The sequence below is a fragment of the Elgaria multicarinata genome, chromosome 13, assembly GCF_023053635.1.
Source record: "Elgaria multicarinata webbii isolate HBS135686 ecotype San Diego chromosome 13, rElgMul1.1.pri, whole genome shotgun sequence".
NCBI classification, from domain to species: Eukaryota; Metazoa; Chordata; class Lepidosauria; order Squamata; family Anguidae; genus Elgaria; species Elgaria multicarinata.
The window spans coordinates 21,725,458-21,784,181 of record NC_086183.1 but is presented as its reverse complement, the minus strand read 5'-3'; the positions used below and the strand labels follow the sequence as shown (position 1 = coordinate 21,784,181).

Genomic DNA, 58,724 nt, shown 5'->3' with positions numbered 1-58,724 from the left:
TTGGAAATCTGAGGAAAGGAGTGGGACCGGAGAAAGGAATGTAACCATTTGGGGAATTAAACAAAACAAGAAGGACAAGGTCCCCCAAAACTATCTCAATCTAATCACTCCTGGTATAAGATCCAATGTTACGACTGTATTTGTTTTCTCTTTCATAGGGACTACCTCACCTTCAACCAACTAATAAAGAAGGCTATTTTGCTTTTATCAGGACAGGTACATCAGCATTAGAAATTGCCTATTCAAAAAGTATTTTTGTATGCAATGTCAACAGTTTGCAATGTCAACAGTTTATGCAAAATGTTATTAAACTTGTGAAATCTACAGGAAGACCTGAGGAAGACCGCACCTGGTCGAAACGAAAATACACCAGGGTTCCATAGACATAACTGTTGGAGCTGTTGTTAAAGAGATCAGACATACTGTAACTGGCAAAGTTGTTGTTAAATAGACCAGCACAACTGACACAGTTATTTTGAAATTCTGCCAGACTGCGTACATATGTAAACCAAGTTGGCACAATTGTACTTGTGAGAATTTCTATTATAGATTTGGCAATTAATTGGCCCAATGCTAACTTGTAGGTCTCTTACACCAGGTGCGTTTAAATCGATATCATCATCGGGAGAACCCCAGAAGGATGGACTAGGATTCTAGGAGGGCCAGGTTCGCCCCCGGGGCCTGCGCTTTTGTACCCCAGATGCAAGATCACAGTTATTCATTTGCCTAGACTTTGTCGAATGGGCACCGACGCTTTCAATTTTCTGAGGATTTTCAAAAAGGAAAGAAGGCGCGCAGAAAGAGAGAGAAAGAGTGAGAGAGGAAGTGATGCAGATCAGTGACATCAGCTTTAAAAGTGGAGATGAACTGTCTGCACTATGGCAGACGGCTTAGTTGAACCCACCTAATCAGTGCTGCAAGTCAACAAGGCAGAAACAATCTCTACTGTTCCTTTAAATTCCCCAGAGGAGCTACAGTTTCTACTACTTTTCCCTCCCACTCCCATAAAAAGCAAGAGCCCAGGTTTGGGAGGAAGCTATAAAGGGAGAAACATCCACTCGTCCATTCCCTGCTGCATCAGAAAATTTCAAGTTAGAGAAGTGCAGATGGGTAGGTTGCAAACAAGCGTGTGGAGAGCCGATTTATGCCTTATGCCCCAAATCAACCAAGAGCATGACCTGGCAGAAGGCAATTCCTGCCTGCAGGAAGAGTCCAGAATGACAGCGAGGCTCACGCCTTCAGCGAGAGAGGAGGAGGCTTGTCTGGATTCAGCCACACCATCTCCCCCAGACAGGTGAGCAGCAGGCTGATTGAGCTGATGCTGCCCACCATCTGCTCACTGAAGCACCTGCAACGTAGGCTCACGATGTGCGGGCATGCACGCTCGCACGCGGAGCTCCTGCACGCAAGGAATTGACCTGCGTGCGAAGAGGAGACATCCGGAAGGGCACCCTTTGGCTTCTGAGCACAGGCCATCCTCGCTGGGCCGGAGTAACAGGCTGGGATTCAGCAAACCATACAGGCTGCCCGAGCGCCCTGGCAGCTGCGGGAGGCAAAGAGCCCCACGGCTTTCCACAGCCAGGCCTTTTGGCAAGCATTGGATAGGAGCCAGACACACCCACTTCAACCAATAGCAATGATGTGATCCATGGCTGATTCGTCCCATTGATTTCAATGGGTCTACTCTATGCACAACTAAGTCTGGGTCGAATCCATTGTATTTTCCCCCCTCTGGATTGCAGTCACTGGCAAGCACGGCATAGGATCCAGGCTCACACACGTAAACCAACGGGAGTGAAATCAGACATGCCTCCCCAGCCCTAACCCTAACCTTAACCCTCACCCTCCCATGCAACTGAAATATCCCTCCAATCACAAAGTCAGTAGGCAAGCTGTCCTGGTGGCCCACTTAGTCTATCTGGCCCAGCAAGGCTCTACCAAAGTTCCAAGTCTTGCCCGGGAAGCCATGCTACCCCCAACCCTAACCTAGTGGGGTATAAATGAGATATAAATATTCTAAGACGCACTTTTCTTCCGTATAAACATCTCTAAAAATTGGGGTGCATCTTAGAATCGCGGGTGTGTCTTAGGGTTGTTTTTTTTTCTGTTGGTGGTACTGAAATTAGTGTGTGTCTTACAATCGATTGCGTCTTACAATCGAAGAAATACGGTAATAGTTTAATAAAAGAACTCTTGTCGTGCAAAGCACTTGAGTCATTGCTGACTCCTAGAGGGACACCTGCTTTCGCTGACGTTTTCTTGGCAGACTTTGGAGCGGGGTGGTTCGCCATTGCCTTCCCCAGTCGTGGTTACCTTTCCCGCAGCTAGCTGGGTACTCATTTTACCGACCTGGGAAGGATGGAAGGCTGAGTCGAACGGAGCTGGCTACCTGAGAACCAGCTTCCGCTGGGATTGAACTCAGGCCGTGGGGAGAGTTTCGGCTGCAGTAACTGCCGCTTACCACTCTGCACCACACGAGGCTCTAAAAGAACTATTTAGGTTAATTCTTCTATCTCACTCTGCAGTCTCCTGGTCCACATCCACTAAGCTAAGCAGAGTGGCAAAAGTTATTCCAAGGCTTCATCTACACCAAGCAGGATATTGCACTATGAAAGCGGTACAAAAGCGGTGTATAAAAGACAAGAGCCACATTACTGCTTTATAGCGGTATTGAACTGCACTGACAACTGTTGGGGCAATGCATTCCGTTAACCATTTTGTGGTTAAGCAGCATGGTTTAGTGTGTTGTCTGAACAGGGCCAGCGTCAGAAAAGCTGAGGGTGACCATCCATTGGGGTGCAAAGATTAGGTGCTTATCTTGGCTACATTTAGTTTGAGCTGCAGATAGGACATCAAACACGACAAGCTGGCGAGAGGAGACTGAATATCAAAGGAAAGGTTGGAAGGCTTGCCAGCATAAAACCATGCACAGGGAACCACAAACGCACTCCCCAGCTCGCCTGTGGCGGTTTTCTCTTTTTAACCAGGCGAACGCAACATTCAGTCACTACAAAGCAGTATCACAAGAGCTCTCAACAGCTACAGAGCAGCAGGCTGAAACTTCATTAGGGAAATCAAGTATTTCAGATCATGATGAGGGGAGATTTCTATTTGTTGAATTTCTGCCAGGAGCGCAGTCAGAGAAAGGTGACCACCACCATAGGCCCTGGGACAGGAGAAGCAGGATCAAGCCTACTGGCTCGCCTGGTGATTTTCACGCATACGCGTATGGTTTTTTTTACTGTTCAAAAGGGCCTTTGTTTATAGCGCTATTCAGAAAATCATCTGGACAAAAGCAGGCTGGCATTGCGTCCACTGCTTGTATTTTCCATTTTCAAAATTTGGGGGTGGGGAGAGGATCAACCATGGTTTATTTCTCCATCTCTGCCAGCCCAGGTGCAACCTGAAACCATCACAGCACCTAGCAGAAGCTGACATGAATGCCTGCAAGCTCCTCCCACATTCCATCTCAAGATTATAACCAAATGCAGATTCCAAGAGTTCGACATCAACTCTCCCCGGCCCCTGCTTTGTTTACATAGCCTGATAAAGAGTTCTGAATTAGTCGAAACCTTGCACACTCTTTTGTAAAGGTATTCAATAATATGGAGGTTTGGATTTGTTCCCCCTCCCCTCCCCTCTTATGCCCAACATGGCTACCTTCTCTCTTTTTGTACACGCGTCAGCTCTTTCACACAGGCATTACCCGAACGCGCCTTCGGGGCGGGTTGCCAGAGGCCTTGACCTCACTCCCCACCCCACCCCCGTTCTCTGCGCTTTCCATTTAAGGTTTTTCAACAGGGTGATCGACCGAGCAGGATTAGTCGTGCCCCTGAGCATGGACAGGGTACGCCTTTCCTTCTCACACTGAAACCCTCCATCATGGCTTCACGGGATTTTCTCTCTCTCTCTCTCTCTCTCTCTCTCTCTCTCTCTCTCTCTCTCTCTCTCTTGAACGTCTGAAAGGGGCTTCTCGCTACCCCGTTTCTTTCTTTGTAATCCCGTCGGCCCGGGCAGGCCTCACCGGAAAGCAGGTCGGTTTTCCTAGGAGGCCAGGCTGGCTTGATCCCCGGGACCCTTTCGCTCCTTGCAAAGGAGCATCCGCCGCGAAGGGTACCTCCCCACCCCCCTGCCCGACCCTTCTTTCTCCTCCTTTCCGTCGGGCCGCCCCTCCGCCTCGCCCTGCCTCCCTCCCTCTCCCGCCAGCGAGTCCCTCCTCCAGGCGGCGGCTGGCGCTGCGGCTCCGGCTCCTCCCTGCTGGGCGTTACGTCGCTGCAGGCAGAGCGGGAGGGGCCGAGCAGAAGGCTGCAGCAGCGGGGAAGGAGGAGGCGGAGGCAGCAGCAGCAGCAGCAGCAGCAGCAGCAGCGACGACGGGGCCAGGTCCTCCTGTCACAGCCCAGCTGGGAGCCGCAACAGCAGCGCGCTTGAACTGGTGCAACCCAGCTCGGAGAAGCGACTTGATCCGCAGCGTCCTCCTCCTCCCCCACCCCACCCCGTCCTTTTTGCCCTGCGAAAGCACCGAACCGCCGCGGCGCGCAGGATCCAGCCAGAGCCCTCGGCCAAAAAAGGGAGCGAGAGGGCGGACGGACGGAGGCGAGCCATGGCTGGGTCGTCGGGATGCGCCTTCGTTGCGCGCTGCCTCCTGGCGCCTCTGCTCTTGCTGAGCTCTTGCCTCGGCCCCGGAGCCGCAGCCAACACCCAGGTGAGCCTGGCGAGGGGGTGGGGCGGGCTGACGAAAGAGCCTCCCGCCGCCGCCGCCGAGCCTCGACGGGGCGCCTTTATAGCAGGCGGCGGGGCGAGGGGGGGGCGAGACGATGGCGCGCTCAAGGTGGTGTCGCGGGGAGGGGGCTGCCCAAGGTCAGCGAGGGAGAGAGACCTGGCGATGAGATCGCCTTCCCTCTCCTGCTTCCATGGAAGGCTTAGGAGGCGCTTATCGGGAAATCTTTGCCTGGACGGGGTGGGCTTAGGTTGGGGGGAGAGAGGGGAGGGGGTTACGGGAGGGAAAGAGTAGGTGATGGCCAGGCAAAGGGCTGCTGCTGTTGGAGAGGGAGGCGGGGGAGGTGAGCCAAGCAGCCGCCCTCCCGATCTGCCTGCGCGGCCAGTGCCAAGTCTGTGTGCAAAGAAGCTGGCATCTGGGTTTTCTTTCTTCTTCTTTTTTTTCTGTTTGTTTTCCTGCATTCCTCTTGGAGAAAGGAAGGTATTTGTGGAGCGGATAAACTCCACCCAGTCATTCCGCCTGCTTGGTGGGGAGCCCTGGTCAAACTGATAAGAGATCTGGGGGGGGTCATTCTCTCCTCGCTCCCTCCCTCCGATCCCCCTTCCCCATCACAGGGTGGGACAGAGCAACTCGGGTCGAGAATCTGGGGCCGCCACCTCCTTGTAAACAGATGGGACATTTTAGAACCAGTTACTTGAACCCTTTTTGGGGCGTGTTGCTCCTCTGTGCCTTTTTAGTTTGCTTTCTGGCTTGCCTGCGAGCAAGCTGCATCGACCTATTGAGTGAAACGGGATCAGCCCAAGATGCTTTTGCTGCCTGAGGTGGTACAGCAAACGACAGACCACCCCTCATCAAGGTGCCTGAGTCTGCCCAGGTTTTGTTTGGCCACCTGAAGCAGAAAAATCCCACAAGCGCCTTTCCTGGGGAGCAAAACTCCAGCAAGGATAATATCTTATCGAGGCAATAATTCACTGTCCTTTTGTGCCGACACCTGAGATCAGCTCCCTGAGGTGGCAGCTTCACTCTGCTTTATGGTAGGGCCGGCCCTTGGGAGAATGGTCCACCAGCCAAAATTTGCAGGCCTCTCTCTGGCGGTCTTTTAACCTATCCACCTGGCACAGCAATGAGGGTGAATCAGAGGTTGTTTTGCCCGAGGAAGGGAAAGCATCAAAAGCAAGGCTTGGTAGAAATGAGATTAGATGACCCCTACATCCCTTAGGATGGGGCCTGCAGAGCATTTGCCATCTGCATGGCAGGGAGAGACTAGCAGGCCAAACCATCCCTGGTGCTGGTTGGAACCCTCCATCTGTGCTATTAACCTGCCACCCTTCATGGGGACCAGTGTCCCCACCCCACCAGGCCGATAACATCAGGACTGAATTGTGAGATGTCTTGTCTGTCTGGGATGCTGCTCTATGGGGGTTGCTGCCCTGTCTGGAATCTTCAGCAACTGTATTTCTTCCCTCTGTGGGGTTATTGACCTCTTTGGAGGGGGGGCACCTAGATTGAGGGAAATGGTGTGGAGGAGAAGAGGTGAACACCCTTCTTTCTGCCCCAGTTAAATACGGAGTCCCCTGCACCTGTTCCAATTTAGAAAGCAAAGCAAAGCGGGCGCGCCGATGGCAGATATCAATCAGTGTGGCTTGGCCTTTCTGGTTGGCCAGAACCCACTGCCTCTTCTCTCCCTGCTCAAAGCCGCTGGGCCATTCTTCGTCCTGGCTAGCTGGCTGGCTTGCCCAGAGGAGGTGTCGTAACCCTTTGGTGAGAGGTTGCAGGTCTTTCCCACTCAAAGGCGCCCCTCTGAAAGTCCTGCTTTTTCCTGGCCTTTTGGGATATGATGCAGGCACATCCTCTTGCTAGTGCCTTGTTAAAACACTGTGCTCGGTTCCCCCCCCACCACCACCACTGTAGCAAAGGGTCCCTCTCCAAAGCCTGGGTTTTGAGGCGAGCTCCTTGTTTGTCCTGGGATGGCAGGGGCGACATTGCCTCCCTCTGCTTTTCTCGCTTTGTTCCTTAGGCAAATTGTCTGCAGCTTTCACCGCGGGAGAGGGGAGGGGGTTCAGGGGTTGCATCAGAGGAGCCCCGGTTGTGTTTGCCACGGTGGAGAAATTTCCAAGGCTAAATAGCCTAGCTGGCGACAAAGTTGGCTTGGTGTTGCTTCTCGCTTACCTTAGGAAATCCCCTCCTCTGTGTTGAATGGCAGCAAAGAAGCCATGTGCTGCTTCTTGATTAGAGGTGTGTGATCTCTCCCTGCCACCTCTGCCCCACATGGCATTCAGCGCCGTGCTCTCAGATGGGGCTTGGCTCCTATTAGGAACTGTGACCACAGCAACCCCATGGAGGCCGGTTCTTACTGTATTCTTATGATGGTGATAGCTGCTCGGTTTAAATACATACATGGGGGGGGGGGGGTGTCACAGCAATCTCATTCTCCAAATACTAACCCCGGGGTAGCCAAAATAGTACCAGAGCTCAGAGGTGTGTGCAAGTACAAAGAAACTTTAGAGTAGAGATACTTTTTTTTATTTATTATTTATTTATTAAATTTATATACCGCCCCATAGCCGAAGCTCTCTTAAAGGGGAACACACACACCCAAAACCCCTCATCCCCCAGCCCAGTGAGGACTGAGCATGCTTGATGGCCACAGAATACAGGGAGTCTGCTGGAGGGAGGTGAAATTGAGAGGGACTGTAATGGAGTATCGTGGAAAAGGGCATGGCTGGCTAGACAGGAGCACATGGACTCCAGACGGCAACATTTTGTGGCAGGTCCCATTTTTCACTGGTTGTTAGTGATGAGAAGCCAAGTGGAGCTTCCATCAATAGAGTCGGTGGACCTCGTTGCTAGAGTATGGGCACAAGCAACAGGGCAGGCCTGTTGCATCACATCCTGCCTAGGCTCTTCCAAGGCATCTCACCAGCTGTGGTTGCAGGCAAAATGTTGGGCTCTTTGTACCCCTGGGTTGTGTTCCAGCAACACAATTCTTACATTCTTATTAGCTAGGAATAAGGCCAAATGGGCCTGACATCCTTCTCCCTCCGCCTCTTCAAAGTGATACCGGCATAAGGGCTGTGCCCAGGGCATTCCTCCCTTGTTTCTCTCTGCTTGACTTTCTGGTGTTTGGAGAGCTTACTTTATTTCATTTTTTTCCTTGGCAGGAAACTGCCTGCAGCTTAGTCCCAGGGTAGGTGATCTGGTGCCTTCCAGATGTTTTGGACTACAACTCCCAGAAGCCCCAACCAGCATGGTCAGGGATTATGGGAGTTGTAGGGCTAGGCCAACTCAATAATTAAAGAAAGACGTCCCAATTGGACATGCAATTGAGTTACGATCGTTCTTACATTGGAACATAGTTTTAGTTCCTTGAAATGTAAGCAATTTCTAGTACATCAGTAAAAAGCTGGGCTGGATGACCTTTGGGGTCCCCTCCCGACTCTGTGACTCCAATGTTCCCTCTGTCCAGCACAACCTACCTATGTAGCATGGCCTTCCCCCAATTTGGTACCCTCTAGGCGTGTTGGACCAAACAGAGACTGTGACCTGCGATTAGAGCAGGCTGCTTCCTTTCTTTGAGACAAGGGGCTGAGGTCAAACACGCTGTACAGATGCCCCAGGTCAGCTCACACGCGTGTGCACGCACACGCAGCAGCTTGATCTCTTGCCAATTCCCTTTTGTAGTGGTCTCTCTCCATCCCAGGTCATTTCAGCTCAGCCAGGGTGGCAGGTGTGTGGGTGCGTGAGGGGTTAAGGGCTCACTTAAAGAAGATAGTGCTGTGGAGAGGGGATGGCTAAAATTGCCCCCTTCCCCAGCTCTGGGGAAGGAATACAATCTGTGGCCTGTATTCTTTCAGAAGCAAGGACGAGTGACTATTCAAGCCCATCCTCTCTGTGGGTGAGGGGTTCCCTCCCTCCCTCCCGCCCCCCTGAAATTGGGGGTGCCTCTCCATCCGCCTCTCTCCTCTTCCTCTGCGTGCAAGCGGCCTGTCATCTTTGCTGCTCCTTGCTCGGCCCCCATCTTGTAGGGCCAGCTGGTGCTGCAGTGATCCACTGAGCATCCTGAATTGGCTGGAGAGAGAAGCGAGGGGCGCAGTTGGGAAAGGGTAGCTTCCAGGGACGAGGAGAAAACATCCCAGAAGCTGAGTCCATCTCTCGTACACAGAGCCCTTGTTTCTCTCTCTTGGGGGCCGGGAGGGGGGCGGTTACAGTCTGCTTGAACTCCCTCCATCACAGACCCCCTCCCCAAGGCGAAGTTGGGATAGCTGCAATCTCCCATGCACCACCTTGCTGCTGTGGCAGCCCTCCCCCACTGCCCTCCCTCCCACAAGTTAAGAGATCCTTGCTGTGGAGAGGGAAGGGAAAACCAGGTGGACGCTTCCTCTCCCCTCCCCACCCCTCCCCTCCCCTCTATCTCATCTCGCTAAGTGCTGTGGAGGGGAAGCAGGAGGGGGGGCGGATTAGCACTGCACTTATTAATCCTGGTGCCAATTAACCTCTTCTTTGCCGCCCCGGCTTCCGTGGTTCCTCGCTGCCCCTTTGTTGTGGTTCAGCCATCGCCACCCCCGTGGGTGCGGGTGCCAGGTTTTGGGGCAGGGTGCCGATTTGAGGAAGTAACCCAGCCCTTCTCTCGTTTTTCTTTCTCCCTCTCCCTGCACACGCTTCCCCGTGTGTTTTGATGCCTATCCTCACTCCCTCCTGGCCTGGAAGGGAGGTCACCCTTCAACCAAATTGCAGCAGCTGCTTAATCGCTCAGAGCTCCAGCTTAGCCACAGGGATCCAACTTAATCCAGGCCTGACTTCTCCATTGGCCTCCCCCATATATATCACACACACACACACCCCTCATTGCCTGGTCTCTATCATTTAGCCCAGAGGGAAAAGACAGGTCCTGTTTGTACCTGCTGCCTCTGCCCCATCGTTATTTATTTTTTTACATTTTATTTACTTATTACATTCACATCCCGCTTTTTCCTCCGAGGATTCCCAGGCAGTGTACACGACCCTCCTCCTCTGCCTTTTATCCTCACAACAACCCTTTGAGATGGGTCAGGCTGAGAGTCAGGGACCGGCCCAAAGTTCATCCGGTGAGCTCTGTGGCCGAGTGGGGATTTGAACCCGGGTCTCCTGAGTCCTGGTCCAACCCTCAAACCACTACTTCTCTCTGTCCCCTTCCCCCTCATGCACACACACCCTCTTGTTTCAGGGTCCATTTGCATTTTGGGAGGAGAGGTGCTTCCTGATGTTCATCCAAGCTGTCACCTTCGCCCATGTACCCGAGGCAGGAAACGTTAAATTCAGGCCGAGCTGGGACTGCAGGGAAAAGTGGGAGTGGCAGAGCAGCGGATGCTGGCGGCCTTGTTGCTGCTCCGCTAACCTGAAGCCAGCCTATCTCCGCCTCTTCCGTGGCCTCCTGTGGTCCCACCGCCAACCCAACCCTAGTGTGTGTCAATCCCCCCCCCCCCCCCCAGCCTCTCCTCTCGTGTTTTCCTAGCCATGGCTTTGACTTCCCACCCCGAAGGACACAGCCCTTGGCTCGTAGCCAGCACGGCCGCCACTTGTTTCTCCAGCTTTTTGGACTTCCATAACTCCTTCCTCCGGCCCCTTCGGTCCCAGCCTGCAGCTATTTGTCTAGCTCGGGCCTGGGGTCTTTCCTCTTTCTGGTGCCTTCTCCTGCTTTGGCGACCTTGTACGCGTTGCGTGAATGGGCCCTTGTTTGTTCTTTTGGTTGAGCTGGGTGAAGTTATGAAAACAGCTTTGTTTTTCCCATCTCTGAGCCAGGCGCGGGCTCTGCCTGGGGCTGGCAGGCCTGAGCCTCATGGCGGTGATGGTGGTGGGGAAATAAAACCAGGGGCCGCACCTGCTCCTTGACCCCTTGGGTGTGCATGTCTCATAGAGTGGCACCCAGCTGCGGAGGCCCCACCTGGCTGGCTCTGCCCTGAGAGATGCTACCTGCCCGCAGGCTGTGAGAAACGGATCCGAGAGGGGTGGTCATCCGGAGAGGAATGGATGGGAGTGCAGAGAGGTTGGGGCTGAAGGAGTGGCGAACGGTGATGGAGGGGGGGGAGCAGGAGGTGGCCGTGCTAGCGGCGAGTGGGAGGGGGGCCCCGAGATGAGAAACTGCCGAGGGGAGGGGCTGGTGATGCAGTATTAATTTCCATTTGGGAGCTGGTCTCCATGGCAACAGAGAAGATCTGGCAACTCCATGGGGAGCGTTGCCACAGCAACAACATCCCCGTGGTTGCTGAGGAGGAGAAGAGAGAGAGAGAGAGAGATGGTGCAATCAAAGATGGGAAGGGCAGGAGAAAGGGAGAACGGGGCAGGTAGATGTGAGGATTTGGAGCTTGGTTGTGGGGCGGGGCACGTAGCAGAGAACCCCCTTCGCCTTGCCAGCGGCGGTCTGCGAGAGGGGACTTCCCCCTCCCGCGGTGACAAATGTGTGTGCTTTGGTGTTTTTGCCGAACGCTTTGGCTTATCATCTCTCCTCCATTTGTGTGTTGCAGGGGATGGGAGCGGCACTGGGCCCAACGCTCGGGACCCCCCAAGTGGCCATGTTCTGTGGGAAACAGCTCCTGCACCTCAATGTACAGACGGGGCGCTGGGAGCCTGATGCCTTTGGCACCCACACCTGCTTCCGCACCACAGAGGAGATCCGGAGCTACTGCCAGGAGGTACCACAGACCTGCACGCACCTGTTCCCACACCTTGGTTTTGAACCCCTTCCACCTACCTGCATCTCTCACCTGGCCTCCAACTACCAAGTCTGCTTCACCTGCGACCGCATTTCTAAACTCCCTGCTCCAATCTATTATTATTATTATTATTATTATTATTATTATTATTATTATTATTATATCTCTATACCACTCCATAGCCCAAGCTGTCTGGGCAATTTACAGAGTTTAAAAACAATCTAACAAATGCCACTAAAATTATATGGTCTAAAACCATTTACAGAGAAACAGCTAAACAGACAGCACACGCAGAGAGACGACATATATCTAGAAACAGTTTTAAACAACCAACCATAAGACAGATCCAGGCCCTGCTTAAAAACTCATTGTATGCTGCCAAATGCCTGAGTGAAGAGAAAGGTCTTAACCTAGTGCCAGAGAGATAAGAACGTTGGTGCCAGGCAGGCCGCATCTGGAAGATCATACCACAATTGGGGCCACCACTGAGAAGGTTTGCCACCATACAGCCTCCTGATTTATTTATAATAAATAAATATATACTTATTGGCATCGAAATGCCTCATTTGCTAAAATGCCATCAAGGTAGCAGTGCAACTATTTATTGATTGATTTATTGCATTTATATACCTCTCCATAGCCGAAGCTCTCTGGGCGGTTTACAAAAGTTTAAAACAGTAAACATTAAAAACAAATATACAAAGTTTAAAAACATAAAAAGCATAAAAAAAACTATGTAAAGCAATCAACCATGTTGTTAGTCAAGCCCAGCCTACCCAAATGCTGTGCCTCCCAGATGGAGAGACCTTTCAAGCCCAGATCTATCTGATTGCATGTCTGCCTCCCTTTACACTGCTCCTACAGAGTGTGTCTGCCTCTTTCTCGGAGGAGACCCTATCATGGAGCATAGCAAGGCAGTGGTGGGGTTTGGGGGTCCCATTAAGGGCAACAACATGAAAGGAGGGCAGAGAACTGACCCATTGGGCTCCATCCTGGCCCATTAAATAGGGTGACCAGATGATAAGGAGGACAGGGCTCCTGTATCTTTAACAGTTGTATTGAAAAGTGAATTTCAGCAAGTGTCATTTGTATATATGGAGAACCTAGTGAAATTCCCTCTTCATCACAACAGTTAAAGCTGCAGGTACCCTGCCCTCTTTTAAATCTGGTCACTCTAGTATAGCTCTTGCAGCTTTAACTGCTGTGATGAAGAGGAAATTTCACCAGGTTTCCCATATATACAAATGACACCTGCTGAAATTCCCTTTTCTATGCAACTGTTAAAGATACAGGAGCCCTGTCCTCCTTTTCATATGGTCAACCTGCATTAAAACAAGCTAGAACACAGTCAATCTTGCCCCAGGAGGCTACCATTTTGGATTTTTCCACCTTGGCTTCCAAAATTTACCTCTGGCTGGCCCTTTCATGGTTGCCCTGCACCCCTTGATTGGTTCTTTTGCACAGTGCAACGCTACCCTCCAGCCCCACAAAATACTGATGTGTCTCACAGTGCCTAAGCCGGGGAGGGGAAGCGACAGGCCCAGGGGCCAAATTTGGCCCTTTGGAGGTCCCTGACAGGCCTTCCAGGGTTCTCCAATCGGCCATGTCCCCTTCCTCCCCTCAACCACCAATTAATAGGTTGTTTCCAAGCCTTTGTGTGGTTCTTTTTCCCATTCTATATGCTTCTCCTAAGGCTTAGTTATCGGCAGTAAGCGCTAAAGCTAAAATATGCTGTTACGTCTTGTATTTTGGACACCACCCCTTTCACCCCGCTCCCTTCACCTTTGGCACCACCCACCACTGGAATATGGCTCCCGAGAGCTTCTCCAAAACTGAATTTGGCCCTTGGGCTACAAGAGGTTCCCCACCCCTGCCTAGGCCCTTGCTGCTGAATCCCGTTGACAGGGGGCTCTCCTGAACTCTCTTCAGTCTGGGAATGGAATCATCACCATTTGTACCCACACCCTGAATACACCTAAGATGTCCACTCCTGTGGGTTACTGAGCTCTGAGTATGGCCTGAAGGAGCTTGCTTTAGTTCCATCTCTGAAGCTAAACAGGCCCAGACCTGTCCAGGACCTGGATGGTAGGCTCCTTAGGAACTCCTGGTAGGCCTCTCTGAGGAGTCTCCTCCAAAAGAGGCACACGTGGACCATCTTCCCTCGATGTGTCACAGGTGAAAAGGACCAAGCGAGAAGGACCGAAGGACCCCATCTCTTTCGTCAATGTCCTACCATGATCATCTTCCTGTTCCCCTTCAGGTGTATCCCGAGTTGCAGATCACCAATGCTGTGGAAGGCACCCAGACAGTCATGATTGACAACTGGTGCAAAAAGGGGCGGCCCAAATGCAAAGGCCACCATATCGTGGTGCCCTACCAGTGTCTGGGTAAGTGTGGCATGTGGAATAACCGCGGACAGCTCCGTCTTGAACATCACCACCACCACCACATTGATCCTCCGTCCATGAACCGGGAATGAGGGTGAACTGCTAGTAGCAAAGATAGGTAGCCCGATGCCCTCCAGATATTTTGGACCGAGGGTGGGACAAAGGTAGATCTCCAGATGCTTCCAACATCAACTCTCAGATGCCGCTGTCAGCTTGGTTGAGGAATACTGGGAGCTGACATCCAAAACATCTGGAAATCTACTTTCTGCTCACCCTTGGTCCAAAATGTTTTGAGCCACAACTCCCATAGTCCCTGACCATTGACCATGCTGGCCAGAGTTGATGGGAGTTGTAGTCCAAAAATCTGGAGGGCACCAAGTGGCCTATCCCTCGTCTAAAAGAGCGAACAGGACTTGGCAGTACAAGTGTGATGGCATTTAACGTGCCTAGGAACGTGGGTCTTTTCCCCTCAGTCATTGGCAAGGGGTGATCAAGAGCGGAACCATGGGAAGGAGGTTTTAACCCCTCACAAGGAAACATCTCCCCCTCCGTAAAAGATTTGGTTGGTGCTGGCAGAGGTTTCCTTGCCAGGGCTAATGGCCCCTTTGCGGCCATGATGCTACGGTATCATTTTCATTGGGATTGCAGCAAGGAAAAGAATTTTAAAATGAAAACAAAATACCTCCTTCAGCAGGGTCACGATTCCCCACTGCCCATTTAGACAAAAATCAGCTCGTCATATTAAATGTGAGATTTAATATCACATTTAACGTCAACGTGCAGGGTGTTTCCGGAGGAGGGAGTGCCTTACAGTGCAACCCTATACCAGACTTACTTTTTCTTTGAAGTCAGTCCCATTGACTTCGGTAGGCCTTACTTCTAAGCCCGCATGCATAAAATCGCAATCTTAAGCTGCAAACCTATATGCGTTTTCCAGGGGATAAGCCCCATTGAATGGGATTTTACTTCCGAGTAGACATTTATAGGATTACAATCTTAGTCCAATCTTAGTCAGTTACCAGGAGATAATGAGGACTTGAACCCTGTTGCGACGTGCAAAGCAGGTGTTGTCTCGCTAAGTGATGAAGAGGACAAGAGACAGTGTGATGTAGTGGTTAGAGCAGGGATGGGGAATCTGTGGCCTTCCAGACCTTGTTGTAAACTAACTCCATGCAGTCCCAGCCAGCATGGCTGATGTTCAGGGATGATGGGAGCTGTAGTTCCAACAACATCTGGAGGGCCTGGGTTAGAGTGTTAGGAAAAGGACTGGGTATACTGAGGTTTAAATCCCCCATTTAGCTACAGTTTGCTGGGTGACATTGGGCCAGTCACACACTCTGTCTCTCTTGGTCTAACCTACCTCGCAGGGCTGTTGTGATGATAAAATGACATGGCCATGTACATCACAATAACGGACAATAACATTGGCTCCTGCTTACTCTTCCCTCTCACAGTGGGCGAATTTGTGAGCGAAGCCCTTCTTGTGCCTGACAAGTGCAAATTCTTGCACCAAGAGAAGATGGACTCGTGTGAGACCTACTTGTATTGGCACAGTGTGGCAAAAGAGGTGAGCGGTCATGGGCGCCTTTGTGAAGGCGTGGTGGTGTATGTTTTAAAGCAAACTCTGCTGGGGGCAAAGGGGCTCTCTGGATTGCTTAAACCATGGGTTATCATTACATGTGAACCCAGAATTGTGGATTGTTCATGGGTTGTTTCACTAGGCTACAGAGGTAGTGGACAAAAATGGTAAAATCAGTACAAGCCACGCTTTCGTATGATATCGGAACCAAGCCATTGTGTGGATTCTTAGTTGTGGCTAGCACAAGCTAGGAACGATCATCCAAACCAAGCCACTGTGCGGATTCTTAACCGTAGTTAGCACAAGCCAGGCTTTTGGTATCTAAAGAGAGCCAGTGGGTGTTGCTTAGCAGAGCTTTGAGGTTTTTCATCTCTGGTTTCCAGGCCTGCAGTGGTGAGGACCTAGAGCTTCACAGCTACGGCATGCTGTTGCCCTGTGGGGCTGACCGCTTCCGGGGCGTCGAGTATGTGTGCTGCCCCTTGCGCCCTCCACCTGTCAGGTTGGAACAAGCCACGGAAGCTCCCCAGATCCTAGCCCATCTGAGGGAGGAGGCCCAGCACAGGTGAGCAGATGATTCTGAGCTGCGGCCACCATCCGCCCCTCTCACACTGTGGTTTACTTGGTGCTGGATGCTTCTCAGTCTGGAGCTTCAGAGGAATTTTGCTAGCAGATTTGAATCCAACCTTTAAATAAAAGGTGCAGGGCCTAAGGCCCAGGGGTCAAATCCAGCCCTCCTGGGGTCCCAGTCTGGCCTTCCAGGATTCTCCAGATGGCCATGACAGTTGTTTGCTGGTTTTCTGGCTTTGGGGCTCTTTTTCTCTCCATTCTAAAAGGTTGCAGCGCTTCTCCTAAGGTTAGTGGCTGGCAGTAAGAGCTGTAAGCGAAATTATGCTGGTATTTTAGCCCCGCCCCTTTTCCTTTTGACCCCACCCACCACTGGAATGTGCCCCCTCAAGAACTTCTCTGAAATGGAATTCTGCCCTTGGGCCAAAAGGGGTTTTAAATTAAGCATAATTCAAGGCACCACCCCAATGCACCTTGGAGGCTGATTTGGGAGCTCCAAATTGGCCGTGACGTGGCTCAGGGTGCTTGTGGACCAGGCCGACCTGCTTCAGATTTGGTTCCAAAGCGAGGTTCAGATCCTCCCTGCCCCCCCCCAAAGTGGGCCGGCCATTGGACTCGCTTTCCCTCTCCGCTCGCCCCCAGAACCATTACTTCCACCACCCACGGGGCTTACCTTAGCAGTGCATCCTGGATTAGAGCCACCATTTTAAACAATGATGGGGGCTCTGTAGTTTTCCTACATCTATGGTCACAATGGCTCTTTACAGTCTTCAACCATAGATCTAGGAAAACTATAGACCCCCTCCCCAATTTTCATTTAAACTGGTGGCTCTAATTGAGGACGTACAGCTAAGGTAAGTCCCATGGGTGGCAGGGGCAGCATTTCTAGGTTCTAGGGGTGAGTGGGGAGGGAGGGAGGGAGGGGGAGAGAGAGAGAGGGGGCAAGTGGTGAGTCCATTGGACTCACAGTTGGACTCGCAGCAGGTAGGGGCAACTGCTCACCACCCCCTAAATCGAAGCACCCAGAACCATTTCGGACCTGTTCCAATTCACTTTGGGGCTCCTCGACCCAATCTGGTACCCCTTGGCTTGAATTTGGGGTGTGGCCCCAAGGCGGTCCACAATCCTAGCTACATAATTGCTCCCATCCTGTAAGATTCACACTCCCCAACTCACAGGTCCTGCTGAATGGGAAAACCCTGCCAGTTTCCCAATCTGCAAGAGGTGTCCTCAATTCCATCCCTCCCCCCCTCCATACAAACACACTTCCTTAAGGCATCAGTGGGGCGGGAGAGCCCCTGACTTTGACAGCTCTTTCGACAGCAACAAAGTTCCAACGGGACGTATCCCAACGGAGGAAGAGAGCTTGGAGCTGGAAGAAGATGGGGACCTGGAGGAAGAAGAGGAGGTGGACGAGGATGAGGAGGACGAGGAGGAGAGCCCTGGAGACAGCGCTCCTGACCCCGACCCTTTCCCCCCTGCCTGGGATGACTATTTTGTGGAGCCAGGTTACTACGATGACAGCATCACCCAGACTACCATCACTACCACAACGCAGACCACAGAAGAGGACGTCAAAGGTAAGCCGGAGAGAGCAGGGCTGGGCCGGTGCCAGGGATCGGCATCATTTGACATGTGCCAAGGCCCTTGACTCCTCCACGGGGGGGGGGAGGGGGGTGGCACTGCCTACCTCTGGAGCCTCACAGCCTTGCAACAGCGACTGTTCTTTGCTGTCGCTGCCAGTTGCCCTATCTTATCGGAGTGAGCAAGCCCTGACGTGAGCGAGAAGGGAGAAGAGAACCTCCTTGCCATCTCCCCCTTGGGTATCCGTGCTGTTTGGACCTACAGAAAGAGGGCTAGGGAATGGGCAGTGGCAAAGTCGTGGGAAGCCCGCAGCAAGAGGTTTATCCCGAGGGCCTCCCAAAGCCTGTGGCTGCCAGCGGCTCTGGCTGAGGTCAGCGTTCCCTTTGGGGGGCTGTTCTAAAGGGTGCCGTTTGCAGGATCTCTCCCACGGGAGGACGGCTGTTGACACATGAAAGCTGGGATGAGCAGAGCCAGCAACCACAGGGAGAGGGATGGGCAGGAAGCGCTCAGCTGCTTCTCCTGGTCACGTCTCCTCCTCCTCCTCCTCACAATGGGCCGTCTGTTTGGTGGCAGCGCGGAACCTGGCTCTTCCTGGCACGAAGGGGCAGACCCATTGAGCCAAAGCATCCCTCGGAGCGTGGCATGAGAGGGGGCACGCGTGCCTCGGCCCGCCCTGAACCGAGGGCCTGTCGGGTGCTCAGTTGTGCTGTGGAACTTGTGTCGTACCACGGAGTGGCAGGAAAGTTTTGCGTTCGTTGATCCATTTCTGGTTACAGCTATACCCCACCTTTTTTCCTTTTGCAAGGCGGCTTACACGGTCCTCCTCCTCTCCATTTTATCCACACAACTACCCTGTGAGGTAGGTTAGGCTGAGGGTCAGCGACTGGCCCAAAGATCCCTAGTGAGCATCACGGCCGAGTGAGGACAAGAACCTGGATGTCCTGAGTCCCAATCCAATACTCTAGCCACCATACCACACTGGCTCCCAAATATGAGTTGCAAGGAAGAGGTTGAGGGAGGGTCAAGTTAAGATAATTAAGTTAATGTTGACGGAGAGTCAAATTAAGATAATTAAGTTAATGTTTTGGCCCACTTCTGCATAATGGCCAATCCGTGTTAGATCATCTCATATTCCCCTGCCTCTCCATTCCCTATTCTGCCTGACTCAAACACTCAAACACTGACTCAAACACTCTGGCAAGCTACGGTTTGTTCAAGCTATGAATATATCCAAGCGCTCCATAAGGAGAATGAGGCCAAAACCTGTTCAGGCCAGCCACGCTGAACTGAGTGCTGCGTCTAAACCGGGCTTTCTCTCCAATGGCATGGCCTAATGGTAAATCCCACCCATTTTGTTCGTCCCTTGATGACTGCAGCATCAAGTGATGGCTGGGATCTGTGATTCACTCGCCAAGCATCACAGCTTGTACTCTATGAGTGCCATATGTACTTTAAAGCAAGGGTGGGCAACTTGAAGGCCACCAGATGTCTTGGCCTACGACTCCCATAATCCTTCACCATTGGCTCTGCTGGCTGGGCCTGATGGGAATTGTAGGCCAAAACATCTGGAGGGCAGCAAGTTGCCCACCCCTGTTTTAAGGGGCAAGGATGGGTTGGTTCTGCAAGACGAGGTTAGGTTGGGTTGATGTCTCACCTGACAGGAGAGCCTCCTTGCAGGGCACTGCCGATGTCGCTTTAGACTGCAGGTAGAGAGACCGGCTTTATTATTATTTATTTATTTATTTAGCACCATCAATGTACATGGTGCTGTACAGAGTAAAACAGTAAATAGCAAGATCCTGCCGCATAGGCTTACATTCTAATAAAATCATAGTAAAGCAATAAGGAGGGGAAGAGAATGCAAACAGGCACTGGGTAGGGTAAACAGGCACAGGGTAGGGTAAAACTAACAGTATAGAGTCCAAACAACATCAGGTTTTAAAAGCTTTAGGAAAAAGAAAAGTTTTTAGCTGAGCTTTAAAAGCTGCGATTGAACTTGTGGATCTCAGATGTTCTGGAAGAGCGTTCCAGGCGTAAGGGGCAGCAGAAGAAAATGGACGAAGCCGAGCAAGGGAAGTAGAGACCCTTGGGCAGGCGAGAAACATGGCATCAGAGGAGCGAAGAGCACGAGCGGGGCAATAGTGTGAGATGGCCCATGTAATGGTTTTCCCCTGCCCCTGCAGTGACCCCAACTCCTCGTCCCACCGATGGAGTGGATGTTTACTTTGAAATGCCTGGAGACGGGAACGAACATGCCAACTTCCTGCGGGCCAAGATGGACCTGGAAGAGCGCCGCATGAGACAGATCAATGAGGTAATTGCAGGGCCGGCCCTAGGCCAAATGGCAAAGAGTGTCTTTGACACACACCCTTCCGCTGGTCCAGCTTTTCGAATTTTTAATTGCCAATGTACATAAGAATGTATGTTACTCTGGCTGAAGCGAGGGACAAGGTGCCTACCCCACCCCACCCCTGCCACCCACCTTCCATGCACAGAAGCCATTTGAATCTTACTTCAACTCTGACTGCCTCTACTGCACCTCTGGGCAACAGGATAGTTGACAGGGTACAGCACAGGCTGTGTGCTTGTAACAACCTGCTGTCCCTCCCCACATCTGCCACCTGAGGAAGTTGCCTCACTCTGCCTTTAATATACTAGTAAACAACAGTTTACTAGTATATTAAAACAACCAAATTACAGGTAAATGTATTTAGTCAATAGAGCTGAGTGATACAAAGGCATTAAAAGAAAATAAAAGTTGCAAAAATGCAAATTCTTTTACCCTAGCTGCACCTAGACTTCTTCAGGCTGCTTCTTCCTGCTCTTTCCTCATGCTCTGGTCTTTTCCTACTGGCTGGCTCCCTCAGTCTTTTATACCTTCTTCCCCCAAAACAGAAAGTACTGTTTCAGTTTTGAAGGAATGAAACTTAACTGGATAAATGACTCTTAAGCAGAGAAATGAAAGTACTCTTCTTAGGGTTATCCTTCCCAACAGAAAAATCCCAGGCCTCTAAGGCCTGACCGTTTTACTTTGCCTCTGTAGGCCTCAAACCTTCTCATCCCCTTTCCCCCAGCCCCAGCCCTCTTTCCTCCAACCCTCAATCCTTTGGTGATTCGCTGGCTTTTGTGCAGTTATCTCTCCTAAGGCTTAGTTAGGGCATGTCTACACCAGCCCTATATCCCGGGATCGTTCCTGTGCATCCAAATGCCACACAGGGGATCCCGGGAGCAGGCAGGGACAATCCCTCCATTTTCCCAGGATAACCCTTAGGTTTAGAAAGGGCCTTAGAGTCAGTAAGAGCTTTGGGCGAAAATATGCTGGCATTTTGGACCTGCCCCTTTTGCTTTCAGCCCCGCCCACTGCTGGAATGCACACACACACCCCCGAGAGCTTCTCCAAAATGGAATTTGGCCCTTGGGTTGAAAGAGGTTCAACACCCCTGTCCTAGAGTTGCAAGCAATAACAGTGCCCTGAAATGTCATCCATGCCAGACATGGAGTGTGAGAAGGATACACTTGGAAGTGCATTACAGGGCCAGGATGAGCAGTGAAGCTCTCAGCAGACGGATCATCGGCACTCATCACTTTGTTCCACTTTGGCAGGTGATGAAGGAATGGGCCGAGGCTGACAACCAAGCAAAGAACTTGCCCAAGACTGACCGGCAAGCACTCAATGAGGTGAGATTGGGAAAAGGCCATGTCGAGATCACACTTGGAGGCCCTTCTTCATTTGACCACCAGTGAGATCACTTAGGTTCCGGGCATGTGAGAGATGGCCTTTTCAGTGGTGGCCCCTGCCTCTACAGAATTATTTACCTCCAGAAGTACTAATTTTTAAAATTAGGGCTTCAAAACCCCATCTGTTCCAGCTTACTTTTTTCTTGATGGTTCTGTGACGATGCTGGTTTTGGAAATCATTTTAGATCTTCTAGCTGAGTGAACATGATGGGGTTTGTCTGCTGTGAATTAATTTTAATTGGCTGTTTGTGCTGCTGTCCTGGGTGAACGGTTGTTTTGTTGTATCCCTTTGCTCTAAAAGAACAATCCTATAGCCCCTAGACAGTGTCTGGGGAGCTATAGCATAGTTTGGATTCTTAGATCCGAGGTCAGAGACAGCACTCTGACCTCAGATCCAGGAATCTAAACTCCCCATCACCCTCACAGAAGCACAGGTCGAATTGTGCCCGTTGCCTCTCCGAGCTCACAAAAGCGACCTCGGAGAAGATGGAAAGGGGGGCATTTCTAGGGGAGGGGATTGGGGAAGCAACCAACCTGCCCGAGACTTGAGAGCTGTTGGAGGAGCCCTTCTCCGCACCCCACCAACGCAACATATACGCTATGATGGGACAAGGGAGAGGGCTTTCTCTGTTGTGGCACCCAGACTGTGGAATGCCCTCCCCGTGGAAGGCCCTACTGGTGCCGACACTGATTTTATTTCAACACCAAGTAAAAACATGGCTTTTTAACTAAGATGGCACATTGTTTTAACTGCTTTTACTGCTTTTAAATTATAAATTGTTTTAATTTGGTTCATGGTTTAATTTGTTTTTAACTGCGTATTTATTGTTTTATACTGTATACTTTTATCTGTACGCCGCTCTGAGATCTTAATGATATAGGGCAGGATATAAGTGTTTTAAATAAATAATAATAAATAAGCAGGGATACGAGCTATCCACAAACTTCCCCAGACTCCTTCCCCCCCCCCTCCGCAGAGCCTTAGCTAGATGGGCAAAAATGCCCATTTAGCAAAAATTCAGAGTGGAAGCCTGAGCTCCTCTCGTTCTGCATCAGATGCCTGTCAGCCTCTGAGTTAGAAACATTTGTTTCTGGGAATATATCCTCCAAGTGGAGGTTTTTATATTTGGATTTCATTGCCATTTTCACCCCTTCTGTAATTTTTGTTTTTCTTCTTAAAGTGACACACTGATTTTAATAACTTTTTTAAAAAATACTTGTGCTATATATATTTTTCAAGCCGTTAATTCACTCTGAGCATTGGGCAAGAGAACATATAGGTATACCTATAGATAATTACACCCTGCTCTACAGGAGCTTTTTGGTGGTTGCCCATCTAAATTTCTCGTCAGGTCCACGCTTGCTGTAGCATCAGGTGTTTCTGGACCAGCCATTTGACCCCACATTAACTTATGGAAGATCTCCCTGCTCTCTTTGGTGTCCCAGCACTTCCAGTCCATCCTTCAAACGCTGGAGGAACAGGTGGCTAGGGAACGGCAGCGGCTGGTGGAGACGCACCTGGCCCGGGTGGTGGCCCTGCTGAACGATAACCGCCGTGCGGCCCTGGAGAGCTACCTGACGGCAGTGCAGAGTGATAATCCCCAGGTAGGTGAAAGCATCATGAGTTGGAGGGGTAAGAGAATGCATGGGAAGAAGTTTGGGCCTGGGCGAAGTGGAAAGTTGCTCAGGGTTTCTGCAATGGGTGTTGAACCTCTGGCCCGCCTGCAGTCCCAATCTGCCCCTCCAGAGTTCCCCAAACGGCCACGCCCCCTTCCTCTGACCCCTCCCCTTTCTCCTGACCACCAATCGCTTGGTTTCCTGGCTCTTTGGCATTGTATTTTCCCCATTCTAAAAGCTTGAACTGCCACTCCTAAGGCTTAGCACCAGGTGGTAAGAAGTTTCAGCTAAAATAGGCTGGTATTTTTGGCCCTGCCCCCTTTTGCCACTGGAATGCGCCCCCCCCCCCCGAGATTTTCTCTGAAATTGGCCCTTGGGCTGAAAGAGGTTAAACATCTCTGTTGGGTACCATCACATCTCCTGTCTTGAGATGATCTGCCTTCTCCTCTCTCTTCCAACCACTGGCCTATCGCCTGCCAACTCCATCAGGTCCATGATGAGGATACCTCTGAGGTATCCGTAATAGTCCCAAAGCTCTCCAGAAGCAAAGATGAAATGTTGGGCAGACTCAAAGAGGAAATTTTAAATATGTAGGATCATGTATGGCTCTGGTAGAAATCCTGAGTAATCTCTGCTTTGCTCTTAAGCCGGAATGCAAGTTTCTAGTCCTTAAGGTTGTGAATGTGGATTCTTGAAAACCATATGAGCAATGCCAAGTGAAGCCAGAATTCCAATCAACTATGTATCAGGGTTTTGGTGACCTGTGTAGCTCTTTGCTCTGTTCTCATACCAATTTGGGGGGGAAAAACACTAAATAAATGTGTGCACATCTGCATAATTTTGGTAGGTTGTGCTGACCCAGCTTTGCTCAGCACAACTTTTTGTTTCTGTGGAAGAATTCTGTGAGTGTGTACTTTCTCGCAAAATACACGCAGCTCTACTGATGGTCCATCCTTTAGAAATTCCCACCTCTCTACCCTGATCCACTCCACACCTTTTTATATCCCTTCCCCTTGCAGTCCTGAGAAGCTCCTTTTCTCCTCCTCCATCCCAGATCTCTGTGCCTTCTGCTGCTCTTTATGCTTGGTACAGCCTCTTCCCTCCTGTTCATCAAGCTGCTTCAAAGCCGGCCTAACTATGGAGGCAAACCGAATGATAGCCTGGGATGTCACAATTCCAGGGATCCGACTCTACAGGAGCTTCCCGGCGGTCACCCATCCACATTTCTCATCGGGTCCATGCTTGCTAGCTTTAGCAGTAGCATCAGGTGTTCCCAGACCAGCCATTTGTCCCCTGAAGGAGAACTTGCCCTGGTGGATACTCCGAAACATGCAGCTCTTTCCTTACATACCTGAACAGCTATCCTCCTTCCCTTCCTCCATGGGTTCTTCTCTTCTCTTATCATATCATATAATTAATTCAAGGGATCAGGTGAGAACGAACTATCCATCGGTCACTGCCTTATACTGAATTGTTGGTCCATCTAGGCCACTCTTGTTGATGACACTGACAGGCAGCAAAGGATCTCCAGGGTTTCAGGGATTTTTCCAGCTCTATCTGCAAATGCTGGGTGTCGTGTCTCTCAGAAACCTCCTGCCTTCTTGGGAGACAATGACGAGGCCTGCTAAGTCATCCACAAAGCTCTGTTTAAGCAATAAACATCTCTTCCCACCTGAAGGGAGTCTAATCTCTTGGAACCTCCCCCCTAGGCAAAACTATGCAAACTAAGCGAGACAATTGTTCTTTCAAGGAGAACGGAAAGCCTTTTCCCAAAAGGCGTTAACTTCAGAGAGGCTAGTTCTGAGGCGGCTTCTGACATGATGCCAGCCGGGCAGACTTTCTCTCACCTTCCTTTTGCTCTGCCCGTTTTAGCCTGCGGCGCTCCCTAGGATCAGCTAGCCCATCAGTGCTCTCTCCTTCGGAAGAATGTTGGCTTCCCACTGACTGTGTATGATTGCCCCTTGACGAAATAAGCTCTGGAGAGAGTTCACCACCAGCTGGAGAAGAAACCGTGAGAACTGTCTCCCCCACTGGTACAGGCTGGCCTGTGTCTGGCATCAACTCCTCTACTTCAGAGTCTGATTCTGATTGATTACCTGAAACACCTTCTTCCGAAACAGGGGGAGCAGGGCTAGACATGACACCGGGGATTGAACCTGCGACCTTCTGCATGCAGAGCAGGGGTTCTACCACCGAGTCATGGCTCCTCCAGCACTTGTTCTGCAAAGTTCTTCCTAGGGTACCTAGCTGTACCGTAGCTCTATCCTCCAGCCCTCTCCAGCCCATCTTGTTTGTCCATAATAGAAGTCCTCTGGACAGGGACTGAGTCACCCCAGTGCAGCAGCATCTCGTACTCTGATGTTAAATGAATGGTGAATAGTAGCGAGCGTGTTGTTGAGTGTTGTGAATGCACAATAAAGCAACTGTTAAGAGGGAGAACAGACCAGCAAACCCTGCCTACGCATTTCGGGGCAAGGGGAGGAAAGCTGGTTAGCCTAGAATAACCTCCCGAAGCATACAGGTGCGTAGAAGAGAAAGGTGCTTAGCCCTGTCATCCCGCATCTTGTACATAAACGGTATGAGGCAAATATGCTGTAAGCCGCACAGACGAAATCTATGCAAAATGCAGCAGCCAGATTGATAACCGGAACCAGAAGGTTCAAACATATCTGACCGATGCTGGCCCACTTTCATTGGCTGCCTGTACATTTCTGAGCCCAATTCGAAGTGCTGGTTTTAACCTATAAAGCCTTACACGGCTTGGGAGACCACAATACCTGACGGAACGCTTCTCCCGACATTAACCCACCCGTACACCGCGCTCAACATCTAAGGTCCTCCTCCGAGTGCCTACTCCGAGGGAAGCTCGGAGGATGGCAACAAGGGAGAGGGCTTTTTCAGTGGTGGCCCCCCAGTTATGGAATGATCTCCCCAATGAGGCTCGCCTGACGCCAACATTGTTATCTTTTCAGCACCAGGTCAAGACTTTTCTCTTCTCCCAGGCATTTAACAGCATATGTTGAGTTTTTAACTGACCCCAGAATAGTTTGTTTCAAATGGATATTGTTGTTTTTATGCTTTTGCTGGTTTAAAATTTTTGTATTTTCGTTTTTAATGCTCATTGTTTTTAACCTTTGTAAACTGCCCAGAGAGTTTCGGCTATGGGGTGGTATATAAATGTAATAAATAAATAAATAAATAAATATGGCTCTGAAGTTGGAAATGGATAATGTTTATGAGGCAAGAACAAGCTGGACTGTGGGGCCAAAATGCACAACATAAAGTTAAAAGTGCTGTTAGTTAAAGGCCAAAATAGACTTTTCTTGACAAGTATGTCTAGTGGCTACGTCTGGCCTCCCCTTCCATTTCTACTCTAGAGTAGGTACAGGATCCCCAATCTGGTTTGGGACCCTAGTGAGTGGGCAGGAGAGCTTTTAAGATTGGCTCCCCTGCGCTTACTCTAGAATAAAAGTGATAAGACATAACTGGTAGACATTTAAAATATCTGGGGACAATTCAGAGTTGCTGGAATTAACTTTTAAAGCCTAGAAGTTTTGTGCACGAGCGTAGGCTGTCCCAGCAGGGGTGGGAAAGGAAAGAAGGTTATCCGGCAGTCAGCCAACTTGTTTCATGCTCTCCTTTGACCCAGCCGGACCGCATCCTGGCAGCTCTGAAGAGGTACGTGCGGGCGGAACAGAAGGACCAGCGCCACACCCTCCGCCATTACCAGCATGTGGCCGCCGCCGATCCTGAGAAGGCCGAGCAAATGAAGTTCCAGGTGGGATTTCCTTCTTCTTCTTCCCAGATGCCGCCTCCCCCATCTTGGGTCTTGACTTCAGGGAGGTGCTAATACACCTGTGATGCCTTCTTCTTCCCCAGGTGTACACCCACCTCCATGTCATCGAAGAACGGATGAACCAGAGCCTGGCGTTGCTCTACAAGAACCCCCAACTTACTCAGGAACTGCGAGGAGACATTGGTATGTACCCCAAATCCTTTGTGTCTCAGATGTCCCTTTTCTCTCCTCTCCACCACAATCTGTTCCATTCAGACCAGGGATTCGTGTGTTTTCAGTATTTTTACCAATGCTGATTCTACATGTGTGTGTGTGATTCCCTGGCACCAGTCTTGTTTATTTATTATTTATTTATTTTATTTATTTATTTTTAACATTTGAATGAATGAATGAATAGTTTATCTGTTTGTGGCACAAAGACCATTACAAAATACAGAATTGCTCACATATAGCAACACACATTATTTAAAATAGTCAAAATATTTGAGGTACAATCGTTTCTCAACCAAGGAGTCAGTCAGTGGGTCACTCTAGGGGTGCTCCATTTGTCTGCAGCACCCATCCTTTGCTATCACAATGGTGACATACTATTTATTACATTTATATACTGCCCCACAGCTGAAGCTCTCTGGGCAGTTCACAAAAGTTAAAACAGTAAACATTAAAAAGTATACAAAATTTAAAAACCATCAGAAACATAAAAACAACAGTATAAAAACAACAGTATCCATTTAAAAAACAACAGTTCTGGGGTCCGTTAGAAAACAAACTTAGCGTTGTTAAATGCGGTTAAATGCCCGGGAGAAGAGAAAAATCTTGACCTGGCACCTGAACGATAACCGTGTTGGCGCTAGGTGAGCCTCATCAGGGAGATCGTTCCACAGTCAGGGGGCCATCACCAAAAAGGCCCTCTCCCTTGTTGCCATCCTCCAAGCTTCCCTTGGAGTAGACACTCAGAGGAGGACCCTAGATGTTGAGCTCAGCGTACGGGTAGGTTCATGTCAGGAGAGGGTATTGCGGTCCCAAGCCATGTAGGGCTTTATAGGTTAAAGCCAGCACCTTGAATTGGGCTGGGAAACATATAGGCAGCCAATGCAAGTGGGCCAGAATCGGTGTTATATGCTCAAACCTCCCAGTTCCAGCTATCAATCTGGCCACCGCATTTTGCACAAGCTGCAGCTTCCAAACCGTCTTCAAAGGCTGCCCCATGTAGAGGGCATTGCAGTAATCTAATTTGGAGGTTACCAGAGTATGGACAACTGAAGCTAGGTTATCCCTGTCCAGATAGGGGCGTAGCTGGGCCACCAACCAGAGTTGGTAGAAAGCACTCCATGCCACCGAGGCCACCTGAGCCACAAGTGACAGAGATAGTTCTAGGAGAACCCCCAAGCTACGAACTTGCTCCTTCAGGGGGAGTGCAACCCCATCCAGAACCGGTTGAACACACACACCCCGCCATCCACAAACACACCAGGGGAGGCTGGTGGCGCTGATGTAGGTAGAGTGGTGAATCCGCTCCAGGTTTCAGTCATAACTCTGAAGGAGGTGTCCAAGGTTCTTCTGCGATGTATCCTTTAGAGTTCTGACTGGTTCCATAAAACCATGGTCCCTCTGTACAACCCTTCCCTGTAGCTCCTGCAAATGTGGCCTCACGTTGCTTTTGGCCAGGCTACATTTTCCATGCACCAAACCCAACCAGGGGGCAAGGGTTTTAAGAAGTGTTTGGAACAGGACAGGCTTCCAAAGAAATGCTTCTGTTATAGGAGGGGTGGCATGGATTTCAGACTTGGTGACCAGGGGCATTGCTAGACCACAGGGCCCACGCCCCGGGCCTGTTTCCTAGAGCCCTGAGTTTCTGTTGGTGCTAATAGACATTCCCCCCCTCTAAGGTTAATTGCAATGCAAGAGGCAGGGCAAGATTTTCAGGGGTGTTGCTGCAAGGGAGGGAAGGATTGATCATGATTTGGGGTAGGGTGGAAATTAATTGCAGAGTTAATTTTATTGGGAGTAATTTGGCTGGGAAATTAACGAAATGGCGTTGCCCTCTGTGAAATATAAATAAACCCTGGTAATTATTTCTACATTTGCATATGTAGACACCAATTAGCAGATGCAAATTTTAGACAGATGTGTTTCTTAGGGGTCTGCGCTCCAAATCTTTTAAGCGCCTGGCAACACCCCTCTATTTGATGCTCTCTCATTCACCCAGCGTCCTTTCTGGGTGATGATTTGGTCTTGCCAGATGAGTCTTGATCAAAGAAAATATCCCGTAGGTGTTGCAATTCAATAACAAGCTTTGGGGAAACCGTTGGGGTACGCGTCGTTGCCGACCAGTCAGAATCCTGAGTCCATTGCTCAGAATAATTGCCTCCTGCCTCTTTCGTGTAATCCCCTTCTAGAGGAGCTGCTGCGATCGGAAAGGGTATCCACCAGCGACTTGCTCACCACCTCCATCTCAGAGACCCGCACCACTGAGGAGCTCCTGCCCATGGACAGTAGTGAGGATCTAGTATCTGAGAGTCGTTCTTACCCACACGACGGAGAAGGTGAGTGGGATTTTGTCCAGTGGACTCCTCTGTCGGACCTTGAGCAGTCCAGCTGAACCGGCAGCATCATGGCCGTACAGTGCAAACAGAGTTGATTCACAGGAGGCTAGGTAGCAATTTGATTGGACCGAGCCACAAGCATTGGACCTGAAAGCAGCGCACGTGGCTCGGTGGCCAAAGCAGTAGAAGAAGCAAAGGGCGGCAGCCCCAAATGCTGTAAAACCACAAAACCAAAAAGAAGAAAGGAGGAAACATGCCTCCAAATGGTAGTGGAAAATTTAGGGAACTTTATTAAAATAATCAATTGTCCAACATCTCTCTATGAGCCTTGTGTGGCGCAGAGCGGTAAAGCAGCAGTTTCTGCAGCTGAAACTCTCCCCACGGTCTGAGTTCGATCCCAGCGGAAGCTGGTTTCAGGCAGCCGGCTTGGGTCGACTCAGCCTTCCATCCTCCCGAGGTCGGTAAAATGAGTACCCAGTTATCTGGGGGAAAGGTAATAACGGCCAGGGAAGGCAACGGCAAACCACCCCGCTATAAGGCCTGCCAAGAAAACGTCAACAAAAGCTGGCGTCCCTCCAAGAGTCAGTAATGACTCAGTGCTTGCATGAGAGATTCCTTTCCTTTCCTTTCCTTTCCTTCCAACATCTCTCTCCTTAACTTGCTGCATTCCTCAAAAACTTTCCATCCCCTGGGGTGGCATCAGGCAATCCCGATGCTGAGGAAGGAGCGCAAGGTTTTGGGACAGTCATCTGGGGACCAGGGCCACCCCCGTCCTCTTCGTGGTGGAAGGTGACCAAATGGAGTTCGCCTCCCACCAGGCACCACCCGGCCTTACCTCCGCTGCGACTCGGGAGCAAGGCTTTGGGGCTGTCTCAATACCATCTTACGCATCCTCGCTTCGCTCTGGAGAAAGAAGTTGGAGCAAGTCCCAAACTTTGTTTTCTCCACCGCTTCGGTGAAAATCCCCCAGGGTAGGTACACAATTGCAGAGCTGGCGTATAACCAACGCGGCACCACTGCGCACCCACCCCGGGGCTTTCTGAGCACTTAGATAGCTCCCAGGAAACTCATTGGATTTAGACCCATGTTTGAAAGGCAGGGCTGTGTGGTGATGATGATTTGCTTCAGGGAGGGACCTGTTTTAAAACCCTCGCCACAGAAGGCGCTTGGGAACATTAGGTTGTATCCCAAGGGAACTGTCTTTTCCGTCGCTTTTAACAGATAGGTGCATCAGTCCCTTCACCATTTAAAGCAGAACAAATGAGAAAAACTAAAATCCTCCATGAGACAACTGGGATGACCCGTCGCCTTTTATTGTAAAGCTGTAAAAAGTGCTGTCTCCTATTGGTGTACATCATGCAGTCTTAGCTTTGGTAGCCTTGTGATCCTGTGTGATGGTTTCCGTCGGTCCTTTTGAGGGTAAGATGCTAGCACTCTTTGTTGCGTCTGAATCCATAAAGGTTTTAGGGAGATCCTTGATTTGCATTTGGGATGTTCCAGGAAAATGTATAGCTGTAGCTCTCCCCACACCCGACTTTCGATCTTCATGGGCTTCTCTAGTATGTCCCCAGTGTGGTGCCTTCCAGATGAGTACAACTCCCACACTCCCTCAGCCACCATGTGCAGGGCCGGGCAAAGCTGGCAATAGCCCCCCGGCCTCTTAGGTAGGCCCCATTTCAAACAGCTCATTAAGTATTTTTTAATCAGTTCTAAATACATATGAACTAGAATGATTTATATATAAAAAAGAGTAACAGCAAGCACTTGTATTCAAGATGTATATATAAGACATCACTTCTTCACATTCAGAAATGCTTTACCTGCTTTTCTTTGGGCAAATTCATCATCAGCAACAGAAACATCAAGCAACTTTGCCTTGTCCATGTTAATGTTCAACACTGCTAATCCATTCAAACGTTCTTGCATCATTGCGGACCGAAAGTATGGCTTGATTCGTTTTAGGACACTGAAGCTCCTCTCATTAGAGGCCACTGTAGCTGGCAATGACAGAAAAATTACTACTTTGTAACAAATCTTTACCAAAGGGTCCCCCTTTGCCTCTACCAGGGGGACTCGGAGTAGGCCCCCTCAAAATTGTAGGCCCATGCCAACTGGCCCCACTGCCTGCCCCCCTCTGCCCAGCCCCTGACCATGTGGGAGTTATAGTCTAGGGTGACCATATGAAAAGGAGGACAGGGAGCATGTATCTCTAACAGTTATGTAGGAAAGGGAATTTCAGCAGATCTCAATTGAAGAGGGTGAAATTCCCTCTTCATCACAACAGTTAGAAGCTGCAGAAGCCCTGCTCTCTTTTGTATCTGGCCACTCTACTATAGCTAGCGTAGCTTTAACTGTTGTGATGAAGAGGGAATTTCACCCACTTCAATTGACACCTGCTGAAATTCCCTTTCCTACATTACTGTTAAAGATACAGGAGCCCTGTCCTCCTTTTCATATGGTCACCCTATTATAGTCCAACATATCTGGAAGGCATCAGGTTGGGGAAGGCTGGGACCTACCTTTCTTCCCTTCTGGATCTGAACCATTCTTTTGCTTCTTGTTTGTGGTCATTGATCCAAAGGGAGGGGCGGGTTGTTGTTATTATTATTGTTGTTGTTATTGTTGTTATTTTTGTTGTTGCAACATGAGGATGAGAACTTTTCATAGAATTCTGAACCTGAAAACTTTCTGATGCCCAGAATCAGTTTAAGATTTCATCTTGCACATTTCACATTCTGTGAGCTTTGTGTTTTGATTCACCCTTCTGTTTTCTCTCCCAACTACCCCTCTGTGTGCATAGAATGTGTGCATAGATTTAATGTGCGTTTGTATGTATACCTGGAATATATATGTTTCTGAGGGAGAGATACCTGGACAAAATTAATCACAGTTCTGAAACTACCATGATTTGACTGGCATTGTATCTATCCATTATGTTATTAATTAATGTTCTCAAACAATTACTTTTAGAAATTGATTTTTTTTTCTGTACCAAAAAACACAGTAGTGGTAAATCCTGCCTTTTTCCCTGTAGAGTTGAAATGATATGTGATCATAAACATTTAAAATCTGATGACTTCCACAAATTCAAAAATCTTGGTATTGTTATAGGCATAACATACTCAGTGCAAGATCATATTCTGTAAGCCCTACAGAAAGTTAGAAACTTGCTCAGAATTCAACAAAAAAATGAAAATCAAATTTTAGCTTAAACAAACATCAGAACTGGAGATTCTGCATTTCAGTCCTGATTTCCCAAAACACTTTCAGCTTTAATTTGAATCGTGGATGTTCCAGTTGCTGCTCTGACAATTCATCTTTTGATTCATCTGCACTTGCTGTTCCAGGGATTACTTGACTTTGGAAATAATCATCACCATGAATTGGATTTAGCCTTTGATCCCTCCTGTTAGAGAGAGAGAGGGGGGGGATACTGGCTTCTTTAACAGTCATGATGCGAAATGTGGACCATTTAATGTCTCTGTAATGTAGCGTGTAGAACAGACCCAATTCTGCTTGGTAGCAACAGCTGCAGGAGTTGTTGCTAGAGAGTTTTACTACTACGATTTTGTCAGAGGTCACATGCGACAGGCTGAGTCAAATCACTGGTCCCCATGGAGCCCACCGTCTGCCCTACTAGCAGTAGCTTTACTAGATCCCAGGCGGAGGCCTTCCCCATCTCTTGCTACCAATCCCTTTAAACCGGAGATGCCGGAGACTTGAACCTGGGACCTTCAGCATGGAAAGTGGGTGCTCTGGGTTGAGCTGTGCATCCTATGCAGGATAGATGCTCCCTGGGGGAAAATAGTTCTACTGCAGAGGCAGAATATCTCGTCCCTAGGTCCCAATCTGGCCTCCTGGTGTTCTCCAGATGGGCTAACCCCTTCCCCTCCCCTTCTGCTCAGCAATAGTAATAAAAATTGCCCATATCCCTGAAAATGTGATTTCCCCATGGAGGGGAATTATTGGTACCAAAGGGATGTTCCTTCCCCCATCAATAGCACCTTTGGGGGAGGGGGAGATTTGTCAGGACTGCTGGGGGGGGCAGTGTTGAAACTCCCTCCCCCTTGCAGCTGTGATTTTTTAAAAGACCGGCAAATAAAATACATGCGTGCATTTTGATTTGCTGTCTCTGGTTTGAGTGCATAGTTAAATGATGGAAATCACTACCACAAGATGTAGTCATGGCCAACCATTTGGATGGCTTTAAAAGGGGGTTGGATAAATTCCTGGAGGAGAAGGCTATCAATGGCTACTAGCCCTGATGGCTGTGTGCTACCTCTGGTATTCGAGGCAGTAAGATTGTGTGCACCAGTTGCTGGGGAACATGGGTGGGAGGGTGCTGTTGTACCGTGTCTTGCTTGTTGGTCCCTGGTTGACAGCTGGTTGGCCACTGTGTGAACAGAGTGCCGGACTAGATGGACCCTTGGTCTGATCCAGCATCAGGACACTTCTTACGTTATTATGACCAATTGAGAGAGCAGCTTGGCCAAAGTTGAGCTGGGATTTGAACTGGGCTGGGAGTTGCATCTGGTCTACACATGTAGTGAAATGATATACGCAAACAGACTGTAGTGCCGCATCTGGCCCCCTGCCTCCCTCCTCCCCCCCCCCATCATTGGGTGCTTTCCTGGCTTTTTGTGCAGTTTTTCCCCCCATTCTTAAAGGTTGAAATGACTCTCTGAAGCCGGGTTGCTGGCAGTTAGAACTTTAAGCTACGACGTGCTGGCATTTGTTGTGTGTGGGTTTTTTCGGGGGGGTATTTTGAGCCACACACCCTTTGCCCCCGCCCAGCACTGGAATGCAGCCCCCGAGAGCTGCCCTGAAACTGAATTCGGCTCTCAGGCTAAAAGAGGTTGTGCACCCCTGCTCCCCTGCAAGTACAAGAGAGCCCATAGTATGTTAAGAATGATGGGAAAGGGATACAAAATCTTTTAAAAATGATATCATCTGTCTGATGAAAATGAATGGCACAACCCATGCCATGTAGTTTTTATTTATTTCATTTCATTTCTCTACCGCCCAATAGGTGTAGCTCTCTGGGCGATTCACAAAAATTATTAAAACCAAAAGGTACCGCATAAAATATAAAATATGGAAGCTTAAAAGATAGAAGCAATGTAAAAGTGCAACTGGAATAAAACTGAGCAGCAATGCAGAGATTTTAAAATACAGGTTTCAAACAGCAGAGCTAAAAGGCTAAGATGATCAAATACTGGGGAAGTAAAAAAAAGGCCTTCACCTGAACTGTTTGCAGTTCAAGTCATCCCACCTTGTTAGCAGCTCTATTGGGAAAGGAAACTTTTTGTAAAGAAGATAAATAACTCTGGGATATGGAATTGTATTCAAAATTGGAGTATATTAAGGACTCTTCTGGGATAGAGAAATGAGGGCTGAAAGGAAATATGGTCTAAAATAGCTCTGTACAAGCCCAGGTACCACTGATCCCTTTAGAAAATAGACCTGGTGACTACCACTTGGGTTACTGCAGAAGTCAAGAAGTAGAAGGAGGAAGCTGTTTGGCTCCTAGAACCAGTGCCAGCATTGAGGGTAGGCATGGTTGGGCATCTGATGAGGGCGCACACCCCAGTGGGGGCCACTGACAAGAGTCCCCTGGATTTGCTCCTCTTTACAATTGCAGTCTGCTTGTTCATGCCCATAAGAACATAAGAAGAGCCCTGCTGGATCAGACCAAGGGTCCATCTAGTCCAGCACTCTGTTCACACAGTGACCAATCAGCCATTGGCCAGGGATGGACAAGCAGGACATGATGCAACAGCAACCTCCCACCCATGTTTCCCAGCAGCTGGTGCACACAGGCTTACTGCCTCGGATACTGGAGAGAGCACGCAACCATCAGGGCTAGTAGCAATTGATAGCCTTCGCCTCCAGGAATTTATCCAACCCCCCTTTGAAGCCATCCAGATTGGCAGCCATCACTACATCTTGTGATAGTGAGTTCCATCATTTAACTATGTGCTGTGTGAAGAAGTCCTTCCTTTTATTTGTCCTGGATCTCCCACCAATCAGTTTCATGGGATGTCCCATGGTTCTAGTATTATGAGAGAGGGAGAAAAATGTCTCCCTATAAACATTCTCGATACCCTGCATAATTTTGTACGCCTCTAGCATGTCTCCCCTTAGCCTCCTCTTTTCCAGGCTAAACAATCCCAGTTGATGTAACCTTCTTGCTGTAGCCCAGACAATGATGCTTGGGAGGAGGAGGAGGAGGAGGGGGAGGAGGAGGAGGAGGAGGAGGAGAAGGAGATTCCCCTGCCTGTTTGCTCACTGGCTGGCTGCCTGTCAAGCAAGCAAGTGTTCTGAAGGATGAGAAAGAGGAGGAGGAGTAAGAACAGCTGGTGACAATGACGGCGAGAAGGTAGACTCATTGAGGGAGGAGAGCCAGCGAGAGTGTCTTGCTCAACAGCCCATAAAAACCTGGCGCCCGTATTGCCTAGAACCTCTTGCTGGAGCCTTGGTTTGCAGGACATGAAAATTGCACTTCTGATCTGAATAATAAGAATACTGGGGGTGGGAAACGAAGAGGGGGAAAGTTCTCTCAAAATGGTCAAAGGAGAAATCAAATAGGCAGCATCCGAGAATTTTTATCTCTGGAACTCTGCCACCTGATGTCTGCGTAGGTGGGGGTGTTTTGTAAAAACAATTAGGCAGCAGTTAGGAATTGGATTAAGTATTTATAGCCTAAAGCGTAGGTTATGCCTCTTAATTAGGGAGGATGATGGAGGTACCCTCTGTTGCTACATATTTTCCTGCAGCATCCAGATTTGTTTGCTGTTTATGATGGTTATGGCATTTATCAAGCGGTTGTGAAATGCGATGCAGAACAATGGCGTCAGAAGTATCCACCTGCAGGTTTGTGGGTCTGTTTTAAAGGAGATGAACTAATGAAAAGAATCTCGCAAATGAGAAGTGAAATAATGAGCAAAGCCACCAAAGCAACAGGAGTATTAATAGATAGAAAAAGAACAGATTGTAGAGATATTCCAGATTTGGAAATGGCTGGTTGGGGTGACAGATTGCATCTCAGGATCAAAGGATAATGAGGAGTTGAAAATGATGCTGAGGCTGCATGCCTGGGCAGAAGGACGGATGCTGAGATGAGCAAAGTCCACAGAGAGAGAGAGAGAGAGGTTGTGAAGGGAAAATAGACATTTGGTTAAATTTACTGGTAGAGGGCATGATTTGCATACTGAAGGTCACAGGTTCAGTCCCTGGCATCACCAGTGGAAAAACGACCTGGGAGCAGATGATGAGAACGATGGTTGCTAGGGAGCCATTGTGTTGTCTGAATAGACAACGGGGCTCTTCAACAACACGCTAACCCACACTCACTATGGGAAGTTGTTGAACTGTGGGTTAGCACGGTGTCTGAATCCAGGACGTTTTCTGTACAGTGGCCTGTTAATCATACATCATGCCTTGTTAACCACCCTGAACAACCCAACAACAAACCATGGCTTCTCAAGGTGGCTTGTTCAAGAAAAATAAGCCAGCCAGACCAGCCAGAAAATAAATATAGCTGGCCTCCTGTGTGTTAGACCTGTTCAGTTGTGTTGTTTCCTGGCGAGCAATTGGGTAAAATACTGCCTGTATGGGGCAGGTTGCGATATATCTCTATAAGTAAAAAGACTACAGACTTACATTTATTTATTTATTTGTTTATTTTTAAAATGGAAGCTTCGTATTTTGGGAGAAGGCCTGGAATCTCTCTGCTGGTGTGCTGGGCTTAATCAAAATCCTATTCTTTGATGTTAGGGAAGGGGACATAGCTGAGTGGTAGAGCGCCTGTTGTGCCCGCAGAAGGTCCCAGGTTCGATCCCTGGCATCTCCAGATGGGCTTGGAAAATCTCTTGCCTGAAACCTGGAAAGCTGCTGCCAGTCAGTGTCATCAGTACTGAGCCAGAAGGGTCAGTGGTCTGACTCAGTTTAAGGCAACTTCCTGTGTTCCTGTATTTTGAAGGGGGCTGAAGTGGTGGTGGGCAGCATAGTCTTCTACTATGTACAGCACCACGTATATTGATGGTGCTGTATAACTAATTATAATAATTATAATAGTCCCACAACTACCAGCATGACCCGGCCTTACACCACCTTTTTTTGCAGTCAAAATGTTCTGCTGTTGGAGGCAGAACCAGACCCTGAGTGAACTCAGGAACCGGGCTAACTTTAGCTCCTCCCCCACCGTGTTCCAGCTCCGCCTAGCTTCCCCCCTTGAACCAGCAGAATCCCGCTGGTGTAAAGTAATCTGGTGGTCGTCTCTGCCACGACACAGGCTCTGAACAACAGACCCGGCCGCGGCTACTCCCTGCTCAAGCCAAGCACCACCACTTGATACGCCTGAGGCAAGGGACAAAAACCACCTTCCTCCAAACTATGTGGAGAAAGGGGTTTAAATGGAGAAGGATTTCAATATATAAAATAAAACACTGTGAGTTATATGTGCTGAGGTGAATTATTGGGTGCTAAATGTGTAAACTTCAGATGATAAATGCCAAACAGACACGTGGGATTTTTGTGGTAGTTAAAAACAAAATCATTAAAATTTATTTTTAAACGTTCACAAGCTTTGTTTCGAATAAAACATTTAAAAACCTTTTTTGAAACCTTTCATCCAATCCTTTCACTCATTCACATACGCGTTTTCCTTTCCCTCACACAATCACTCTTGAGCTTTCTTTATTATCTGCATTGATTAATATACATCAATTGTGTGCACACCACACTCCAAAGACACCCCTCACTGACTTGTGGGGTGTAACGGCACAGTCTCTGCCAGCGTAACTTTTTCTGCCGCCGGTTCATGGAAATAACATTGCAATCCTATCCCAGCCAATAGGTGGATAGGATCACTCTGTCCAATGAGAACTTGCCCCAAGGCAATAACATCCTTCGCTGGGGGGGCGAGGGGGGTGGAGGAATGGTAATAAGCCTACAAAAGGGACTTGAAGTCTTTTACTGAATGAACGAAATAATGAGATCTATAAATAGCTCCAAATCTGCTACTCCAGAGGGTTTGAGACATGAAAGACCTAGCTAGCAGGAAGCACGCGGAGCGAAGGGGGAGGGGAGAGAGAGAGACTTGGGAGAATGTAAGAAGTACCGTGTTGGATCAGACAAAAGGACCATCTAGACTAGTTCTGGGATAGTCAGTCAGCTGGAAGCCCCTGGGAGACTTATGAGCAGGACATTGCGGGAAGTTCTCCTTTGCCGTCTGTCCTCAGCATAGCTGCCTGACTTCAGCACATTTTCCCCACTGCCCTGGCAGTGAGATACAGGGAGGAGAAGTAGCCAGTGGCAAATCTGAATGATCTAATCCAGTGCACCAGACCTGGAGATATACTGCCACTGGGCATGGAAGTTCTGTTAGGTATCATGGTTCGATGTTACTGGTAGACATCCATAAATGTATCTGATTTTTTAAAGCCACATAAGCGATTGCCACGTTCTGTGAAAGTGGATTACATAAACTGCTGTTGTATTCTGTAAACAAGTACTTTCTCCTTTTATGTTTGGAAGGAACTCAGTGAATAAGCCAGGAGAGTTCAGGGCCAGCATCCTTGGGCAGGGCTCACATGCTGACATCTGTCCTCACTTCTCCCACTGTCATGATTCCAAGCCCTCCTACCGAAATGTGAGATTTGCTGTGCAATCCACAAAATCTTTCTTCAGTCAAAACAAAAACAAAACCCTTCACACTTGAAGGGACTATGAATGCTAGGAGCTTATTCTTTAAGCTTAATTAGCCAAACAAAGCAAGGCAGTTGCCTTTCAACTAAATGGACAGTTTCTCACCGCACTGGACAGACTTTTACTGGACTCCTCCTTCAAGGAAGGTCTTCTTGACCCAAATTCTGATGTCCAGCTAGTCTAGAGGACTGACTCCCACCTCCTCTCCACTCCCTCTGCAGTTGACTCTGGGATCTGTAAATTCTGATGTTCCCTTCCCCTCCGACAAAGATTGATTTCCCACGGAAGGAGGGCAAAACCAATCTCTGAACCTGGGCCTCCTGTTCAGTAAGCAACGTGGTGCCCTCCAGATGTGTTGAGGCTACAAATCCTGTCTTCCCCATTCAGCATGGTTGGGTGATGGGAACTATAGTCCAAGTACATCTGGAGGACAGGTTGGGGAAGTCTGTCTTAGAAAGAACAACTTCTTTCTCTGTCCATAGAGTTCATAATACTCCTCCCATGTCCTCTCCCCACAATAATCTTTCCTATGCCCCCTCCCCATGAATAATCTTTCTTACCAAACTATGAAGTCCAGAAGACAGTGGTGACTAATGGGTCCAGTGCCAGTGAGGCTGTGAATCTGCTATGGGTTTCAATCAAAACCAGTCAGAACTCTAAAGGACCAATAGTCAGAACCCTGGAGAGCTCCTTTAGAGTTCTGACTGAAAGTCACAGCAGGTCACAGAATAATGGGCTCAAGTTACAGGAAGCCAGATTCTGGCTGGACATCAGGAAAAACTTCCTGACTATTAGAGCAGTATGACAATGGAACCAGTTACCTAGGGAGGTGGTGGGCTCTCCCACACTAGAGGCCTTCAAGAGGCAGCTGGACAGCCATCTGTCAGGGATGCTTTAGGGTGGATTCCTACATTGAGCAGGGGTTGGACTCGATGGCCTTATAGGCCCCTTCCAACTCTACTATTCTATGATTCACAGCCGCACTGACATCGGAGACCCCAGCCTCCACTGCCAGAAGAGGATCTCCCCATCCGACCCCACCCTTGATTTTATTTATTTACTAGCTGTACCCTGCCACGCGTTGCTCTGGCTCAGTCTGGTTAAATTGAAAAGAAAGAAAAGACAAAGCGGATGTTTCTAATATGTTTAATTTCACAATGCTTGTGGATATACAATATTTTTAGTTGTTCCATTGTCTGTGTAGATATAGAGATTGTCTGGTTTGCCGACTCTAGAACACGCAACATATAATTGTCCATGTGAGAAGCAATCTGTGTCTAGATCTAAACCGCACAATTCTAAAGATTGGCCCTGAGCTTTGTTGATGGTGATTGCAAACGCCAATCGAATTGGGAATTGTAATCTCTTAAATTGAAATGGCATATCTGTTGGAATCATAGGAATGCGAGGAATGAGGACATCTTCACCTCTGAAAGGTCCTGTCAAGGTTGTTCCTTCTATGATGTTGCTCAGTAATTTTTTTACTGCAAGCCGCATGCCATTGCAAAGTTTTGTGAGAGAACATGCAAATAGGAGAGGAGGCAGAGGCAGTGGATTAGTCTACTGTTTGGTTTTAAAAAAGGATGTTTTTACAGTGAGGAGGTTAGTGGAAACTCCTGGCAGTTACCTTTCTTCAGAACGTGTAACTGTCACAGGTGTGACATCTATATTCACTCAGCCAATTGTGAGAGAACATGCAAATAGGAGAGGAGGCAGAGGCAGTGGATTGGCCTACTGGTTGGCGATGTTACAATGACCTATAAGAGCAAATAGGAGAGAACATGCAAATAGGAGAGAAGGCAGAGGCAGTGGATTGGCCTACTGGTTAGCGATGTCACAATGACTTATAAGAGCAAATAGGAGAGAACATGCAAATAGGAGAGGAGGCAGAGGCAGTGGATTGGCCTACTGGTTGGCGATGTCACAGTGATCAGCAGGACTGGTTTTTAGGAGGCCTATTTCTTCGATTTTAAGACAAACTTTTGACCCCATATAGAACATAGTTACATAACAGCGCTCGCATATTCGAATGCAACGTTGTGTCAAAATTTCAAAGCAATCGGTGAAGAACTTTCGGAGATATAACGTCTGTTTCGAACTAACATTTACATTTTTATTTATATAGATATTTATTTATTTATTTATTTATTACATTTTTATATCGCCCAATAGCCGAAGCTCTCTGGGCGGTTCACAAAAATTAAAACTGTAGCTGCTCTTTTCTGACCATTCTTCAGTTCTCCAAAATGCATTTTGCGATGGGGTAGCTATATTCTAAAAGTGGCTGCACCATAGAGGTCTATATGACTGCGTGGCAATGCTGCTTGTGTTATCTCCAGCCCTTTTCCCAATCGTTCCTAGCTCATGAGTTAAGAAATTATTTCCTTTTATTGCTTTTGTCTTTGGGGTGCTTTTCACATGAAGTTTGCTTTCCTAGATTGCTGCACTCAGTGGGAGCAGCTTCAAGAGCCAAGGCCAGCACTACCATTAGGCCCCAGCCAAGCCTAGCAGCCTCAGGGGGCAGATTTTGGGTGTCATGAAAGGGCAGAAAATTGTTGCATTAGTTACTTGGTTTTTATTGTAAAAAAAATTCTCCCAGGGAGAGACGCTTGTGGGATTTGCTGTCTCACAAGTGCCAAAATAACTTGGCCAGCCTTCGGTATTATGAACTTTGGTTTGAGGGATGTGAGACATTGTTTGCTGTTCTACCTCAGGCAGCAAAACGTCTTGAGCCAGCCCTGTCAAGAACCATAGCCCAGGAGCCAGGAAGCACTGTGGCCTTCTCCCTTCACAGTCCTGGGAGGGCCAGGGATGTGGTTGGCGTTGAACGCAGATTAGGGGAAGTGACCCCCCCACCTCAAGCAAGGACTTCACATTTCTCTCTCATGTGCCCCTTTTTGCCCGTATATGGATAGGCCTCAAAACAGGGAAAGGGATTATACATCAGAATCAAGTTCTGAAATTGAAAGACAAGTCCCACATCCAGACACAATTTGCAATGCTCTTAACAAAATGTGTTGGAAACCCTCTCATTTATGGTTAGTGAGGAAGGACTATCCCTCTCCCCATTTATGACAACTAGAATCCCATTGGTTTCAGGCCACCATGAGGGCCAAGATAAAATACCTTGAGAGCATTCAGTGTTCATGTGATAAACCTTCCATAAAGTGATGTTTTCCCCATTTAAGGTGTGCATTTTCCTTCACACACACACACCCCAGTGAGCATTTCTTTTGATTGTGTCCCTATTATTCATTATGGCGAAAGGGGGTATTTACTTTGTGTTGAGACTCTGAGATCAGATAACCCTCATGATGGCTTCCACTTGTCAAGAACTGGACATGATAATTAAGCAACAGTCTACCTATTTATCTAATATGCTCTAATTTGGGGGTAGGTAACCTAGTGACCTCCAGATGTTTTGGACCCTTAACTCCCATAAGCCTCAACCAGACTGACTAATGGTCAGAGATTATGGGAGTTGTAGTTATGGATTTTGTTAAATCCATGTGTTTCATAGATTGTCAGGCATCTCATTCCGTCATCTTCTCATCGAAGGATCGGATTTTTCTCAATTTCCTGGGCTTATGTTTGCATTGCAAACGTGCGCAAACATACACTTGCACAAATGTGTAAATCCACCCCCTCCAAATGTGGATTCCCATGCTTTAGCCTATGGAGGAAAATGTGTATTTTCAGTCAGTCCTTTTTATTTTAGTAGAACAGTAAACAAAATAGTCCACAAGTCCATGGAATCTGCACGACTCCAAAAAAGCAGGTTTGCTGCAGAGTCCGCAGGTTAGATTCAAAGAAATCCATTCTCATTTGAATCTGTTGCACATTTCTCCGTAACTGTAGTCCACAATGTTTGCATTTGCACATCACTCTAAGCCACCCTGGGAGGGAGAGGACAGGAGTAAGAAGTGCTGGTGCTATTGCCCCATTTGCTACATCCTGTTCTGCCACCGTCTGGGGGGGGGGGTTAAAGAAAAATTGGGAAATTTTGCATTTTAGGGGAATGGTAAGTAATGGAAGGGAAATACATGCAAATGTAATGGCTAATAAGATGCAATTTGTCCAAATTTAATGGCTGTTAAGTAAATGGAAGGGAAATTTGCATGCCCTGCAGTAATGAAGTAGTTAATGCAGGTGTGCAAATTTCCCCTCCATTTATTTACCAGCCATTAAATTTGCGTATATTTCCCTGTCCAACAAACTGCGCAAATATTCCCCACAGGGAACCGCAGGAACCGCAGCAGTAAGTGCTTTTCCATTGGCAACTCAGCAATCAGTCCCTGGCAGCTGTGCACAAATTAGCCTATAGAAGTCTTGCCTTGTCAATTTCCATGTATGTTGCCTACTCCACTTCCCTCCTCCCTTTGACAGCCAAAACATACAAGGAACGATGAAATTGACCAGGCAAGACTACATATATGGGACAGCTCCCTTTGCACTCTGACACCCCCCAAAACAAAATTGCCCTTTGTGCTTGTAATTACTTAAAGATGATTGGAAAGTGAGCCTGTATGGCATACATTAAGTGTAACCTGTAGCTTGGCCCTTAGATCTTCAGCTCTGCTTCTTAGGTTTCACTGTTGCTGGTGTTCATTAAACCAGACACTCAGAATGTGCTCATTGCTTTCCTACAGAAGAGAGAGTGCTATCCACCATTACTGGTTTCCTCACTGAGGGAACCCATAATAGGTGTCCAGTCAACCCTCATCGTCCTTCAAAAGACAGTTTCAGAACCAGTAGCTCTAAGTCCTACCTTTGACTCTGCTCTCTCAATGCTGTGTCGTCTCTCTTTTATTCTTGGCCTCAAAAATGTCTTTCTTTTTCTGTTCTTTCCCCTCCCCCTTTTCTGCCATGCTCTCTCTTTCCTTCTGGTGCTCTGTGGGGAACGGGCAGATTCTGAACAAGCTGACAAGAAAGGTGAGTGTCCTGCTCCATATTCGACAATGATGCCTTCCCAAAATGTTTTCATGGAAGGGGGAGGGAAGATATTGGGGTCGTGGAGTCCGATGGCTCCATTGTCAGCATGGCGGCGAATCCACTCCAGGTTTCAGTCAGAACCAGTCAGGATGGGATTCAGCACTTTGGATAGCTTCTTTAGATGTCTAACTGAAACCTGAAGCGGATTCACCACTCCAAGGACCCTGGAGCCACCAACCTTCGCTGTGTCAGGGTATGTCTCACTCAAAGTTAATCCCAGAACAAGGGGAGTGGGCATCATTAAAATGTGAAGAGTTGGGGCTTGTGATGCTACATCCCTCACCAGATTACTTTCTCCACAGCTTCAGGGCTGGCAGAATATGACTACCCCACTAGCGACAAAGCCTTGCTATATGAGTACGAACGTAAGGTAAGTTCAGAGTGCATGCTTCGACATTCGTTATTTTTGTTATTGCATTTATATCCTCCCTTTCCTCCAGGATCTCAAGGCACTGTACCTCGTTCCCCCACCCCTTTTTAACCTTACAACAACCCTGTGAGGTAGGCTAGGCTGAGAGAGTGTGACTGGTTCACGGCCACTCATAAAGCTTCATGGCTAAATGGGGGTATGAACCTGGGCCTAGTCCAACCCTGTAACCACCTCATTACATTCATCAGTTTATCTTCTTCTATGTCTTATTAATCCTATGTCCCTTCTGAGTTTTGTGGTTGTTGTTTTTAAATAAAGAAGGGACTCACCAAGCCTATACATTCTGTTGTGGGTATAAAACCAGATTTCGATGCCATGCAAAGGATGCCCGGCAAACTCTCTGATGTGTTAGCTCTTCCACACTCAGAAAGATTTTTGACATGAGGATAGATGCTTGTAAAGGGGAAGTTCTGGACCACTTAGGTCATGTATCTGGGAGATAGTGCTATTTTACACTGGATGAGCCTCAAGTCTGCAAATTCCCCTTTTTGCTTGCAGTAATTTGGTGTGGAGGAGAAGGAAGATCTCCCATAATACTAGAACCTGGGGTCATCCCATGAAGTTGATTGGTGGGAAATTCCGGGCAGATAAAAGGAAGGACTTCTTCACACAGCGCGTAGTTCAACTGCGGAATTCACTACCACAAGATGTGGTGATGGCCACCAATTTGGATGGCTTTAAAAGGGGGTTGGATAAATCCCTGGAGGAGAAGGTTATCAATGGCTTCAAGTCCTGATGGCTATGTGCTACCTCCAGTAGCCAGAGCAGTAAGCCTGTATACTTTAGCTGTTGGGGAGCATAGGTGGGAGGGTGCTGTTGTACCGTGTCCTTCTTGTGGTTCCCTGGTTGACAGCTGGTTGGCCACTGTGTGGATGGAGTGCTGGACCAGATGGACCCTTGGCCTGATCCAGCAGGGCTCTCCTTATGTTCTGATGTAGTTTGCTTACCTATAGTCCTCTTCTGTCCTGATCCACCTTCCCCAGTTGTGTAGCTATTCTCATATCTGAAATCTTCTCACCTCCCTCATCTTAGGTCAATGTGTCTGCCTCAGACGTCAAAGGCATGGTGTACAAATCCCAAGAGATCCAACGCGATGAGCTGGTAAGTGGCTTTGGAGCCAGCCAGAAACTACTACATCTTGCCCGCTCACCTGGTCAGGTGTGCATCCAATCTTGGACCCTCCCTTACAGGCCTTCTCTGCCCTTGTATTAATTCATCCATCCATCTAAACTCAAACCCCTTCTATTGTAAACTGAGAGCAAACTAGATTGATCTTGTTTGTCCATTACATTTAATTCTCACCTTTTCCCTTAAGGAGCCCAAGGTTGCATGTGATTTTATCCTCACAAGAACCTTGTGAGATTGGTTAGGCTGAGAGTCGGTGACTGGTCCAAAGTCACCCAGTGAGCTTCATGGCCAAGTGGGGATGAGAACCCAACTCATCCAAGTCCAACACTCTAACCACTACACCACACTGGAACCCTTATGGTGACTCTAGTTATCTGTCTTCTTCACACAGCGCATAAACTATGGAATTCACTGCCACAAGATGTAATGATGGCCACCAATTTGGATGGCTTTAAAAGGGGGTTACCTGGTGGAGAAGGCTATCAATGGCTACTAGCCCTGATGGCTATGTGCTACCTCCAGTGGCAGAAGCAGTAAGCCTATGTACAACATTTGCTGGGGAACATGGGTGGGAGGGTGCTGTTGCACTCATATCCTGCTTGTGGTTTCCTGGTAAAAGCTGGTTGGCCACTGTGTGAACAGAATGCTGGACTAGATGGACCCTTGGTCTGATCCAGCATGGATCTTCTGATGTTCTTATGACTAGATGGACCCTTGGTCTGATCCAGCAGGGCTCTTCTTATGTTCTTACCTTTGACATGGAAGATTTTTATAATCCTAAAATGCCTACTTTCTACTGTAACAACAATCAGCTTGTTTGATGAAGCTACATTCATGCCCAACTGTAAGAGTGAATATATATGAAACTAGTCTGTTGCAACAACTTGCTATTCTGTGCCTGTCTTTTAGCTATTTTGTATTATGGAAACTATCAGTTGTGTGTAGAATGTGTTTTCTCATTGATTTTCTCATTGGCTTTATTGTATTTGCTTTTATTATGTGCGTGTTGCTCTGAGAGTTCAGTGATAGGGCAGTTCATGAATTAAATACTTAGCCCTGGCGTGCAGACACTTTTAAAAAAAATAGCCAGCGTAGGGCCCCCAATCCAGATTGGGACCCTGTCATGGGAGTAGGGGGTCTTTAACCTTCTCGTACAGCCCCAATTGAGGCTGCAGCGAGGCACAAAAATTTAGAAGCCCCTACACCAGTGGCCTTCAACTGATGGGTCATGAGATCAGTCACGATGGGTCACAGCAAAACTGTTGCTGCCATGTTGGGCACGTAGAAAATTGTGACAGTGGGTCCCATGTTGCAGGTTTGGAGTCCGAGGTGGGTCTCGGGCCTGGAACAGTTGAAGACCACTGCCTTACACAACACCCATGCCAAGGTTTTGATCTGAATTAACCCCCCATCCCATGCCAATACATGACAGTGTTGTGGTTCTCTGGTAGAAGCACTCAGGCTCCGCTGCATGGACAGAGCACTCTGCGAAACAGATGTTTGGCACCGTCGACGTGATTGGGAAGAGGGCGCTTGGATTCATTTCCATCACCACCACCTCCCAAAGAAAGGGGTTGGATGCCATTGAGGCTGGCAGTGCTCAGCACCTGTTGGGCAGGTGTGTTCCATGTTCAGCAGCGGAGTTTAATCTGGGTGCAAAGGGTTTTGCCATGCCCAGCACCTTTATTTTTGCACATGTGATCACCATTCAGCACAACAACCCGCCCGCAAAGTCTAGGCTTCAGAGCCAGATTGCTGCAGCTCAACCCAGGTGCTGATGTTACCACTTTCTCCTCTCTTTTTTTAGTTCCTTTTAGGAACTCTTGGGAGGATTCCATCTGCACCTTAGTGATTTATGGGTTTGATCTCCCCGTTTGCTCTAAAATGTCCTCCGAAGACGATTCAGTTTGTGTCATTTCTTCAGATTTATCGTCTTCATGGGGAACAGTTTGGGTGTATCTCCCTGCAGCCTTCTCTTTGTCTTAGACAGATGCAAAGCACTCATTTAACTTCTCTGCAATATTTCTGTCTTCCTTAAGTGCTCTTTTTACATCTTGATGGTCTAATGACCTGAGCGATTCTCTCTGGCAGGCTTCCTGCTCCTAATGCAACCCTTTTAAAATTCTTCCCCAGGCTTTTATGACTCTATCTAGATGCTTCTCATTCTTCCCCCCTCCTCCCTCTCTCTCTCTCTCTCTCTTTGTTTTTTTTTTTGGTCCTACCATATTAGGCATTTTATTATGTTTCAACTGATAGAATTTTGTTTCTTTAACTTCCCTTCGTTTGGCTACATCTCTGCTTTTTAGAAAAGGACACCTTTCCATGCTATTGTTTTGTCGTGTGAGCAACTTCTGGATTTTTCTTTTAAGAAATGCTTACACATTTTCATTGGCCAAGTTTTCAAGGATGTTGACTTATTAATTACTTCTTTTTTTTACTTGCCGGTAGAGATCAACCTTGTTTTTGGATTGTTCTCCTTCTTGATAGACAGGTTGATAAGATCGAGATTCTCGCCTCTAAGAAAGCAACAGCTAATATAGCAGCCTTAGATACTTTTTTGGCTAAAGGGTGGGATTAAAATGCTATAATAAATAAATAAATAAATAAATAAATAAATAAATAAATAATGTTGGGAGTTGGAGGTCACTGAGGTTTTCCAGCTGCATTCCATGACACAGTTAGACCAGCTGAAAATAAAAACAAATGGGCCAGAATTAGCCTGTGGTCATCAACAGCATGGGGCCATCAATAGTGTGGCTATAACCTTCTAAAGCTGCCCCTGAGGTCCTGGAAAAGGAAAAGCCTCAACAGCCTGCAGAAAGGCAGGCAGAGCAACCAGAAGCCGCCGAGCCCCATGAGCACAGGGAGAAGGAACCTCTGGACTAACCAGGGAGAATCTTATTTAGGGCCTGTTCAGACGACACTTCAGGCTCTGTGTTTAGAAAAAATGTGGTTCTCTGGGGTTAGAACTAACCACAAGCCGTGCTGTCGCACACAACACTTGAAGCCATGGTTAGAGCCGCTAACCCTGATGCAGACGGTCCAACTGTGGTTAGTGAGTGAGCAGGGTTTAGCAAAACGCATTGCACAAGATGCCTTAAACCCTGCTGCTTAACCAAATGTCTTAGCCAGCAGGGTTTAAGGTGTCTTCTGAACAGGCCCTGAGTTATCCCCTATTTTTTTGCCCCAAAGCAGCTCACAAACACAATAAATCAGTAACAATAAAATTGATTTTAAAATGGACAATTAGCTAGCTGAAAACAGCAGGTGTTTTTATTTATTTATTAGATGTCTCCCTCCCCCCACCCCCCAAAAAATTACAAACAATTATCCACTAAAATGCCCACCACCACACACACTAAATACTATAACCCAAAATCAAGGGATTAAGAAGATAAGAGGCTCTTGATACAATTTCTTGGGGAATACAAACCAGAGGGTGTTGCTTGTGGTCTTTCCATGGGCCTCTCGTTGGCTACTATGGGAACAGAATGCTGGACTAGATGGACCTCTGGTCTGATCCAGAAACCTGTCTCTTCTTGTGTTCTTAAGATTGGGGGTGGGGGCAAAACCAGCCTCCTCCTCTCCAGACCGATGATTCTGAAGTTGGTGGGTGGCAAAACACACAGAGGAGGGCCAGGATCTCTTCTCGATCCTCCCAGAGTGCAGGACACGGAATAATGGGCTCAAGTTACAGGAAGCCAGTTTCCGGCTGGACATCAGGAAAAATGACAATGGAACCAATGACCTAGGGAGTTCGTTGGCCCTCCCACACTAGAGGCTTTCAAGATGCAGCTGGACAGCCATCTGTCAGCTGTGCTTTAATGTGGATTCCTGCATTGAGCAGGGGGTTGGACTCGATGGCCTTATGGGCCCCTTCCAACTCTACGATTCTGTGATTCTATGTTGGACCTCAGTAGTCTTTTCTCTTGCAGCCCCTCCCATAGAAGTCAATGGAGCCATCCATTTTAATAGGAACAAATAAATGCACCCTGACTACCTGGAGCTTTTCCTAAATGCTCGTCATTTAGGGGTGTGCTCAGGGTCCAGTTTGAAGCCAGGGCTCTGTCCTGGGACATGCAAGATAGTAACAACGATAAGCTTTCGCACAATACACAAAACCCTCAAGTAATGATTCTCTTCTGAGATTAAATGCAGGGCTTTGCAGAGGCAAGGAAGTGCTATTTATCTCATCAAATTCTTATGTATGTTTTGTCTAATGTCTTTACGGCTCTCTTGGTTGTCTGCCGGATTCCAGATCCCCATTAGAGTCAGTTGACTCTGCGCCCTGCGTACATCTGTTGTAACATAAAACTCTGGCTACACCTTGGCCTCTGCCTTCTCTGTTGTTGTGGCTGGTTGTTAATTCAGCTCTTTTCCAAGAGGATCACTAGCATCAGATTTCTCTGCAGGAAGTGAGGAACTTAGGTTGCTTCCCTGCAGAATCCCACACCAAAGAAAACGTATCCCGAGGGAGTCCAAAAAACATATCATCGTCATCATCATCATCATCATCACTGTTTCCATGACCGAGGTCACCCTCTGCTTCATGTCATGTTTCACTCCAGTGTTTATGGCTGTTTGAACTGTGTTTGAAGGGAAGGGAATTTCTGATAGATTTCTTTGATTCTGTGGGCCTGGGCCCTAAAGGATTTCTGGGGGGCGCAAGATCAGAGACAGAAACCGTTTCTCACTGGGAAAGACAAAACTCGAAACCATAATGACGACCATTGTTTACTGGGAAATAGGGGTGATGGTCAACCACCGAGCTTGGCGGTGGCGTTTGAAAACTGATGCTACAGGTGCCTTTTGGCTTGTTCTGAACAACGTCTGCGCTTGGCAAAACGGCACAGAAAGTAGGGGACCCCCTTTTAAAAGCCCAAGCAGTATGTTCTAGCCCCCCACTTTTTTTTTTTACATCTGAGTTACAGATGCAGGAACTGGAAACATTGACTTAAGTATCATTTGTGAAAATGGCCTTGGGCAAAAGAACAAATCCAGTTTTATTTCTGCTCTGAATGCCTGATGAATGCTACGGGGATCAAGAGCTTACTGTGAACACTGTTGAACTTTTCAAGGGTTGATGTAATCTTTACCTAATCCTTTTCTTCTTAAGAGTAAGTCATGCCTTTTGTGTGCAAATTCCTTTCCTGTCTTTATCCTCGCAACAGCCCCTGTCAACAAGGCCCCTATTCTCGCTTTTACAGGTGAGAACAGAGACAATGAGGGGTTTCTCCTTGGCCTCGTGATCTGCACCATTCCTCACATTACATGGGAGTAGACCCACATTTGCCACTGAGTATAGGCCCAATCAGTGGAGCCTGGTGGCTCTGGTTTCAGTGGGGCTGTGAATCCGTTCTGGGTTTTAGTCAGAACCAGCCAGAACTCTCAAGGAGCTATCCAAAATGTAGATACACTGCAACATTTTGTTGCAGGAAGTCATCTGAGTGAGGGCTATCCCTCTGGAAGCAAAATTACACCACCTGAAAATAAAATCCCCCAAACTATCCAATAAGGACCACTGAGCATCCAACACACATGGAATGTCCAGATGACAGCTGAGAACGAGAGGAAGAGGAAACCAGACATAGGAGAAGAGGAGTTCATTGGCCTAGTCAAATCCTAACAGCTTTATTCTAGAAGGGTAATAGGGGTGGAGGATGCATACCATGAGGTTAAAAGAATCCCACCAGATCTGTGCTATACAGGGATGTTTCAGGAGGAGATACCCTTTTCCCTTTCTTACCCTTCAGAATACTACCCTCACAGTGCTATGTGGCTATAAAATAGTTCTGGGGTTGGCTGAATGAAGGATCCAGATCCCAAATCCTCTTACGTCAAGTCTAGTTTAGAATGAAGTTTGCCTTCAGATTATTCCGCCTTGAAAGCCATGAGTTGATGTCGCTGGGCTTTACTCACCTTCTATGATGATGATGATGATGATGATGATGTAATTGTTAAGTCACTTTCAAAAAGCTGGCTGTAAGTAATCTGATGCTTAAAGTTATTTAATTTTCGTATTAAGGGCACAGTCCTCGAGCGTCATCACACGGGGGGAAATCGCATTTCCTTACCATCACTTCTCCACCTATGCATTTGTCCCTCATTACTTCCTCCTTCTCAAGGGAGAGGAAAGAGGAAATAAACAACATACACTTGACCTGTTCAGTTAGCTGTTTCGATCGCACTGCTCTCCTGCACACAGCGGGAGATAGTGGCAAGTTCCGTCTCAAAAAATATGTTGGACTTACTGGGGTGTTCTTTTGCAGTGCGAAGAAGGCTAGAAGGGGCGAAAGGCAGACAAAGTCATGAGAGGGACCTGTGAAAGTCTGTGAGTGCCCAGCAACGAGTGTGCAATGAAACACTCATCTGATGGAGCTCCTATTGGATCCTCACCCAAGACTCATAATGAATCCGCTCCAGGTTTTGATCAGAACCAATCAAAACTCTAAAGGAAGCACCTTGGATCGCTCATTTAGAGTTCTGGCTGGTTCTGACTGAAACCCAGAGCAGATTTGCAGACCCAATGACGCCAGAGCCACCAGCCTCCACTGGTTGTTTGAGTATTAGGCAAAAGGTGATTGCGTTCGAAGTTCACAGGTTCCTACGATCTCGCTGAGAGGCACAACGTAACTTTTTCTTTTTCATTCATTTTGTACAATTCCCTCGTTGACTCATGGACACCTGCCTGCCGGAGCAATCACCTGGAGATGGTTTTGAAACCAAAGGTCCTAAAAGCAGGAAGGATCTCCTCTCTTTCTGCAGAGGCCTCTTACTTTAGGAGTTTCTCCTCTACCACCCCTCCTTACGTTGTAGGCTGGAGGATTTGCTTCTTTAGCTACGTGAAACTTTGAGAAGATAAGGAGAGCTGACCGTACTAAAGTCTCTTTGAATCTCTTCCTCCGCAGGAGCCGGACACCTTGGTAACCATCAACAGGGGTGCTCTGATAGGCCTCCTGGTAGTGGCGGTGGCTGTTGCCATGGTGATCATCATCAGCCTCCTGATGGTTCGCCGGAAGCCCTATGGGACCATCAGCCACGGCATTGTTGAGGTACAGTTGGAAAAGGCCACCTCCTCTAGGGATGCTGACAGAGTTTTTGGAGTTTGAGTTTGGGAAAGAACTGTGGGGCTCCTAAAAAAATCCCTGTGTTCTTCTCCACCGTGGATTAAAATCTGAGTCGGAGAAGAATTGCCAGGTTCCCACCCCCACCCCAGCCTGCTTTCTCTTTCCCCCCTCCACCCTTCAAAAAACTCATCTTTGCTCCCCCTTCCCTTTATTGATCGATCAAGCGGCAGTGGTGGCACGTGGAGAGGGAGGGTATCCCTTTCCCCACCACCACCACAGTTGCTCCGATGCAGAAGCTGATTGGTGGGAGATTCAGGACGGTTAAAAGGAAGTCCTTCCCAAAGCGCACCACGAAACTATGGAAGTCACCTCCACAAGATTGCAGTGATGGTCACCACTTTGGATGGCTTTAAAGTGGGGATTAGATACGTTTATGGAAGATAACGCTATCAATGGCTACCGTTCCTGATGTCTATGTGCCAATTCCAGGATCAGAGGATGTATGCCTATGTACAGCAGTTGCTGGGGAACATGGGTGGGAGGGTGCTGTTGCACGCATGTCCTGCTTGTGGGCTTCCCATGGGCAGCTGGTTGGCCACTGTGTGAACAGAATGCTAGACTAGATGGACCCTTGGTCTGATCCGGTAGGGCTCTACTGTTGATGTTCTACACCATTGTGCCAGGAGGAGCGGCACAGTGGTCCTTGGGATGTGTAGTCCTCCCAAAGGCTATTGCCATTGTAGTCGTCCTTGGGAAAACCACACATCCCAAAGGCCCTTTCTTCCTGAAGCTTTGTTCTGCAACACACCAGGATGACAAGAGTGTAGGGAAGGACAGTCCTCTTTCTTAACTGCATGCCACCACCCAGATTGATAAGTAAAGGGAAAAGGGGAGTGTGTTGGGGGAGGGGGGCTGGTTGGGGGGCTGTTTTGGCGATCAGGGGGGCTGGCAGGGCAGAGAGTGATATTTTCAGAGCCTTGGATTGATTTAGAAAAGAAACAAGTTAATTCTGATTGTGGGGGTGGGATTCTGCTTATTTCCGAGTCAATCTGAAGTGAGTGGGTCTCTGATCCAGCCGTCATCCTGAAGGGCCGAGCAAAACTTCTCCACAAACCAGCAGCCTGAGCTTTTGCGCCCCACACTGTATACGGCTGTGGGGACGCACCCCCAAAAAAGCACTTCCAGAGCGAACAACCCTGAATGACTGATGGAAGTGAATCAAGCCATCTACTGCACTGAAAAGTGGGGTGGGGTGGGGGGAATCAAAGCAGGTTTCTAGCCACATTCGCCTGAAAGGGAAACTTTCTGAACTCTAGGGTCACCATATGAAAAGGAGGACAGGGCTCCTGTATCTTTAACAGCTGTATTGAAAAGGAAATTTCACCAGCTGTCATTTGTATATATGGGGAACCTGGTGAAATTTCCTCTTCATCACAACAGTTAAAGCTGCAGGTGCCCTGCCCTCTTTTAAATCTGGTCACTCTAGTATAGCTCCTACAGATTTAACTGTTGTGATGAAGAGGGAATTTCACCAGGTTCTCCATATATACAAATGACACCTGCTGAAATTCCCTTTTCTATGCAACTGTTAAAGATACAGGAGCCCTGTCCTCCTTTTCATATGGTCACCCTAATGAACTCAAATATGGCAAAATCAAGCTTTCTCCAAGAATGTACAAATTGCGTCCACAAAGCGAAATAAAAATGACACCTTCTGCATAGGAATCTTGTGCCAGGTGTGAAGCTATCCGCTACAACAGGGCAGGGGACTACGGCCCTTCCAGATTATGTTGGATGCCCAACTCCCATCAACCCCAGCCAGCATGGATGATGGGAATTGTAATACAACAAGACCCGGAGGGCCACTAGTTCCCCCAACCCTGCACCACAACCTTGTGTAGTTTTTTTTCTTTGGTACTGGTTCCACCTGACATGGCTTCCCTCTCCCAAAGAACCCTGGGAGTTGTAGTTTGGTAAGGCAAGTTGAGAATTTTAAGAGACTCCTCCTCTGCTGCCCCCTTCCATATTCTGGACGTCATTTGCCAGCGCTCCCTGGGGGTTTCTTCTTTAAACCGTACACACCGTCCTCTGAGTGTCCTGACCCTGCAGGCCTGTAGCCTTTGTTCGTGGAGTCATACTGAGCCCACGTTGCTGTGTTTACCCTGTTCTTCTTTGTTTTGTCTTGACATGGCAGGTGGACCCCATGGTCAGTCCGGAGGAGCGGCAGCTGAACAAGATGCAAAACCATGGCTACGAGAACCCCACCTACAAATTCTTTGAAGAGATGAACTGAGCTCCTGGGTGCTGGGGGTGGGGGGGGGAGATGTGGTGTCACTGGGGCGGTGGGCGTTACCATGTGGGGTGGGGGGGAGTTGGTGGTATCTACTAGGGGAGAGGGGTAGGTTCCACACAACCTTCCACGCTGAGCCATGCCCTCTCACCCCCAAACCGTTCCCTCTCCCTCCTCGTTTTCGTTCTTCCGTTTGCCTTCTCACGCACCCATTCTGGGCTTTTATAGCTTTCATCACCAGCCCTACCTCCTGCCATTCTCTCCTTCCTCCTCTCCTGCACTTTCAAGTCTTCGTCACTCTTAAGGTGTGTATACACAAACGCACGCACGCATGCACGCACGCACACACACACACACTGCTTGCATCAGGTGGCGTCTCTGGGTATCTCAGCTACTTTCATCTGAATGCCTCCACAAAGGTGCGGTCACCCAGATCGTTCGTTGAATCTGCAGCGTCGACGTGCAAAGGCGGGGACTCCATCACACACACACATGCACACACACCCTAAAAACCTCATGTGTTCACATAGCTAACCGACACTCCGTTGCGTGGTAGGGCTGTCACACATGCATCATCCTAACCTTGCGCAGGGCCAACTGTCATTTTGCAATTTCATCTCTCACATGCTAACCTGTCTGCCTCGCCCTAGAAGTACCCTAATCACGCACCTAACGCTGTTTTCCGCAGTGCTGCAATCACCGCGTAGTCCAACCACTGCACTCATTCGCAACTTCGTTTTGCAGGGATTTTTTCCCCCTCATTTTTTCTTTTCTTTTTTCTTTTATCATCAGACGCCTGTAGCTTATGTGTGAGACAAGAATTGCCCGTTGCTAACTTAGCCTGCCTCCAGCATTGGAATCAAACTTCCAGCAAGGCACTTGCTCGCCTTTTCCGTCTCCACTTGTATTATGCTTCCTTTTGAACTCCTCACTAGTTGCACTTAATTTATTGGAAAGCCAGCTAAAGTGGGGTTGACCTGAGTAGGTTAACTCTCTGCTTCCCTTGGCCCAGTTAACTTCCATCAGCACCTTACTTACTAGTTTGGAGAGAGGAGAAGATTTCAGTTCTCCCCCTCCCCTGTTCCTCTCTCTCTCCTCCCTCAAAAGATGTAAGGGATAAGGGGACAAAGTTGCTGAAACAGATCAGAGGGCCTGGTCTTCATCCATCCCAGACGTTCCAAGGCTGGGGAGTAAGTCCAGCCATGATTTGGGGAATGGGGAGGGTTTGTCCATCATAGGGCTAGACTGATAAGCAAATGCCAATTTTTGTCGTTTCCTTACAGTAGAAACATGCCAATCGCAGTAGGATGCTGCTGTATCACTTGATCACCTTCCAAAGCAATGCATTTTGGGGGATGAGCCATCTCGGCATCTGAAACCGGGGGAAGGTAGTGGCCTCCGCTTGGGTTACGTCCTTTTGCCATCTCTTGATGGTGTACGCCAAATGCACTATAATTTTTATCCACTACTGAAGGGAGTGGGCAAGAGTGCCTCTGGACTATACCATTTTACTAGCTTTTGTAGGGTTGCAGTTGGGTGTCAGACTAAGGCATATACCCTATACTTAGCATTTATTAACGGGGCTCTTGAGATAGATTAAAAGACATTGCCTTCGGGGCTGATTTTATTTTATATTCTGGTCCCCCAAGGTTTAATCTCTTTGGACAGGCATTGATTGGGATTGTAGTACTGAAGGGTTGCCAGATTCCATCCTACATAGGGCTCTGGACCTTCTAAGAGAGAGAGAAGGCTGAGAAGTTCTTTTGTCACTTCCACACTGTGAAGAGAACAAGTGCATTTGGAGAACCCCCCTGCTCACTCAGAGCCCTCAATGGGGCCTGGCCGTCCCACAGGTGGGCCCGACCCCCTGCAAACCTCCACGCTCACATTTGGAGAAGGAAGAATGTACGGCTTTGCGCCCGCTCCTCTGTTTGTTCCGTCGTCGCCAATTCATTCCCTGCCCCTTCCTTGTCCCGATTCCGTTTTGAGTTTTTGTTCCTTTTGAAGCTGTCACTCTTGAAATCAAGATGCAGACTGTCAAGAGACAAACCAGGAGATGGGTTTCAATTGCCAGCCCTCCCACCAAACTAATAAAATATTGTCACTTCTCTAACCCCAGTGCTGGGCGTGGACTCTTAAATCAATGGGAAGATTGGGGTGGAAGATGGGGAGGGGGGTCAGTTGGCTGGAATGGGAAGGAAAGAGATCGAAGAAACGGCATTGTCCTCCACTCCTTGCTGGAAATATTTCTATTTATAGCCTGCCTTTTCCCTTCTCACAAGGAACCCAAGGTGGCTCACATAGCCCTTGTCCTGTCTGTATTATCCTCACAACGGTCCTGTGAGGTAGGTTAGGTGGAGAGTCAGTGACTGGCCCAAAGTCACCCAGTGAGCTTCATGGCTGACTGGGGACCAGAAGCCAGATCTCTCAAGTCTCGGTCCAACACTAGCCACTACATCACAGTGGCTCCCAAATATGAGTTGCAAGGAAGAGGTTGAGGGAGGGTCAAGTTAAGAAGACGGGCTTTGTTTACACCAATGTTTTGGCCCACTTCTGCATAATGGCCAATCCAGATTAGATCATCTCACATTCCCCTGCCTCTCCATACCCTATTCTGCCTGATTCAAACACTCTGGCAAGCTACGTTTTGCTCAAGCTATGAATATATTCAAGTGCCCCATTAGGGGAATGAGGCCAAAACCTGTTCAGGCCAACCACACTGAATTGGGTGTTGCATCTAAACCAGGCTTTCTCTCCAATGGCATGACCTAATAGTAAATCCCACCCATTTTGTTCGTCCCTTGTTGACCGCAACATCAAGTGATGGCTTAGATCTGTGATTCACACACACACACACATACACACACACAAGCAAGCAAGCATCATGGACAGAGCTTTCAGAATTCCTTCCACTACAATCCCAGCCAATGGAAGTAATTCTGGGCATGTGTAAATGGACCCTTTCAGGTGTTTCCATGATTGGATGGGGGCAACCAAAAAAGGAGTGGGCAACCCTAACCATTAAGCAGGTCCAAGACTGAATGATGATGAGCATTCTGTGTTCTCAACTGAGCCAAGCAGAGGAAAGCAGAGATAAAGCAGCTGAATAGAATGTCTGACATACCTGCATCCTAAGCCATGGGTGTGCAAGATCTCGGAGGAAGTTCCATGTGAAGGAAACGAAGACGATGCCCTTAATAGAGGCCCAGTTCTTAAGAACACTGAGGATGTTTTCTTCCTGTTACTGAGGGCTGTTTTTCCTCATAAGTTGGCACACTTGGCTGTAACATGGAGCCAAGTACACCCACTAGATCACTCAAATGCCTCTCCTTGGTTTCTGCTTTTTCGGGTTCTGTTTTGGCCTACATTTGTGTGCCTCTCGATATGTAGTATGTGCCACTTAAACCAATTGCCATAGAGCAGGAGGGAGGAAACTCAGGTCCTGGGGCCAAACCTAACCTGTCTGAAGTCCCAGAAGGCCATGCTCCCTTGCCATGGCCATGCCCCCTGACCGCCCACTGTTTGATACTTTCCCAGCTTTTGTTTTTCCCCATTCTAAAAGGCTGAGATGGCTCTCCTAAGGCTTAATTACTAGCATTAAGAGTTTTAAGCTAAAATAGGCTGGCATTTTGAGCACACCCTTTTTGCCTTTGACTCTGCCCATCTCAAGTGGTCCCAGAAAGCTCTAAAATGGAACTGAGCCCTTGAGCAGAAAGAGTTTTCTGCACCTTTTCCATAGAGCCATGGTTGCCCTCCACTGAATATCAATAGCGCCAACTCAAAAGTTTCAGAGGATTCTGGGTAAAATGTCCTCTGCTGGTGGACACCCTTTTTTATTGGTTAGCCCTGGTGAGTTTAGGTAGTGGCAGGCAGCTCCAAGCAGTGCCAGGTG

General features: G+C 48.3%; 1 protein-coding gene across 2 annotated transcripts; it reads left to right on the top strand.

Annotated features, from left to right (window-relative positions):
- Positions 1-4,321: 4,321 nt before the first annotated feature.
- On the top strand, positions 4,322-54,855 carry APLP1 (amyloid beta precursor like protein 1). 2 transcript variants are annotated; one of them, XM_063140687.1, is made up of 17 exons: positions 4,322-4,702; positions 11,218-11,385; positions 13,667-13,793; positions 15,248-15,360; positions 15,756-15,934; positions 17,260-17,516; positions 19,704-19,834; positions 21,124-21,198; positions 22,705-22,863; positions 26,525-26,653; positions 26,755-26,854; positions 29,071-29,217; positions 43,834-43,857; positions 44,220-44,287; positions 45,380-45,448; positions 52,384-52,527; positions 54,737-54,855. In XM_063140687.1, the coding sequence occupies exons 1-17, from the start codon at positions 4,601-4,603 to the stop codon at positions 54,833-54,835; spliced, it is 2,091 nt and encodes a 696-aa protein (XP_062996757.1). In that variant the 5' UTR covers positions 4,322-4,600; the 3' UTR covers positions 54,836-54,855. The 2 variants fall into 2 exon arrangements, with proteins under 2 accessions (XP_062996757.1, XP_062996758.1); XM_063140688.1 differs by lacking the exon at positions 43,834-43,857.
- Positions 54,856-58,724: the final 3,869 nt, after the last annotated feature.

Bases quoted from the DNA above. Each gene is read 5' to 3' on its own strand.
- APLP1 (XM_063140687.1), top strand. From the start codon at position 4,601: ATGGCTGGGTCGTCGGGATGCGCCTTCGTTGCGCGCTGCCTCCTGGCG. The intron at 15,361-15,755 runs GTGAGCGGTCAT...TCTGGTTTCCAG, and splicing joins GGCACAGTGTGGCAAAAGAG to GCCTGCAGTGGTGAGGACCT. The intron at 15,935-17,259 runs GTGAGCAGATGA...CTCTTTCGACAG, and splicing joins AGGGAGGAGGCCCAGCACAG to CAACAAAGTTCCAACGGGAC.